Source organism: Nicotiana tabacum, chromosome 20 (genome assembly GCF_000715075.1).
Source record: "Nicotiana tabacum cultivar K326 chromosome 20, ASM71507v2, whole genome shotgun sequence".
In the NCBI taxonomy this organism is placed as follows: Eukaryota; Viridiplantae; Streptophyta; class Magnoliopsida; order Solanales; family Solanaceae; genus Nicotiana; species Nicotiana tabacum.
This window is the reverse complement of record NC_134099.1, coordinates 100694170-100766258: the sequence shown is the minus strand read 5'-3', so window position 1 is coordinate 100766258 and position 72089 is coordinate 100694170. Positions and strand designations below refer to the sequence as shown.

General features: G+C 40.6%; 1 protein-coding gene and 2 non-coding genes across 5 annotated transcripts; 1 reads left to right on the top strand and 2 right to left on the bottom strand.

Annotated features, from left to right (window-relative positions):
• Positions 1-28786: 28786 nt before the first annotated feature.
• Positions 28787-28893, top strand: LOC142175054 (small nucleolar RNA R71). The gene has a single exon (XR_012704244.1). It is a non-coding gene; the product is annotated as a small nucleolar RNA R71 (small nucleolar RNA).
• A 6140-nt stretch (positions 28894-35033) lies between these two features.
• LOC107800777 (uncharacterized) lies at positions 35034-38640 on the bottom strand. Its single transcript, XM_075240277.1, has 12 exons — positions 38357-38640; positions 38152-38232; positions 37960-38042; positions 37563-37672; positions 37134-37216; positions 36801-37014; positions 36629-36706; positions 36426-36476; positions 36244-36333; positions 35982-36032; positions 35190-35267; positions 35034-35090 (listed from the first exon to the last, which is right to left on the bottom strand). The coding sequence occupies exons 1-12, from the start codon at positions 38563-38565 to the stop codon at positions 35034-35036; spliced, it is 1185 nt and encodes a 394-aa protein (XP_075096378.1). The 5' UTR covers positions 38566-38640.
• Positions 38641-45999: 7359 nt separating this feature from the next.
• On the bottom strand, positions 46000-48614 carry LOC107819282 (uncharacterized). Of its 3 annotated transcripts, XR_012704065.1 has the most exons (4): positions 48170-48610; positions 47468-47645; positions 46321-47364; positions 46000-46246 (listed from the first exon to the last, which is right to left on the bottom strand). It is a non-coding gene; the product is annotated as an uncharacterized LOC107819282 (transcript). The 3 variants fall into 3 exon arrangements; XR_012704066.1 differs by having other exon boundaries at positions 46321-47645; positions 48019-48614; XR_012704064.1 differs by having other exon boundaries at positions 46321-47645.
• Positions 48615-72089: the final 23475 nt, after the last annotated feature.

Sequence of the window (72089 nt, the reverse complement as noted above, 5' to 3'; positions counted from 1 at the left end):
ATCAAAACCCTAGACAAAGGATTTAGCTACTCATGACAATGGGTAAATAAACTATGAAAATATTCATGATCAAAATTGCAAAAAAAAAATAAAGAGAAGAAGAAAATATGATGTTTTGGGTGATCTCTCACACTTGTTCTTCTTGCCAAAGTACTTTCTAAAAAATTACATGCCTCCCTTGGACGAGTTTTATTGTTTAATATAGGGTTTTGGGATAAAAATCCCGTGTTTTGCACTTCAGTCCCTCAAATTTCCGCTTCCTATCGCGGTCCTACCGCGGTCACGCCAGGACCACAGCTAACTAGTGTAAGCACGTGATTTTTGCTTCCCGGACAATCGCTCCAAAAGAAAACAAAAATAGTGACAAATGACTCCGCTGTACAATTTTTCAATTTTTTCTTTTTTCGTGGCATGTGCTGTTAGTCATTTGTGGTTCGGTCCATGTTGAATTTGATCTTATCAATCAAAATAGAACTTATGTCTATCATGGTAATCAAACCGTAATTCGGTCGTTGAAAGAAAATTCGAAATATACATATATGCATCGTTCGTTCTAGGTTGTGATTTAACTTACTTAAATATTTTTGTGATAATTGTGTTAAAATGTTACATTGTTGTTTGTTTTAATTTCATTGTTTTATTATTATTATTTCATTTTTTGTTTAAAAATAGAAAACAAAAGAAAAGAGTGAATGAAAATCAGTTTAGGCCCAAGAAATAAAACAAAAATAGGCCCAAACCATCACACAAGTCCGGTCCAAACCAGGCCTGCCCAGGCACCTCCCAAAACGACGCCGCATCAGGCGTCTGATCTGAGCCGTTCAACCACACTAATCCAACGGTCCACCTCAGCACCCGTAACCCGACCTGTTTAGCCGGTCCAACCCAACCCATCACTTAAACCCAAATGACCCCGTTTTAATACCAAACGACCTCGTCTCACCCCTCACCATCAGATCCAAGCCGTTGAGATCATCTGATCCAACGACTCAGATCTAAACCCCTAGACCATATATAAGCTTTCTATCACACCCCACGCCCCCTATCCGAACCCCCCTTCACTCATCTCCTTCCCCAAAGCCTGAAACCCCCCAAACCCTAGCAGCCGCCCTGATTCCCCTTTCACCAGAACCCGGCGGCATGAACGCCGATGACCCCCTCCTGAACACCCTAGGACCACCTCACTCTCCTGAACATGGATCTGTTACCCCTAGCCTCGAATCACCTTCCTTCGTCTCGAATCTTCATTTGAAGATTCGAGTCGAACTCTGACCAATGCCAAACCCCACCATCTTCATACCAGACACTCCCTTGACCCCCCTCGTGACCAAACCAGGCTTGGTTTTGTCCGAATCTACCCACAACTCTTAGAATCTCAAATCTGAGAATCCAAAACCTAGAACATGAATAGCCTTGGAAACCGGCCAGTCTTAACAAGGTTTGAGGTCTAATAGACCTTAATCAAGGTGTTCTCATGTGAGAACACCCTGATTAAAGTTTGTTCGGCCTCAAGGGGTCAAAATTGAGTCAGATTTGGTTCAATTTGGTTTGGACATTTTCCGGTAAGTTTTTCTTGTCCTTTTTGTTTTATTCAACTGCTAATTAAGTTGTCAGCATGTTTCGTTGTGTTTGTTTGTTATTTGTTGTTATTTTTCATCCGGATTTCTTCCATCTCTGTCAAAAAAAACCTTTTATTTGGTCAGTTGATTTTCTGTGTGTTCTGAATGTATTCTGTGGTATACATGATCGTCAATTAGATTAGTCGCCAAATGAGTTAATTCATATAGGTTCCCAGTTGATTGAACAAAGTTGTCTGAAGTCATTCGGGACTCTGTACGTGTTGTTTATATGAACGATTGATTATTATGTGTTACAATTAATATATTCGAGTCGATGTATGTCGTCAATTAGTTTCAGTCATTAATGGTAACAACTTGATTCATGTTGTTTATTTCTGCTGTGATCGCATTTGAATCCCATTAGGAACTGAATTGTATTGCCTATTGGTTTTGTTCAATTTGAATTAAAGAACATCTAGGGGTAGGTTATAATGGCAGTTCAGACTTTGAGCTTAAATGGATGCCATGTTCACTTAGTTCAGATTGTGGGAAGCATGCATATGGTCAGCTGTTTTGGATTAAAATAGTCTGACAGCACATGCTGTCAGATTATATTCTTGCTGCCCATGGCCTGTTTTACTTTAATAAATATTAAAAGGGGGCTGTCAGGGATCTCATGGGAGTTTGGTTATTTAAAATAACTGAGTGGAAAAACAACGGGGAGGGGGAATTTTGAGTTGTCACACAGCCTGTAAAGTGCTGAATTCAGGCTATAAAAGAGGCAGACCTTCCATTTAGAAAGGGATTATTTTTTTTGGAGCCTAAGAGAGAAGGTTTTCTTAAAAGAAAAACTGAAAGAAAGACACATAAATTCAGAGGATATTGTAACCAAACATTGTCTGTAAACTGCATAAGAATTCACATTGGTCAAGCTGTCTTGGCCAAGTTCTGTTGTTTGCCCTGATTGAGCTGCTTGTGATTGTTGAACTGCTGGTGTTGCTGCATTGAATACTTCGTTATTTCTGTTGGTTCATTACTCTGGTTCTGGAATTGTTTGTTTGTTGCTCGACTGCTCTTGAGTTTCATCATTGTTGGCTGGTTGTTGTTGCTGTGTTGTTGCTGTGTATCTGCTGTTGCTGTGTTTGTTGCATACGACTCAGCTGATCATTCCCTTCTTCCTTTGCTTTCCTTACCAGGTACACAATTACACTATCAATGTAACTCGAAAGTTTGAGCAATGAGTGTAAAAGAGAAGATCTGCAGATGTTTCTTTTTATGTACATGGACTGTTGTGTTAAATGTCATGTAGTGTCTAATAGCTCACATTTTTGTTTGGGATACTGAAGGTAGCTTACAAGCCTAGTTGATGTCAATGTAGGGGATTGAATGATAGTTGTATATGAATGCTGTTAGATAAAGGTATTCCCAATGCAGTAGGTTGTATCTTGGATTTAGTTTAATTGTGTAGTATAATTCTTTAATGTATGCTAAGCATGAAAACTGTACACTACTAGTTAAGTTCTTTCTCTTCCGATAAAATTGCCTCATCTAACTGATAAACCATGCTTTAGAACAAAGAACATAAGGCTTGCAATCTCAACCTCATGAAGGTTGAGCCTAGGTCAAAATAGACCAAGCAGGCCCGCATAAAAAATAGTGGCCCAGGCCCAACCGCTACTGCTTGGTTTGGGGTTTGGGCCCTTAATATTCGTTTGGCTGATTGTGTACGTGGCCGTGCTTCTGATTTTGCGCAAGCACTCGGAATTCTGTTATAGATAACTTACAAGCATATAATTAACTAGGACTGTCTCTGTTTTCAATTAGTAGAGACAAACGCGACAAGAAACGTAGTTGCTATAGGATATCCTTTTAAAATATGGACGAGATGAGCCTCGACAAATAAAAATGCACAAGCTGTGGGGCCCTCGTTAAATGTATATATCGAAGCATTCAGTTTCCAAGGCGGGTCGTTTAGCAAATCTCACGACCCTCCCGGAATAATAACGCGATAGCCTCTTTAAGTACGTATTTAATAATTTTACCTTCTTAAATTCGGGTGCGCATTTATGTGACCCAAATCCAAATCTCAATCGAGTCGAGATATATCGATAACCATGGGTACATTGATGTAACGTGGTTCGAGATATGTTTTCACGACGTTGCAATTATCATAAAAATAATAATAATGACAAAAGCGGTTAAAAGTTAAATTTTGCACACAGGTTCAACATGTATTAAATCAGATAATCAAGCCAAATATAACAGTTGAGCGACCGTGCTAGAACCACGGAACTCGGGAATGCCTAACACCTTCTCCCGGGTTAACAGAATTCCTTATCCAGATTTCTTGTACGCAGACTGTAATATGAAGTCATTCTTTTCCTCGATTCGGGATTAAAATTGGTGACTCGGGACACCCTAAATCTCCCAAGTGGCGACTCTGAAATAAATAAACAAATCCCGTTTCGATTGTCCTTTAATTGGAAAAAACTCCCCTGCGCCCTCTCGGGTGCGGAAAAAAGAGGTGTGACAGCTCTGGCGACTCTGCTGGGGAAGAAAACCCAGAATCTCTGGTTCAGGGTTAGAATTCGAGCTTAGATAAATTGTTATATTCTGTTCTATCTGATTTTTACATATTTAAGCCTAATGTGCTAAATGTCGCTTTTACCGCTTCTATATTATTTGAACTGTATATAAACTGTGCCGAAACCTCTCTCTTCTTACCTCTGGGGAGAAGCTCGCTGGTCGAGGCTCCCTATTCTGTTAGTGTCAATACCCAAAATAAGAAAGAGGACGGATAAGTTACGAAGCCGGACGGCCTTTTGGTTCCCGGTAAGTTGCCCCTCCTCGACTCGAGTTGTCCGCTCGGGTACACAGTCTAGAACATATACCCAGGTTATAAACCTAGTATAACGAAACTCCATGCCGGATCCCTAGTAGGAACGCTTATTTGCATCACGTTGCATTTGACTTAGGGGGCTCAACACAGGGGTTGGGTCCGTCTAGGACTAGCAACCTGATATGAAAGGACCATCCTAATGCATCCTATTTGTTTTCCGTGCATTTATTTGTCTCGCGCCCGCATGTTGACCGGTGTTTGAATATTATGAATAATGTGAAATTGGAAACAAAAAAGAAGAAGAAATAGCGGTTAAGGAGCTAATTGTTTATTTTTGAAAAAAAAACCAATGCCAAAATACTGTCAAAACTCTGCCGAAATTTTGAGAAAATGAAAAAAAAATGTCTTATTAGTTTGTTTTATTTAAAGCAAAGGAAAAATAAAAAAAAAAGAAAAAAAAGAGGTCGTTGTTCTATTTTGTTTTTCAAAAAATATATAGTGTGTCTTGTCGTAAAAATGAAGATGAAAAAATAGTCTTATTTTTTTTTTAAAAAATGTTTTTTTATTATTTTTTATGAAAATCCGAGTAATAATAATATATATATATATATATATATATATATATATATATATATATATATATATATATATATATATATATATATATATATATATATATATATATATATATATGTGTGTGTGTGTGTGTGTGTGTGTGTGTGTGTGTGTGTGTGTGTGTGTGTCTTGCCAAAAAGTCTTGAAAAGTTTTTAGACCCCTAATTTAAAAAAAAAAAGATTTAAATAAAGTTTTTTTTTATTTTATTCACTTGGCATAATCACCCTAATAAATGTGCAGGATGAGCACGATACAAAACGAACCTTTTTCAGTAATGACCAAGATCCCTTTTGAGTTGCGGTTATGGAGGAACGACTTAGGCAAAGAAGGGCAAGACAAAGTAAGGAAATATCTGAAAGGTCTCCTGGACCTACTAAACGTTCAGTCTCGGGGTGATATTATCATATCAATGGTCACTTGTTGGGATTCCGCACACAACGTGTTCCATTTTTCGGACTTCGAGCTCACCCCGACGTTGGAAGAAATAGCAGGGTACATCGGAAGTGATGAAGCCCCTTTTAGGTTCAAATACTTGATTGCACCTAGAGCTGTCACGGTACACCGGTTTCTGGATTTCCTAAAAATACCTCGAACGTTCCACCATCCAAATCTTGCCAAAGGGTTCTGCAGTCTCCACCTCATATATGCTAGATACGGCCACGTGGGCGGGTTCAATAAGCCGGATTTCAAACTATGCAGTAGAGGCAACCGACAAAAGTGGGACGAACACAGGCTAGTGGCTTTTATGACAGCCTTTCTGGGTCTTATAGTGTTCCCTAGGAAAGATGGAAACATTGATCTAAAGGTAACTGGGGTCGTCAATACTTTGCTTACCCAAGATAAAAGTACTCTGGCGCCTATGATTATGGCTGACATTTTCCGGGCTCTCACTGCTTGTCGATCCAGGGGCGACTTTTTCGAAGGATGTAACCTACTGTTGCAAATGTGGATGACCGATCATTTATGCCATCGCTCCTCGCTCTTGGGTTATGGTTCGCCCGAGAAAACTTGTATTGGAGAATTCTACACGAGAATCAAAGGGCTCAATTTACCTGAGGGAGTCACATCATGGACCTCATTTCTCCGAACTCTCACTGCCAGCCAAATCCAGTGGACGCTCGGATGGTCACCTATTGAGGAAATCATATACATGCCGGCAACCCGGCCTCACTTTCTGTTGATGGGACTGAAAAGTATCCAACCCTATGCACCGTATCGGGTTTTGAGGCAACTTGGGAGGTACCAAGTGGTACCGAAAGATGAAGATTTGAGTACCCAAGTGATTGAAATCAGTCCGAACGGTCATTTCCCTGAAGAAGAAGTTCGCCAAATCTGGAGTGAGTGCCAACATCTGACAGCAAACACTTGTGTGATTGATACGGCAAAAGGAGAAGTCGCCCCAGGATATCACGCTTGGTTTAGAGGTAGCCTGTCCTACGAAAGACCGGCTAAGAGACCGCATCTCAAAGATTTCGTAGAATCATCCCAAGGGCAATGGAACTGGTTAGCAAAAGAGAAGGGTTATCGGGCAGAGATTGGTGATTTGAAGCTACAAATGGACAGCCTGAAATTCGTTAACAGCGTACAAATCGCGGCGGATCGAAGCGAAAAGAATAGATTGATCCAAGAGAATGAAGAACTTAAGGCCCAAATCCAAAAATTGAGATTGTCTATTGAGGAGCAGCCCAGAAGTCGATCAGACCAGCAGTTGATAAAGGGTTTGAAAAGAGAAATCACGGAATGGCGAGTCGGGTTAGAAGAATCCGAAAAGGTCATGGTAGAGTTCAAGGCACAGTGGGGAACAAGAGTAGACAAGCATCGCCGATGCTTGAACCAATTGAAACGTGACCACGAGAAGACTGTTGCCAAAATAAAGAGAGAGATGGCTGCACTTGAGTTTAAAGCAGTTAAGCAGGCCAGGGATTTCCAATTGGAGAGTAGATACTGTTACGACTTGTTGGACCAAATGAAGAGAGAAGTGCGACAGCTGAAGAATCAGCATATACAAGACTCACAGGTATTCAAGACGTGCAGTGATCAGATAAGACACCTACTCATAGAGAAGAAACAAACCAGAGATAAGATCAGGGCCATTGCCCACGCCATCATCAGACGGTGTCGGCGGTGTGAGAACATGACCAGCGTTACCGTTCTCTCAGCAGTGATGGGTTATGTCAAACAGACCATGCACGAGTTGGAGCAGCTCGAAAGGGATCTCGCACCTAGAACCGCGAAAAGGCCGAATGATGCCTCGCGGGTCCTTAAGTTGGAAAATTAACCTTTGGTCGAGTCTTGTTTATTTAGGCTTTGATGTTTTCCCGTATGTTGTTTTCTATTTTTCCTTCAATCAAATAGGGTCAAAGAACCGTGGAGTCTGTATTGTTGCTATTCCTTGTTTGAAGTAATTTGTAATAGCAAAATTTTGAGAATGAATTTAATGATTTCACAAGAATTTTGTATTTCTTTACTTTAAGGCAGAACTACGCCTGGTCTGATTCGCGCGGGGACGTGATACGTAGGCAATCCCCATAAGATTCGACCGCTCTTAATAAAGAAAAAGAAGATACAAAAATAAAATAAAATAACAGAAAAGGGGACAAATGAGCAAACCGGGATGACGCATGTTGTTCGAAGCAAAGCATGTAGAAACGGTTAACTGCCTAGGAGCATTGCATCCTCTATGTGTTATGATCAAATCTGTTAAACTCTAACGCTAACAAAAGTTTGTTGTTGTCTGATTCAGACAAGTTAGTTGTTAAAGAACTCTGGCAACACACTCCTATCAAACCAGATCCAAAGGACCGATAGCAACAAGCATGACTACTTCAGAGAATAGTAATGAGGAAGAGAGGCCGATGAGCCAGTTGTTAAAAGAAGCGATGGAAAAGATTGAAAGGATGGGACTAGAGATGAATGCAATGCAGCTAGCCATAGCCAAAACACAAAAGAGCCCTGAAACACTGGGACACATGCCAGAATACCTTCACTCCGGCCCTTCCACAAGCCGCCCAAATCCCCTTTATCATCAAGAAAGAAGCCCTCATGATTCCCAAGCTCCACCACCCCATCAACCTCTCCCAACACCCAATATTCCCATTTTTGTGGGACCAACATCAGCCCCTTTGCAAAGAACGACCAGTGAGCCATTGTTTCAGGCTCACGATACACAATACTATCCCCCTGAGCCTACATTCCATGCACCTGAGCCACAAGCTTACAATCCACATTTGGAAGTGCCGGCAGAGATTGAAAAGCCGGCTAAGGCCCCTGAACAGGATGAAGTATTGAGAAAGTTCAAAAGCCTGGAGCAGTCCTTCAGGAACTTGCACGGACTGGGCAACCAAGTCAGCGTAACATACAAAGATCTGTGCCCTTTCCCAGACGTCCAACTCCCGGCTGGGTTCAAGATGCCTAAGTTTGATTTATATGAAGGGCACGGTGATCCCATGGCACATTTGCGGGGATTCTGTAGCAAAATGAGAGGGGCAGGCGGCAAGGATGAGCTGCTGATAGCTTATTTCGGCCAAAGTCTGAGCGGATCTGCACTAGAATGGTATACCAGGCAGGATTCCAGTAGGTGGTATACTTGGGATGATCTGGCGCAGGCTTTTGCAGGTCATTTCCAGTACAATCTCGAGATAGTCCCTGACCGTCTCACATTATTAAGAACTGGGAAGAAACCCGGGGAAAGTTTTCGCTAGTTTGGGTTCCGCTGGAGAGAACAAGCAGCTAGAGTCGATCCTCCCATGAGAGAGGGAGAGATGGTGGACTATTTCTTGCAAACATTGGATCCAACCTACTTTGGTCACTTGGTGACAACAGTGGGAAAATCTTTCAACGAGGTGGTCAAGATAGGGGTCATGATAGAAGAGGGTCTGAGGTCTGACAAAATGTTGAACTATTCGGCACTCAAGGCCACAACCCAGGCTATTCAAAGCGGCACGGGAGGTGCACTGAGAAGAAAGAAAGAAGAGGTTGCCACGATCGAGGCAGGCAGTTGGTCCAGGGCTGGCCGGCCACACTACAACCAACCCAGACCTCACAGGTCAAACTACCCATACAACTCACCACAAAATTTCTATCCACCTCGAGAACCACATTGTTCCGTACACCAGGCCCAAGCATACACTCAGCCTCCGGTTCGCCCGCAATGGCGCGCGCCGGCTCCCCAGAACATATATGCACCACCACAAAACACCTACCCTCCACCGAGGGCGTATAGAAACCCTTCAGGGGCAGGCTTTCGGGGAAATCCAGATGCTAGGAATGACAGGTTGCGGAAACAGAGAACTTTCACGGAGTTGGGAGAAACCTACACCACTTTGTTCCACAAGCTGAGGCAATTGGGTTTGGTTAGTCCTATCCAGACTCGAGAACCAAATCCCCCACCTCAGAATTTGGATCGATCAATAAGTTGTGAATACTGCTCAGGGATGCTCGGGCATGACACCGAGAAGTGTTGGAAGTTAAGGCATGCCATACAGGATCTTATCGACACCAATAAGATCGAGGTCCAGACACCGGAAGCTCCTAACATCAACCAAAACCCACTGCCAGCGCACCACGAGACTCATATGATTGAGTTGGTGTATGAGGGAGGAGAATTGAGAAAACCCTCACAAACAGTGATGATGATCCAAGCCACCCAAAAAGAAGTCTCAACCAGTGGGGGAACGAGGGTACAGTCACAGGGAGAAAGCGTCAAGCCAGTAGTGATATTGGGAAAGAGCCCGTCTGCCATGACAAGCAAACCCGAGCCAAACAAGTTGGTATTATCAGGGGTTCCGCCCGCACCTGCTGTTGTGTTGAAGGGGGCATATAAAGAACTGGTCACCATAAAGCCGGTAGTCCAGCTGCCGATGATTGATAGCAAGGCTGTGCCTTGGAAATATGAAAAGGCGGTGGTGATGTACAAAGGAAAACAGGTGGAAGAAGTTAGTTGTGAAGCGCAAGGGCTGACTCGATCAGGTCGATGTTTTTCTCCGGTGGAGCTAAGAAGAACCAACCCAGTTGCAACCAAGAAACCTGTGTCCGAAGAAGAGGCTGAGGAGTTCCTGAGGAAGATGAAAGTGCAGGACTACTCCGTGGTCGAACAGCTGAGAAAAACACCGGCCCAGATCTCGTTGCTGTCATTACTGATCCATTCTGAGGAGCATCGACGTGCTTTGATGAAGATATTGAACGAAGCTCATGTACCCAATGAGATTTCTGTAAACCAATTGGAAACCATTGCCAACAAGATTTTCGAGGTGAACAGGGTAACGTTCTCAGATGATGATCTGCCGGTGGAAGGTACGGAGCATAATAAAGCTCTATACCTAGCTGTCAAATGTGAAGACTCGGTGGTAACTCGAGTATTGGTAGATAACGGCTCAAGCGCCAATATTTGTCCACTATCTACCCTGAACCAGTTAAAAATCGACCACGTAAGGATCCACAAGAACAGTATCTGTGTCCGAGGGTTTGACGGAAACGGAACAGCCACTGTAGGGGATGTTGTACTTGAACTGACCATTGGTCCGGTCCTGTTTACCATGGAATTCCAGGTGTTGGACGCCACAGTATCTTATAACCTGCTGTTGGGACGACCATGGATTCATGCAGCCAAAGCGGTGCCCTCCACCCTACATCAGATGGTGAAGTTCGAGTGGGAAAGACAAGAGGTCGTGTTACACGGCGAGGATACAACGTGCACCACGGGCGGAGCCATTGTACCTTTCATAGAGACCGCTGATGACAAAGGTCCTTGGGTCTACCAGATTTTCGATACAGGGTCGGCCAACAAAATTTCTGAAGGAGAAATCATCCCGCACCCTAGGGTAGCTGCCGCAACAGTCATGATGGTCTCGGAAATGCTGGGTAATGGATTCGTGCCGGGAAGGGGCCTGGGAATCAAGCTTCAGGGAATTGTCCAACCTGTCACCTTACCTAAAAATCTGGAAACTTTCGGATTGGGGTTCAAACCAACCGCAGCAGATAGGAAGCAAGCGCGAAAAATGAGGAAGAAGGTTTGGTTTCTGCCTAAACCAGTGCCACGTGTCTCAAGGTCTTTTGTCAAAGCAAGTGCCAAGGGGTCACCGGTCCAAAAGATTCTAGGACCTTTGATCAGTATAAATGAGGACCTGAATCAGAGTTTTGAGAGGCTATTCGCGGATGTCAGTATGGTGGAAGCTGGAGAAGGTTCCAGCAGAGCAGAGATACAGTTTGTGGGGCCTGAGGCCAAAACCAACAATTGGACTGTTACTCCTCTTCCGGTCCGAGGGGAGTCTTGGTAGTAGGCTTTGATTTATGTTTTGTTTGTTTGTTTTGTTCGGATTATTCCAGGGTGTAATCCAAATTTTACGTTTGTCTTGTAAAAGTGTGAACCCTTTTATCCCGCAAGTTTAATAAAGTTCTCTCTTTTTGTCCTATTTTAATTTTTGTTTTGTTCTTTTTCTTTCTGAACAGTTCTCTTTTTACTGGTTCTAATGACATGGCATGCACAGCGGATCTTCGACCTAGTCTAATAAATCAATCTGAATCCGACTCAATGATGCAAGAGGACGTTTGTGACAATGAATCTGAATGTGACGAAGGTGAAGCCTTCGAAGGGATAAACCGAGAACTGTACCAATTTGAGGAAAAACCCAAACCCAACCTAAATGACACTGAGGCTGTGAATCTAGGAGACACTGATAACGTCCAAGAAACCAAAATTAGCATCCACATTGAGCCGAATGTCAGGGAAGAATTGATCAAAACCCTCACGGAATTCAAGGATGTTTTTGCATGGTCATATGACGATATGCCTGGATTAAGCACCAATTTAGTGGTTCACAAACTGCCCACTGACCCGGCATACCCTCCGGTCAAGCAAAAACTAAGGAAATTTAAAACAGAAATGAGTGTAAAGATCAAAGAAGAGGTGATTAAGCAGTTGCAGGCGAAGGTCATTCGGGTCACTCGATATCCCGAGTGGTTGGCCAATGTGGTACCAGTCCCAAAGAAGGATGGAAAAATCAGGGTGTGCGTCGACTACCGCAACCTCAACAAAGCAAGTCCCAAGGACAATTTTCCGTTACCCAACATTCATATCCTGATCGATAATTGCGCGGGGCGCGAGATCGGATCCTTTGTGGATTGCTATGCGGGTTATCATCAGATCCTAATGGACGAGGAGGATGCGGAAAAGACAGCGTTTATTACGCCATGGGGAACCTACTGCTATCGGGTAATGCCGTTCGGATTGAAGAACGCCGGGGCAACGTACATGCGAGCAATGACTGCTGTGTTTCATGACATGAGACACAAAGAAATCGAGGTGTACGTCGATGATGTGATCATAAAATCTTGGCGTCAGGAGGACCATGTAGCAGACCTAAGGAGGTTTTTCCAAAGACTCCGAAGGTATGATATCAAGCTTAACCCGGCCAAATGCGCATTTGGGGTTCCATCAGGAAAGCTGTTAGGGTTCATCGTCAGTTGACGAGGGATTGAGTTAGACCCATCCAAAATTGAATCCATCCGAGATTTGCCACCGCCAAGGAATAAAACAGAGGTGATGAGTTTGCTGGGTAGACTTAATTACATCAGCAGGTTCATCGCTCAACTCACAGCGACTTGTGAGCCCATATTTCGACTGATAAGAAAGGATGTTGCGGTAGGCTGGACGGCAGAGTGTCAGGAGGCCTTCGACAAAATCAAAGGGTATCTGTCTAATCCACCCGTATTGGTCCCGCCTAAGCCTGGGAAGCCCTTAATTCTTTACCTGACGGTCCTGGAAAATTCATTTGGTTGTGTACTGGGGCAACATGATGACACAGGAAGGAAGGAGCAGGCCATCTACTATCTTAGCAAGAAATTCACAGTACATGAGGTCAAGTACACTCAACTCGAGAAAACATGTTGCGCCCTAACTTGGGTAGCTCAGAAGTTGAAACACTACCTGTCTTCGTATACTACTTATCTCATATCCCGTTTGGACCCATTGAAGTATATCTTTCAGAAACCTATGCCCACGGGAAGGTTGGCAAAATGGCAAATTCTGTTCACAGAGTTTGATATCGTCTATGTGACGAGGACAACCATGAAAGCCCAGGCGCTGGCCGATCATCTGGCAGAGAATCCTGTTGATGAAAAATACGAGCCTTTAAGAACGTATTTTCCCGACGAAGAGGTAATGCATACAAATGAGTTGGAATTACCTGAGGAGCCGGGTTGGAAGCTTTTCTTCGATGGAGCTGCAAACGCAAAAGGGGTTGGAATAGGAGCAGTACTCATTTCTGAAACAGGACGCCATTATCCTGTTACGGCTCAACTACGCTTCTATTGCACCAATAATATGGCCGAGTATGAAGCTTGCATTCTGGGTCTGCGCTTAGCTGCGGACATGGATGTCCAAGACGTCTTGGTCTTGGGAGACTCGGACCTCTTGGTACATCAAATTCAGGGTGAATGGGAAACACGAGATTTAAAGCTCATACCATACCGACAATGCTTGCATGATCTGAGCAAGCGATTTCGATCGGTGAAGTTCAAACATATCCCGAGAGTTCACAATGAGGTTGCGGATGCCTTGGCAACCTTAGCATCAATGTTGCACCACCCTGACAAAATGTATGTTGATCCTCTGCACATCCAGGTCCGTGATCAGCACGCTTATTGCAACGCCGTAGAAGAGGAACCAGATGGCGAACCCTGGTTTCATGACATCAAGGAATACCTCAGAATGGGGACATATCCAGAACAGGCCACTGGAGACCAAAAAAAAGCCCTTCGGCGTCTGTCGAATGGTTTCTTCCTCAGCGGAGGAGTGTTGTACAAAAGAACCCCGAATTTGGGATTGTTGAGATGCATAGATGCCGATCAAGCCACGACGGTTATGGCAGAAGTACATGTTAGAGTTTGTGGGCCACACATGAGCGGATATGTATTGGCAAGGAAGATCCTTCGAACAGGATGTTATTGGCTCGCCATGGAACACGACTGTATCACTTTCGTGAGGAAATGCCATCAGTGCCAGATACATGGAGATCTGATCTATTCTCCGCCAACAGAGTTACATACGATGCCAGCACCCTGGCCATTTGTAGCATGGGGCATGGATGTCATTGGACCTATCGAACCGGCAGCATCCAACGGTCATAGGTTCATTCTAGTGACCACTGATTACTTCACCAAATGGGTTGAGGGTAAAACCTTCAAGTCGGTAACTAAAAAGGCAGTGGTGGATTTTGTGCATTCCCATATCATTTGCAGATTTGGGATCCCAAAAGTAATCATCACGGATAACGGTGTGAATCTTAATAGCAGCCTGATGAGAGAGGTATGCCAACAATTCAAGATTACACACCGTAATTCCACCCCATATCGTCCCAAGGCGAATGGAGCAGTCGAAGCAGCCAATAAGAATATCAAGAAGATACTGCGAAAAATGGTGGAAGGGTCCAGACAATGGCACGAGAGATTACCCTTTGCTCTGTTAGGTTACCTCACTACCGTCCGGACTTCCATAGGTACAACTCCTTATTTGTTAGTGTACGGAACTGAGGCTGTAATACCAGCGGAGGTCGAAATTCCGTCCCTCTGGATTGTCGCTGAGGCCGGGATTGATGATGAGGAATGGGTCAAAGCTCGATTGGAACAGTTGAGCTTGATAGATGAGAAAAGATTGGCAGCAGTGTGCCATGGTCAGCTATACCAGAAGAGAATGGCGAGAACATATAATAAGAAGGTACGCCCCAGGAAGTTTGAAGTAGGGCAGCAGGTATTGAAGAAAATCCTCCCACATCAGGTCGAGGCAAAAGGCAAATTCGCCCCAAATTGGCAAGGGCCTTATATCGTGACCAGAGTGTAGTCCAATGGTGCTTTGTGTTTGACAGATATTGAGGGAAGATGTGTCGACATGGCTATCAATTCTGATGCAGTCAAGAGATATTATGCGTAATTTCTTTAGATTATGGCAATTTTTGGTTCGTTTGTTTGTATCTGGTATTTATTGGATAATGAAATGACGGAGGCAATTCTTTCTTCTATCCAAACACTTTAACCCTTGCTTCCCCCTTTGAGCCTTAAGTTATTCTTTCATACCCCTCTTTTGGAATCACTAATGGAAAAGACATGAAAAAAAGGAAAATGAAAAAAAAAGGAGAAAGAAAAGAAAAAGAAGATAAAAATCATAAGAAATACAAAACCGTGGGAACTACGTTTGACCTGATTCCTCAAAGAGGATACGTAGGCGCCTCACGGCTCGGTCATAGTGTGCATCATAGTGTATATAGGATGCATAATGTACATAGTGTGCATAATAGGCACAGTGTGCGTAACGCACATAGCTCAACATAAGTATAAAAAAATAAAATTCCCCCAAGCAAGAAAACTGGGGCAGAGGCTATGTTTTAAGTTCCAACAAAGGTTTGATTCCAAAAGTTGTAGCAGATCACCCATCAAAATTATTTTCATTTTTGATAGCCTTTCTTTAGCCCCACACCAAAACCAACATCGACGTCCAAAAGACCTCCCGATCCATATCCAAGAGATGCCAAGTAAGGCAAATAAAGCCGAGAATAATACACCGATCCCCAGCAAAGAAGAGATCATAAGACTGGGAATGAATTGATGGTCAAAGGAATCTCCAGAAGAGAGGGTCGTATCGACAACACCCCGATTCCTCAATGAAGAAATAAAATGAGAGAGTCTTATCGGTGAAAACCTTCACAGGCACCATAAGGCGTCGGGAGATGAGAGAAAAGAGAGAGTCTCATTAGTGAAAACCCCTCGAAGGGCACTATGAGGCGACAAGACAGATCAACAAAAAGCAACCACATTCGCAATGAAATGGACACTCATTTATCATCCCCAGCAAGTCAGACCATCGGGCAAATCGATTGATACAACTAGACTGGGTCGGGAATCTATGGTGCACGTCATGATCACGGGGACCAGTCATGTCCTCCAGATAAGTTCTTCTGAGTTTCTTCTCCCACCAAATATTGGTTCAGAAAGATTTTCTCCTTTTTTTATCTTTTATTTCTCTTCCTAAAATTTGTCTTGAAAAGGATTTTTTCAAAGCTTACTACCAGAGACCGGAAGGGGATTCATCAAATGCAGGATAACCCCAACAGTCCTAAAGGCTGGCCCCAAGCACTGCAATGTTGTGCCCTGCGGTTTTGGAGGAAGTAAACTCCTAAAGGGAGTGGTTTCGAGAGTAAAAGCAGACTCCCACAGCATGTACTGTAAAAAGAGAGAAGAAAAGGGGGATAAATGGAAAACCGTCCCCCAGCAGGCCGGAAACCCCCAACAAGCGATTTTTCCGCCAACCAATTATGGGGACACGGAGCAAGAAAAAAGGAAAGAGAAGGAGAAGCATCCACCGGAAAGGCACCTCTTCCCACCATAAGTGAAACTGACTGAATCCTTTTGTCTGCTGCAGGAAAACAAAGGATTGATAATGGCAGCAAGACGCAACGCCAGGGAAATCACCAAAAACCGGGGCAGAAATTTTTTTACCGATTGTCAAAAATTTTCTCGGAAGAACGGGGAAACAATCTCAATACATTTAAGTTCTAGATCGCCCACCAGTAAAATGCGGGAATACTTTTTCAGCTCTAGGTCTCCCACCAGTAAAATGCGGGAATACATTTAAGTTCTAGGTCGCCCACCAGTAAAATGCGGGAATACATTTAAGTTCTAGGTCGCCCACCAGTAAAATGCGGGAATACATTTAAGTTCTAGGTCGCCCACCAGTAAAATGCGGGAATACTTTTAAGTTCTAGGTCGCCCACCAGTAAAATGCGGGAATACATTTAAGTTCTAGGTCGCCCACCAGTATAATGCGGGAATACTTTTAAGTTCTAGGTCGCCCACCAGTAAAATGCGGGAATACATTTAAGTTCTAGGTCGCCCACCAGTAAAATGCGGGAATACTTTTAAGTTCTAGGTCGCCCACCAGTAAAATGCGGGAATACTTTTAAGTTCTAGGTCGCCCACCAGTAAAATGCGGGAATACTTTTAAGTTCTAGGTCGCCCACCAGTAAAATGCGGGAATACATTTAAGTTCTAGGTCGCCCACCAGTATAATGCGGGAATACTTTTAAGTTCTAGGTCGCCCACCAGTAAAATGCGGGAATACATTTAAGTTCTAGGTCGCCCACCAGTAAAATGCGGGAATACATTTAAGTTCTAGGTCGCCCACCAGTAAAATGCGGGAATACGTTTAAGTTTTAGGTCGCCCACCAGTAAATGCGGGAATACTTTTCAGCTCTAGATTTTGGAATCAGTAACCCCACCTGAAGGTGGAAGGTTACAACAGAGACCCCCAAGCAGGAAACAATAAAATCCCCAGCACCAAGAAGCAGAAGGCTGCAAAGGCAAGCGCGCGATTCAAAAGGAAGAAGGAACGCGTCTCAAAAGAAGCAGTTTGGGAACGTTATAGCATGCCCAACATAACAAACTGTGATACCACTGAAGAAACCATTGGAAGGTTTAAAGAAGAGGGCCATGTTCCCAGCAGATCAAGCAAAGTGATGAAAACTGGCATTCAGAAAAGGCGAAGGACCAGCATCATCTCCCAAGTTCACAAAATAAAGGCATCAGAGGAAAGCGTTAGCCGACAAGAAAGCAAGGCAACAAGAACAAGTTGAAGATAGATGAGATCTCATACTCTAGCTTAGCTTCTTGTTTTTCCTTTCAAGAACAATGTAACAAGGAGATCAGTGAGCAGTAGCATCCTACAGCAGCATGCAACAGCGCACAACAGCAGCGAGCACTACAGTCACACGGTAGTCCCAGCTACCAAAATTTCCCGAACTACATTGACCTGATTCCTGTTCAGCCCAGGATATGTAGGAAACCTTTGAAGCAAAGGTTCGGTCAAATCTTTTTCAAAAAAATGCTTCACACGGAGTATTCGGACGGGCAAAAATCGCTCGCTTTATCTTTGCGCGAAAACCCTTCGTGTCTTCGTGCAAAGAGGGGCAGCTGTAAGCACGTGATTTTTGCTTCCCGGACAATCGCTCCAAAAGAAAACAAAAATAGTGACAAATGACTCCGCTGTACAATTTTTCAATTTTTTCTTTTTTCGTGGCATGTGCTGTTAGTCATTTGTGGTTCGGTCCATGTTGCATTTGATCTTATCAATCAAAATAGAACTTATGTCTATCATGGTAATCAAACCGTAATTCGGTCATTGAAAAAAAATTCGAAATATACATATATGCATCGTTCGTTCTAGGTTGTGATTTAACTTACTTAAATATTTTTGTGATAATTGTGTTAAAATGTTACATTGTTGTTTGTTTTAATTTCATTGTCTTATTATTATTATTTCATTTTTTGTTTAAAAATAGAAAACAAAAGAAAAGAGTGAATGAAAATCAGTTTGGGCCCAAGAAATAAAACAAAAATAGGCCCAAACCAGCACACAAGTCCGGTCCAAACCAGGCCTGCCCAGGCACCTCCCAAAACGACGCCGCATCGGGCGTCTGATCTGAGCCGTTCAACCACACTAATCCAACGGTCCACCTCAGCACCCGTAACCCGACCTGTTTAGCCGGTCCAACCCAACCCATCACTTAAACCCAAACGACCCCGTTTTAATACCAAACGACCTCGTCTCACCCCTCACCATCAGATCCAAGCCGTTGAGATCATCTGATCCAACGGCTCAGATCTAAACCCCTAGACCATATATAAGCTTTCTATCACACCCCACGCCCCCTATCCGAACCCCCCTTCACTCATCTTCTTCCCCAAGCCTGAAACCCCCCAAACCCTAGCAGCCGCCCTGATTCCCCTTTCACCAGAACTCGGCGGCATGAACGCCGATGACCCCCTCCTGAACACCCTAGGACCACCTCACTCTCCTGAACATGGATCTGTTACCCCTAGCCTCGAATCACCTTCCTTCGTCTCGAATCTTCATTTGAAGATTCGAGTCGAACTCTGACCAATGCCAAACCCCACCATCTTCATACCAGACACTCCCTTGACCCCCCTCGTGACCAAACCAGGCTTGGTTTGGTCCGAATCTACCCACAACTCTTAGAATCTCAAATCTGAGAATCCAAAACCTAGAACATGAATAGACTTGGAAACCGGCCAGTCTTAACAAGGTTTGAGGTCTAATAGACCTTAATCAAGGTGTTCTCATATGAGAACACCCTGATTAAAGTTTGTTCGGCCTCAAGGGGTCAAAATTGAGTCAGATTTGGTTCAATTTGGTTTGGACATTTTCCGGTAAGTTTTTCTTGTCCTTTTTGTTTTATTCAACTGCTAATTAAGTTGTCAGCATGTTTCGTTGTGTTTGTTTGTTATTTGTTGTTATTTTTCATCCAGATTTTTTCCATCTCTGTCAAAAAAAAACCTTTTATTTGGTCAGTTGATTTTCTGTGTGTTCTGAATGTATTCTGTGGTATACATGATCGTCAATTAGATTAGTCGTCAAATGAGTTAATTCATATAGGTTCCCAGTTGATTGAACAAAGTTGTCTGAAGTCATTCGGGACTCTGTACGTGTTGTTTATATGAACGATTGATTGTTATGTGTTACGATTAATATAGTCGAGTCGATGTATGTCGTCAATTAGTTTCAGTCATTAATGGTAACAACTTGATTCGTGTTGTTTATTTCTGCTGTGATCGCATTTGAATCCCATTAGGAACTGAATTGTATTGCCTATTGGTTTTGTTCAATTTGAATTAAAGAACATCTAGGGGTAGGTTATAATGGCAGTTCAGACTTTGAGCTTAAATGGATGCCATGTTCACTTAGTTCAGATTGTGGGCAGCATGCGTATGGTCAGCTGTTTTGGATTAAAATAGTCTGACAGCACATGCTGTCAGATTATATTCTTGCTGCCCATGGCCTGTTTTAGTTTAATAAATATTAAAAGGGGGCTGTCAGGGATCTCATGGGAGTTTGGTTATTTAAAATAACTGAGTGGAAAAACAACGGGGAGGGGGAATTTTGAGTTGTCACACAGCCTGTAAAGTGCTGAATTCAGGCTATAAAAGAGGCAGACCTTCCATTTAGAAAGGGATTATTTTTTTGGAGCCTAAGAGAGAAGGTTTTCTTAAAAGAAAAACTGAAAGAAAGACACATAAATTCAGAGTATATTGTAACCAAACATTGTCTGTAAACTGCATAAGAATTAACATTGGTCAAGCTGTCTTGGCCAAGTTCTGTTGTTTGCCCTGATTGAGCTGCTTGTGATTGTTGAACTGCTGGTGTTGCTGCATTGAATACTCCGTTATTTCTGTTGGTTCATTACTCTGGTTCTGGAATTGTTTGTTTGTTGCTCGACTGCTCTTGAGTTTCATCATTGTTGGCTGGTTATTGTTGCTGTGTTGTTGCTGTGTATCTGCTGTTGCTGTGTTTGTTGCATACGACTCAGCTGATCATTCCCTTCTTCCTTTGCTTTCCTTACCAGGTACACAATTACACTATCAATGTAACTCGAAAGTTTGAGCAATGAGTGTAAAAGAGAAGATCTGCAGATGTTTCTTTTTATGTACATGGACTGTTGTGTTAAATGTCATGTAGTGTCTAATATCTCACATTTTTGTTTGGGATACTGAAGGTAGCTTACAAGCCTAGTTGATGTCAATGTAGGGGATTGAATGATAGTTGTATATGAATGCTGTTAGATAAAGGTATTCCCAATGCAGTAGGTTGTATCTTGGATTTAGTTTAATTGTGTAGTATAATTCTTTAATGTATGCTAAGCATGAAAACTGTACACTACTAGTTAAGTTCTTTCTCTTCCGATAAAATTGCCTCATCTAACTGATAAACCATGCTTTAGAACAAAGAACATAAGGCTTGCAATCTCAACCTCATGAAGGTTGAGCCTAGGTCAAAATAGACCAAGCAGGCCCGCATCAAAAATAGTGGCCCAGGCCCAACCGCTACTGCTTGGTTTGGGGTTTGGGCCCTTAATATTCGTTTGGCTGATTGTGTACGTGGCCGTGCTTCTGATTTTGCGCAAGCACTCGGAATTCTGTTATAGATAACTTACAAGCATATAATTAACTAGGACTGTCTCTGTTTTCAATTAGTAGAGACAAACGCGACAAGAAACGTAGTTGCTATAGGATATCCTTTTAAAATAAGGACGAGATGAGCCTCGACAAATAAAAACGCACAAGCTGTGGGGCCCTCGTTAAATGTATATATCGAAGCATTCAGTTTCCAAGGCGGGTCGTTTAGCAAATCTCACGACCCTCCCGGAATAATAACGCGATAGCCTCTTTAAGCACGTATTTAATAATTTTACCTTCTTAAATTCGGGTGCGCATTTATGTGACCCAAATCCAAATCTCAATCGAGTCGAGATATATCGATAACCACGGGTACATTGATGTAACGTGGTTCGAGATATGTTTTCACGACGTTGCAATTATCATAAAAATAATAATAATGACAAAAGCGGTTAAAAGTTAAATTTTGCACACAGGTTCAACATGTATTAAATCAGATAATCAAGCCAAATATAACAGTTGAGCGACCGTGCTAGAACCACGGAACTCGGGAATGCCTAACACCTTCTCCCGGGTTAACAGAATTCCTTATCCAGATTTCTGGTACGCAGACTGTAATATGAAGTCATTCTTTTCCTCGATTCGGGATTAAAATTGGTGACTCGGGACACCCTAAATCTCCCAAGTGGCGACTCTGAAATAAATAAACAAATCCCGTTTCGATTGTCCTTTAATTGGAAAAAACTCCCTTGCGCCCTCTCGGGTGCAAAAAAGGGAGGTGTGACAACTAGCCTCTCAGAATCCGCAACAGCCTTCTGTCACGGTCCAACCGCGGTTACGCTGGGACCGCGACAGTCCATCGCCAGTTCTGGTTTTGCTGCCTTCGCGTGGTGCACTTAGCGGATATTGTAAGATTGGCCTTTTTTTCTCCATAATTGATCCCAAAAGTAATCCATAGACTTCTTTTATTGTATATAGCCTACAAAGCATGAAAAGCACTAATCAGAGCATTTTGTTATCACTTTTTACCATAAAAACTATACAAGAAGGTGTTTCTTTAGGGCCTAATTATAGTCCAATTCACCTATTATCAACACCCCACACTTAAATCTTTGCTCGTCCTCGAGCAAATTGAACCACACTTCTAGGCCTAATCGTTCGATGCATTACCCAATTTATGTCACACCCACCATTATGAAAGAACAACCTAAGCAGTGCAACAGCTACACCTCAGATGAAGACTCTAATGCCATGCCACACTCGTGCTTACTCTAGTTACTCTAAATAGAGGTGAAAACTTGCTTTTTCTTCCTGAGTCACATGCCCCTCACATCATATTTCTGAGAGAAGTTCCACACACATAAAATCAAGCAACAAGGAACTATAGACAGAACGAATCCGCTCACTCTCAGCAAAGAACATTCACATGCCACACAGATACACCATAAGCTTGCCCTTAGTGTAATACTCTACTAATCAAGTTGTTCAGTCCAAGATCAAGAGGTCTTTATTTGGTTATAATGTAGGCTAAGGGACGGGTAGGATATATTTGGATATAGTGACTAACCTCCCTAAGCACTTTTAATACAATCGTTCCCTTTATTCCAATTTCCATGTTCAACCCAATCATTCTTCCACACTTGTTTCATAGGCTACCCCCACTTTTCTTTAGGTGCAACTGGCCTCTTTTTTTTTTAACAACCATTGCACCATTCAAGTATTTTCCTGATTTTCTTTTTCCCACTTCATTACTACCCCACACTTTGACTTTTATATGCTCTTTAATGATTCAAGTGCTTCTAGGAGGTACAGGTTCAAACAATCAAACTATTCAAACACAGGGATGTAGGTTGTTGTAAGGTTATCAAAGAACAGGCTTCAGGCTCGAAGGGGTTAACTATGGCAATATGTACAGGTGGATTCATAATTATACAGGCTACACAAGGAAATGCCTCAATCATCTCTAAGGCCAAACAACTTCTATTTCGCTTTGCAAACACACAGGGCAAGTTCTAGGTATCGCATGCAAGCACAGAATACAAGTATTATCTCACACACACTTGGCATGTAACTCATTCCGAATTAGTTTGTCAACACACTCACGTGAGCGTTCAAGAAAGACAAGGTGTGCAGAATTAAGGCATAAAATTACGAGTCTACAAACCCAACCATTTAAACATCAATCATGGACAAAAGAAGCAAATAATGGATAAAAGGAAAGAAAAGGAAGAAAGAAAAAAAATTACACTAAAACACTACACTAAGTTATGTAAAAGAAAGAGAAAAGAATAGAGAAGCTTACCTTGAGAAGGAATGGAAGGGATAGGTTGTGGAGAGAGAGAGATGGAGAAGAAAGGAGGGGCAACAATGGGGGTTTGAGGGATGAGAGATTGTGTGAAAGAGAGAAGAGAAGAGAGAATGGGATGGGGGATGCGGGTGGGTTAAAGAAAAGAAGGGTTTGGGGGAATAGTGGGGGGTTAGGTTTATTAAAAAGGGGGGGGGGATAAAAAAAGAGGAAAAAAGAAAAAAAATCTGCACTTACCTGGCCCGCGCTGGTCTACCACGGTCCTACCGCGGTTACGCTGGGACCGCGGTAGACCCCTTTCAGAGGTTGTATCTGACCGCGGTCCTATCGCGGGTATGCTGGGACCGCGGTAGACCCCTTTTAGAGGGTGTATCTGACTACGGTCCTACCGCGGTTACGCTGGTACCGCGGTAGACTTCTTTCAGAGGAGTTCCTTGATTGCGGTCCGACCACGGTTACGCTGGGACCGCGGTCTGGGCATGTTCCTGCTACTTTACATTTTTTTTAAAGTTATGCATTACACTTACAACATATTCGTGGGTTGCATCCCACGCAGCGCCTGATTTAACGTCGCGGCACGATGCAGATGAGCGCATTTAAGGCTTGCTCGACCTCTGTGGTTCAGTCAGGTGTAGCTCAGACACTTCCTTTGGTTCGCTCATGCCCACATATAGTTTCAATCTCTGCCCATTGACTCTAAATGTACGAGAGTCTTTCTCTGTGGCAATCTCGACAGCACCTGAAGGGAAAACTTCGACCACTCTAAATGGTCCAGACCATCGTGACTTGAGTTTACCCAGAAATAGCCTTAATCGTGAGTTATAAAGCAACACCATATCTCCAGGATTGAAATTTCGCTCCACAATGTTCTTGTCGTGCAACCTCTTCATTCTTTCCTTGTACAACCTTGTGCTCTCAAAAGCAAGATGTCTGAACTCGTCGAGCTCATGCAATTCTGTGATCCTCGTTGTGCCCGCAGCCTCGATGTCTAGATTCAGCTATTTCAGTGCCCACCACGCTTTATGTTCAAGTTCCACTGGCAAATGGTAGGCCTTCTCGAACACCAACTTATATGGTGACATACCAATCGGTGTTTTAAAAGCAGTTCTATAGGCCCAGAGTGCATCATCTAACTTTTTCGCCCAATCAGTTCTTGTGGCGTTTAGAGTCTTGGTTAGCACACTCTTTATTTCTCTGTTGGACACTTCAACCTGCCCACTAGTTTGCTGGTGATAAGGGGTAGCCACCTTGTGGCGTACATCATACTTTGCAAGTAACTTCTCGAAAGCTCTATTACAGAAGTGAGTGCCTCCGTCACTGATAATCGCTCTTGGTGTCCCAAATCTGGTGAATATGTTCTTCTTAAAAAACCCCACCACCACTCTTGCATCATTAGTGGGCAACGCTGCAGCTTCTACCCATTTGGAAACGTAATCCACAGCAACAAGTATGTACTTATTGCCATAGGAGCTAACGAAGGGACACATGAAGTCAATCCCCCAGACATCAAACACTTCCACCTCTTGAATTGGGTTCATGGGCATCTCATGGCGACGGGAAATGGTCCCGGTCCGTTGACATTCATTGCAGCCCTTCACCCATTGGTGCGCATCTTTAAACACTGTTGGCCAATAGAATCCAGCCTCAAGCACTTTCGCAGCTGTCCTGACCCCTCCAAAATGTCCATAAGCCGATGCGTGACAAGCCTGCAAAATAGAAGATTGTTCTATCTCGGGGACACACCTATGGATCATATTGTCACCACAAATTCTAAACAGGTAAGGCTCATCCCAATAATACATGCGGCAGTCATGATAAAACTTTTTCTTTTGTATAGATGAAAGGTCATAGGGAACTATACCGCAGGCCAGGTAATTTACAAAATCTGCATACCATGGCGCTTTCTCAAGATTAGTAGCGAGCAGATGCTTCTCTGGAAAGGTTTCCAGAATATCTTCAGCCTCAACTGCATTTTCAGCTCCCTCAAGTCGTGATAGATGATCAGCGACTTGATTCTCTGTGCCCTTACGGTCACGAATTTCAAGGTCGAATTCTTGCAGCAGTAACACCCAACGAATCAAGCGCAGCTTATACTCCTTCTTCTCAATCAAGTACCTGAGAGCTGCATGATCAGTGTATACAATTACCTTAGAACCAATCAGATATGATCTGAACTTGTCGAAGGCAAACACCACAGCCAACATCTCCTTCTCAGTCATAGTATAGTTCAGCTGGGCTCCACTCAGCGTTCTACTCGCATAGTAGATTAGATGCATCAGCTTGTCCTTCCGCTATCCCAGCACTGCCCCCACTGCGTAGTCACTGGCATCACACATGAGTTCGAATGGTTGCTCCCAGTTGGGGGCAACAATGATAGGTGTTGTGACCAGTCTCTTTTTCAGCTCCTCGAATGCTACCCTGCAATCATCAGAAAACAAGAAAGGGTGATCTTTTTCTAACAACTTACAGAGAGGGTTGGTAATTTTTGAGAAGTCTTTTATGAATCTCCGGTAGAAACCGGCATGCCCAAGGAAGCTTCTGATTGCTTTGACTGAAGTTGGAGGAGGTAGCTTTGCTATTACATCCACTTTAGCACGATCCACCTCAATTCCTTTGCTTGACACCCGGTGCCCCAAGACTATGCCTTCTTGTACCATGAAGTGGCACTTCTCCCAGTTCAGAACCAGGTTAGTCTCGATACACCATTTCAGCACACGTGTCAGATTTATTAGGCACTCATCAAATGAATTCCCCACCACTGAGAAGTCATCCATGAACACCTCCATTATGTCCTCTACCATGTCAGTGAATATAGCCATCATGCACCGTTGGAATGTGGCGGGTGCGTTGCATAGGCCAAAGGGCATCCTCCGAAAGGCATAAATGCCATAAGGGCAAGTGAAAGAGGTTTTCTCTCTGTCCTCCGGTGCAATGGAAATCTGGTTGTATCTTGAATACCCGTCCAGAAAACAGAAGTGTGACCTCCCTGGCAGTCTGTCTAACATCTGATCAATGAAGGGAAGTGGGAAGTGGTCTTTCCGGGTGGCTAGATTTAGCTTTCTATAATCCATGCAAATTCTCCAGCCCGTGGCTGTTCTTGTAGAGATCAATTCATTGTTATCATTCTTAACTACCGTCATACCACCCTTTTTAGGTACACATTGAACTGGGCTAACCCAGCTGCTGTCAGAGATTGGGCAGATAATTCTCGCGTCTAACCACTTTATTACTTCCTTCTTCACCACTTCCTTCATGTTGGGGTTCAGCCTTCTTTGGTGTTCCCTGGAAGGTTTGTGTCCCTTTTCCAGTAGAATTTTGTGCATACAGTAGGCGGGGCTGATCCCCTTTATGTCTGCCATGGTCCACCCAATGGCAGTCTTGCACTCCTTAAGTACCTGCAAGAGTTGTTGCGCCTGCACATCTAACAAACTAGATGAGATAATAACAGGTAATGTGGAGTTAGGTCCAAGGAATTCATACCTGAGATGGTTGGGCAATGGCTTTAACTCCAGCTTTGGTGGTTCTTCGATAGATGGCTTGGCTGGAGGAGTCTCTCGATTTTCCAAGTGCAAGGGCTCAAATTCTAGAGTTCTATCCCAGAACCCTCTACCCTCTAATGCCAACACCCATTCCGCCAGTTCCTCTCCATTCACCTCATCCAAATTCATCAAACATGCAACAAGGGGGTCCTCAATGGTTAGCACCTCATCATCAGTCTCTACGATTACATCCACGGCATCAATAAGAGAACAATTGGCGAATTCACTTGGTTGCCTCATAGATTTCTGCACATTGAATGTTATCTCCTCATCGTTCAATCTCATCTTGAGCTCCCCGATTTCACAATCAATGAGAGCTCTCCTGTGGCCAAGAATGGTCTTCCCAAAATTATGGGAATCTCTTCATCCACTCTGCAGTCTAAGATCACAAAATCTACAGGGAACACAAATTTCCCTACCTGAACTAGCACATCATCCAGTATACCAGAGGGTCGTTTCACTGTCCTGTCAGCCAGCTGCAACAACATAGAGGTGGGTCTAGCTCTTCCAATGCCCAGCCTCTTATAAATCGCCAGGGGCATAAGATTGATGTTGGCCCCTAGATCACACAGTGCTTTAGCAAAAGCAAAATTACCAATAGTGCATGGAATTGTAAAGCTCCCTGGGTCAGACAGCTTTTCTGCAATTGGTCTAGTCACCACTGCACTACATGTCTGAGTAAGAGTAACTGTGGCCAAGTCTTGGAAATCAAACTTTCGGGACATCAAGTCCTTCATTATTTTTGCATACCCAGGCATCTCCTTCAAAGCTTCAATCAATGGTATGTTTACCTGGATTTGTTTCAGCATTTCGAAGAACTTCTTGTATTGTTCCTCCTTTTGGTACTTAGCCAGCCTTTGAGGGAAAGGTGCAGGAGGTCTCTTCTTCCCAATCAACTAGGATTGATCCTTATCAGCTGCTACATCAACTACTGGTTCCTGGACTGTCTCAGCTTCTTTCTCGGTCGCATTCTGGATGCTATTTTCTTCCTGGGCAGGCTGGACTGGCACCTCCATCAGTTTCGTTGACTCATCCAGCTCAATAGGTACTGGAATAAGTGTCTCAGCTTTTCTAGTTTCTCGAGCCCTCTCTTGCTCTACATCCAGGTCTCTGCCATTACGTAGACTTACCGCCATCAGCTGCTTTGGGCCTTGATATTTTGGATTTATCTGGGTGTTTGCAGGTAGTGTCCCATGAGGACGATTGTTCAGAGACATAGGAATTTGGCCCACCTGCACTTCAATATTCTTGATTGCTGCATCATGTGCATCCACTCTCTCATTAATCTTTGCATTAGACCCAATAACCTGCTGCATCATTGCCTAAAGTCTAGCAAACCCATCTTTCTGCCTTCCACCATGTTGCTGCTGAGGAGGGTGATACCCCTGCTGCTGATTCTGATTATTATATCCTTGTGGCCTTGGGTAAGGTGCCATATTGTTAGGGGGTCTCATACCTCCCATGTTTCCATTGTTGAACTGTGGATGGACTGGATTGTATTGCTGATTTTGTTGGCCCCAATTCTGACCACCCTGTCTCTGGACTCCATAATTAGACACGTAATTCATGTCTTCAGGGTAGTGGTGATGATCATGTTCTGCATTCCATTGGTTACCGATTGGCTGACTAATGCAAGATGCGCACAAGACCCCATTAGTAGTATCTACGATGTGTACCTGCTGCTTTTGCCCTGACTCTTCCACCTTTTTGGTGAGTATACTCATCTGTGTCAATAAGGTGGTCATATTTTCAGCCATAAAGTTGGATGGATCTAAGGGCACTGAGTGAACCACTGGAGTGATAGGTGCATTCCTGGTTGTCCATCCCAAATTTTGTGCCATCTTGTCGAGCAGACTCTGGCCTTCTCTCCATGTTTTGCTCAAAAATGCTCCACCAGCTGAAGCATCAACAATGTTCTTCACGCTATCTGACAATCCCATGTAAAACCGCTTCCCCAACATCAGATATGGAATACCATGGTGCGGGCATATAACCAGCATCCCTTTAAAACGCTCCCATGTTTCATGCAGTTTCTCCATTGGTCTCTATTTAAAACTCAAAATTTCATCAATTTGTTGAGCAGTCTTATTGGGTGGGTGGAACTTGTTATGGAATTGCCTGACTAACTCATCCCAAGTTGTTATAGAATTTATGGGAAGTGAGTTTAGCCAAGTCTGGGCAGCTCTTGTCACTGAGAATGGAAACAATAACAGCTTGATTGCTTCAGGAGTTACGTTGGGCTGCCTTTGGGTTTTGCAGATAGAGAGGAAGTTCTTCAAGTGCTGCTGAGGATCTTCGACTTGCGACCCCGAAAATAGTCCCTTGTTCTGCAACAAGTGCAACATGTTATTCGTAATTTGGAATGACTCAGCCTGTATCTGCGGAACTACAATGATTGTGGACAGATTTCCAGCTGTGGGTTGTGCCCAGTCATAGAGAGCAGCCTCTGGCACTATTGGTACCGCTGGGTTTTCCTCGTGATCCCCCACGACTATTTCGACTTGTGTAGTTGTTGGTTGTTATTTGTTTTTCCGATTAGCCCGATTCAAGGCCTTGAAAACTTTCTCGGGATCTGATAATGCTTCAAATACTTCACCAGATCTCGATGAGTTTCTAGGCATGCACCTGTGCAACCAAGTCAACAAACGTTAAAATTTCAATGTAAAAATTGGGTATAGAGAAAGAATGATTACAATAAGAATTTTTGTACTTCTTTCAATTGTAATTGATAACACCGTTAATTCCCCGGCAACGGCGCCAAAATTTGATCTCGCCCAACTATGCCTTATAAAAGGACAATGCGGACGTTGCAAATATAACCTGAGTATTTATGCCCAGAGTCGAATCCACAAAGAATTAACCTATCAATTACTTTCGTTGGACTTACTAAATTCTTTAGAATCAACTTCCCCAAACATTGTGAATAACAGTTGATGGTATATTTAATAACTAAGATTGAAAGTCAATAAACAGTTGTAAACTAAATATGCTTAAGTTGTGAACAATAATGAGAAAGTTCTAAGGTAGTGATTTCCCCTATTGATGGAATCCCTTATGTTTATGTTTCATATAGATTTACCAATACATCTCTATCAACCATGAACACTCTTTTTACCGTGAATCTCTCCCGAGTAATCCCGATAATTTACTAGGCGCACTCTCCCGAGATACGCTAGCTGGCTTTGTTTCTTATAGTTCACTTTAGATTGCACCCAAGACTTCGTTATCCCTAATTCCGCCTTTAAACCCGCAGTTATAGATCCCTCTTATACTTTGGGAGTGATGTTGTTCAACAATTACCTAAATATGCACTCTCTCCCGAGTTATGCATACTAAATAGGCACAACTAATTGAGGATCCTGTCAATTAACTACAACAAACACGTAGTTAAACAAAGAGAGATTAAACTGGCAAACTATATTAACATAATCAAGAAGTTCATCCTTCAATAGGTTCCATCAAAACCCTAGACAAAGGATTTAGCTACTCATGACAATGGGTAAATAAACTATGAAAATATTCATGATCAAAATTGCAAGAAAAATAAAGAGAAGAAGAAAATATGATGTTTTGGGTGATCTCTCACACTTATTCTTCTTGCCAAAGTACTTTCTAAAAAATTACATGCCTCCCTTGGACGAGTTTTATTGTTTAATATGGGGTTTTGGGATAAAAATTCCGTGTTTTGCACTTCAGTCCCTCAATTTTCCGCTTCTTATCGCGGTCCTACCGCGGTCACGCCAGGACCGCGGCCAACTAGCCTCTCAGAATCCGCAATAGCCTTCTGCCACGGTCCGACCGCGGTTATGCCAGGACCGCGGCAGTCCATCGCCAGTTCTGGTTTTGCTGCCTTCGCGTGGTGCACTTAGCGGATATTGTAAGATTGGCTTCTTTTTCTCCGTAATTGATCCCAAAAGTACTCCATAGACTTCTTTTATTATATATAGCCTGCAAAGCATGAAAAGCACTAATCAGAGCATTTTGTTATCACTTTTTACCATAAAAACTATACAAGAAGGTGTTTCTTTAGGGCCTAATTATAGTCCAATTCACCTATTATCTTGCTCCCTCTGAAGAAGTGTCAGACACAATATCTTGGTCATCATCTGAGCTGGTAATATGAGGCCTTGTTTCTGGTGTAGGAATTGAATCCAGCAGGAATGGATCACCATCTTCATTGTCTCCATGGTTCCTTTCCTTGAAAGGAAAAACAGTTTCCTTGAAAAAAACACCTCTGCTTATCAAGAAAGTTTTAGACTCCAGGTCATATAACATGTACCCTTTTTGTGTTTCTGAATAACCCATAAACACTATACTTTTAGCTCTTGCAACAAATTTATTTACCTTTGGTAAAACACTGCCATAGCACAAACACCCTCAAATGTTCCAGTTTTGGTGCTCTGCCATGAAGCACTTCATAAGGTGACTTGCCTTTGAGGACTACAATTGGTAGCTTATTAATTAGGTAAACTGCAGTTCTAATACATTCTCCCCAGAATCTAATTGGAACTAAACTCTGAATTTTTAAGGCTCTTGCAACCTCCAAGATATGTCTATGTTTCTTTTCCACAATACCATTTTGTTGTGGAGTACATGGGCAACTACTTTGATGGATTATTTCAAGATCAGAAAAATCAAGCACTCCATTTAGAATTGAAAAATTATGTACCATTGTCAGATCTCAGTACTTTAATATTCATACCAAACTGGTTCTTTATCATTGAAAAGAATTTAGTCAACACAACTATCACTTCACATTTAGACTAAATCAAACATACCCATGTATATCTACTATAATCATCAACAATTGAGACAAAATAATATTTTCTATCATATGTAGGCTGCTTATAAGGACCCCAAACATCTAGATGTACAAGTTCAAAGCTACCATCTGTTTTACTTGTGCTATCTGGAATGTTGTCTTGTGTTGCTTTGCCATTAGAAATATTGGACACTCCTGTTGAGCATGTTCATCTGTCAAACCTTTCAAGATGGAAATGTGTTGCATTGTCTTCATTGAGGGGTTTCCTAACCTTGAATGCCATAATTTTGTATTATAGTTTCCTTTTATCACTGTTGTTTTGCTATTGGTTTTATTGCTTCTCTAAGGATATAAAAACCATCTGTTTCTCTACCAATCCCATCACCTTGCCACTGTAAAGACCCTGTAAAAGACAGAAGTCATGAAAAAATTTAACAGTGCAAACAAGGTCCTTGGTCAGTTTTGACACTAAAAGTAGATTGAACTTGAAGTCTAGAACATATAGAACATCTCTTATCCTCTGTCCCTCTAGGATTATTGCACTTCATATATCTGTTATTTGTGATTTGTTTCCAGTTGGAACTTGTACCTTTCTACCTATCTGACTTCCTAGCTTATTGATATCAATTAGTTTCTCCTTGCAGGATGTGATATGATCAGAGGCCCCTGAGTCAATGATCTATTCAAAAAGACAATCACTTGATAGCATGGAAACAATACCTGCCATGTTGACCTTACAATCAGCAGTTGAAGATTTGTTTAGCAAGTCTACAAGTTGTTTATACTTCTCCTCTGTAAAATAATGGCCTTGAGACTGGTCTTCAGTAGAGCTGTGTCCTTCAGCAGAATTATTTCCTTCGACTGCTATATTACTTGCATAAGTTTTGAAGCCACCAGAACCCTTCTCATGCATTGACTTTCTTTTGCTTTTGAAATCAGGTGGATATCCCACAATTCTGTAGCAATTCTCCTTTTGATACCCTTTATACCCACAATGTTCACATACTACATCAAACCTTTTGCCTTTCATCATTTGTCCCCTGCCAACTAACATGGTCAATGGCTCCTTATTCATATCCATTACACCAAGAGCCCTTTGGCTTTCTTCTTGAATCACTAAGGCATATGCCTCATTTATTGACAGCACAGGAGTTTTTAACAAAATTTGACTGCGAACATGAGCATAAGTCTCATTTAATCCTACTAGAAATTGTACCAGACGCTGTTGATAAATCATTTCAAAAAATGGTTCTGATTCCTTACAATTACATCTTTTACCTGGTATTAAAGTGTCTTGTTCATCCCAAGAATCCTTTATTTTAGTAAAGTATTTGGTAACAGAATCAGTACCTTGAGTTCGGGTTCCGATCTGAGTCTAAAGGTGATAGAATCTAGTCAAATTAGATTTTCCAAACCTTTCCTTGAACTCAGCCTAGACCTTCGTTGCATTTGATGCGTAGACGATGCTCGACAATAGCTGCTGCGACACACATCTCCCAATCTACGAGAGAACCATAGCATTACATTGTTCCCACAGATCTGCTAATTCTCCTTTGTATAAACTCTTCACACATGTTCCTTCTACAAAACCTAGCTTGTTCTTTCCCAATAAATCCAAACGCATCGATCTACTTCACAATCCGCAATTTTCAGGACCTGTTAGCTTGATATCTATTAGAACTGCTCCAGGCGTATCGGTTGGTTGAAGATAGAGCGGATGACGATGGTCAATTTGAGGTGTTGAGGTATCTCCCATGGCGGACTAGCTGGTTGAAGGAGAAGAAGAGAAGCAGATTCAGAGCCCTAATCGCTACTCTGGTACCATGTTAGAAGAATCTAGAAGCTAAGAAGAGAGAATCAAAGCTGAAGAAATGAAATCTCATTAACATTTTTTATTCTTCAATGTACAACAGTGTGTATTTATACACTGTAGCTTCTAACTGTCTCAACTAACCGACTCAAATACAAAGGTCACGTGAATCACGTGACTTCAATAATAACATAAGAGAAAATTCAAGGAAAAGAAAGCACAATGTCAAAGTAACAACTACTGTGACTCCGTCACCATGAAGAACGTGAAAATAAGAGACATGAAGGAGTCAGTTTCATCCAATATAGCAAGAAATTAAGTGTTTTTACAACTAAAGTAAAGCGAGAGACAGTCAATTCATTTTTTAGAATTTCTAAGTAATATACAACTTGTTGGATTATACAACGAAGCGGAAATAATTTCTGTATTGAATTCATATGTAAATTAAACAATTAATATATACAGAGTTTACACGAGTTACCTCTTGAAACGTAAACAAAGTAATTCTATCTCATTGGTCTCCAGTTCCAAAGTAGCATGATCATGACCTCCAAAACATCGTTCAACAGTTCGTGTGGACGAAATTTCAAGGAAAAGGCACCAAATTTTCGGCCAGTTCTATGGAGGAAAAACCCATGTATATATAGACATGTTTTTAGGGTAAAAACCCTTTGCCAAAACTTGTTTAGCTAGAAAAGGTTTCATTTATTTCCTATTATTTAGGCACAATATGCACCACAAAATTTAATTAACAAAGCTAGCTAGCTCCCTATATGGAATTAATTTCGAATTTCGAAATTAATATCTACCATAATAAATTACGAATTATTCCACTAAAATTTGTAACTGCACTCCTTAGTTCAATTTTAAAATTCTTTCATAAAACCTTATTTAACTCCTAGTGTTAAGATTCATATACTAATCCATCAAAATAAATTATCGACAATTAAATTTATTGATTACTTCCTCTGGACTTTTGCTTAACTTATTTCATGTTCGGATACAAAATCCACCGGCTGGCTTACACATAAAAACTTATAAGTTTTCATAAAAGAGTATCATCAATCTAAAAACCGAGACATGGATTCTATAAACTAATTACTATTTCGGTAATGTATATCAGTATTCTCCAGTTTACCAAGCTTATTGACCTATGAAAGAATTTCGCCTTTTAATAAATCAAAACAATAAAAAAAACACAACTAATAATACCTATATCAAGATTAAGAGTATAAGTACATTGAATGGACCAGAGAATTATTTCATTATGTCAGCATAAAATACTTATCTCTACTTGATTCGTTCAATATATTCAAAATGTATTAGCACAAGAAGTCGGAATTAAATCATTCCTATAATCAAGATAAATTATATTTAATCTTGTGTTACAGCCTTTCCGATGGTTTGTCCAATTCTTTCATTAGTTTGTGAACATAAACTTTATGACTTATAAGAACAGGTGATTTGATCTTCCATGTATATGTTAAACTCTATACACTAAATAGTCTATTATATAAGCAAAGGGCACATAAACAAATACAAGATCTATTTAAAACAAAACCTTATTGAGTTGAATAAAGGAGTAAATAATTGTTCCATAAAGAATACTATAACAAATGCAAGGTTTATAGTATCTCCTAACACAACTAGTATTCATCATATTCAAACTCTTGATCAACTCCATACTCTCCAGCCTTAGTCTTCTGCTCATGAAAAAACACAGAGAGAGCAATATGAGCAATCAAAAGGGTATATCACAATCATAATTTACAAAATAAAAATCCCAAAAGAAGCATAAATACCTCGGCAAGCATCCTGTATGTGTTCCTCAATTGAGTATTTGCCTTGCTCAAGAAAGAACTAGGCGACATGGAAATCCTCTATAATAATAACAAAAAAGGATATTGAGCTTAGTCATGAGAGTTTTATTAAATGTATTGATATTTCTATTACAAGGGAAGAGAATCATACCAATATCTATTGTGTGGAAAACTCACAGTATTAGTAAACTACATAAGTTTGGGTGATTTAGTGACGGTTCAACAATCATAAAAAGCTCAAAAACAATACCTAAATCATATTATGAAACTATAACGCTCATCTAATTAGTTCGCATGAAGAGTGTGTGCTGATTAATAATAGTAGCAGTATATAATAATAATTAATAAGAATAAAGCAATAATAATGGTCAAATTATAATACAAAATTGTATTAGTATGGTAAATTAAAGGGAGCAAAAGTGTACGGAAAATGACATACAACTAATAATGGTCAAAGCTTTATTAGTTAGTCGTACAGTTTTTTATATAGAGGAAATACAACCGCATAGAACAACACTGGAATGAAACAAAGTAAATTATATAACTTAACCATGAAAAATAAAAATAAATAAGTTTTAGAATATGCGTCATTTACAGCCAAATACCATACGTTTGCAGAAAAATCAGACGATCGACAAGGATTCAAATCAAGATCACTATATGAAATAGGTATATAAGTTCTATGCATTAATGGGTAAATTTCTATTATAGGCATTAGTAATTAACATATAATAATTCATGAATATAAGAGAATTTAATTCTGTGACAACGTACCTTTGTGCAAGCTTCCCTTCTAATGTGAGGTGCAAAAACTCGAAGAGCCACCTTAAATATACGTATATAGATCAAGACATTATCAGTACTTAAGAAGTTGAGGGAAAATAATTAATTTGTGAAGAAGGAAAGAGAAATAAAAAATGAACATACAAAAAGAATACCGAAAATAGAAAATTAATTCAAGGAAAATGAAAATTAACACTATGGATAAACTCTCTCTATATAAAAAAAAATTAATCGAGAACTTTAGAAAGCTCACCCTTTCAAATTCGGGTTCATACAAATCTTCGTCGTCTCTAGAAGTTGTTTCTGGCCAAAATTGAAAAATATTATGGAGGTGCTCGTTATCCTGTATTTCCAATCAAATAATTATGAGATTCAATATTAACGTAATTAATATTCAAAATACATGAAAAACTTAAAAGGATGAAACTTACTAACCTTCATGTGATTTATAAAGCCATCGCCTAGATATCTTTTTATATAATTAATCTGTCACAGAAGTTCATTTGAAAGACTTATTAATAAAACTTGATAAAAGCATAACAATCGAAGAAACGTTTTACTTGCAATATGAGATTTTTTGAAGCGAATTTACATTTATTCGGCCCAATTCAGATAAAAAAAATATGGAAAAAGATTACCTGCTTCACGAGTGAAAAAGTGCTTAAGGTCAATTCAGTTTCACATATTGTGAGGGTGATTTTCTTATCACTATTATCCTGTAATGAAATTGAAAATTATTAGTTAACAAAACAAGAAAACTTTGTAACTGTTAATTAATTATTGACATAATTAAGTAGGAAATTAAAATACCTCAAGAAGTTTTAAAGCATTTTCTTTGGTAACACTTGAAGCTCTTATCAATATATCTTCTTTCATGTCTTTTAAGTTTGCATAATTTTCTGCATCATCGGAAAATTTCTCAAGGCTGCCATTTTCAAAAATTACACCAAGTGCTTCTACGCAGGCACAGTTGACATTTTGATCATAATCTTCCTCTAGTTGTTTCAGCAAATACGAGAACAACCTGCACCAATTTCAAGAGATTTAAATTGAAAATATCTTTGGAAAAATTAATTCAAATAAATCAAAAGTCGTACAACTAAAAATAAAAGGTTTACAAACAATAATTTGTACACAATATACCCTTTCCACTTCTTGTGATTAACACACCATCCATTTATTTCTGAAAGGAGGAGAGACCAGGCGGATATTGCTGCAGCAACAACCTACAATATAGCAAAAATTAAGATTATAGGTTCAGAATTCTAGTCTGGTTAAGTTTTGTTAAAATTATTCAATGAATTTCTTTAGATAAATACAAGGTTTAGAACAAAGCTAATGTTCGGCCGAAGGACTTACATTGGGTTTTGTATCTTCATTCATAATTTTCCATATAATCTCCATGGATCTTTCTGTTTCATCAGTATTTTTGGCACCAATAAGGGTGACAATAGCAAAACATTCTAATGCCAGGTAATTTTATTTTAATTTCATGAAATTTGTCAAAAATCCAGATAAACATAAAACTATTTCATATCATATATTTAAAAAATATCAAACACAAAAGTTTACCTTTGCAGAATGAGATGACTTGGATTTGAGAACTTGAGGAAGAAACTCTAGTGAATATTCATATATCTCATGTGCATGATCTCCAGCCCCAAGTGTTATTGCTAACAGTCCTGCATCCCAATCAATTAATGAGTATAACTATAGTATTATCAAGCTATAGACAGGAGCAGAGTTAGAAGCCCAGACCGGTTGAATCTAATAAGTTTGGTTAAATATGGTATTTATGTTAATAAATTCATTAAATATATACACTTATAGTAAATTTAGAACCAAGTTATTAGCACTTGAAGTTGTCTTTCTAAAATCCAGAACCATAAAGTTAAAATCTTGCCTCCAACTATAGAGAAATAATATAATTCAATATCCCTAGTGTAATTTAATGGAAATATGTACAAACCTATAAGTTGTAGTGCAAGATCAATTTCCAAAGCAGAACCTCGCTTCAACGAATTTTCGCATCGGTGTGTTAAAGTAACACAACTGAATAAAACATACACCAATGATTTAATCAGTATATTTCTCACCTAAATATTGTTATCTTCCAATCAAATTACAAAATAAATTCAGCAAAACTAAATATGTTACGTACATATTCTGAGCAAATTCATATCGCACCGCTTTCTTGAATTCAATGATCAATTTGCCTAGTGCGTCTTCTCTTATGGATCCCCTACAATTAGCCAAAAAAAAAAAAAACAAGGCATATATATAATAGCAGTTATAAATCATTCTAATTTAAAATTTTAAAAGTTTAACTCGGGAAATTGAAGAAAAAGAAAAGTGTAAGAACTTACTTCTTTTTATATAGTTCTTCTAAATAATCACAAACAGTTTTTGATCTTGAAATTGGACGCTTAATGAGCTTTTGACGCCTCTTTCTGGGTTTGGTTCTCTCAAACTCTGTACAATCTGAATCTGTCATTGTTGTTGAATTCTTCACTGAACTTCTCTTGTTACGTACTATGGTATGTGCCTTTGATTGCTGTTGATGTTTTTCTTGCATGATTAATTGTCCCAAGTATTTGTGAATTTGGTTGTCTTTCTATTTATAATGAAAGAAATTTGCATGCGACAAGAAAAAGAAAAAGGGAACGATATTAAGCTTCCTTTATAATTTTTATGTTGGAATTTCCATAAATTGTACTGGTCATTCCGTTTTCAAATTGAGAAAGGATTTGTCTGGACGCTATTAGGTTTAAGACTAAACAACCGTTTTAAACAGTAATTCAAAAGGAGTAATTTTATCTACTTTTATACAGTAGGAAAAAGGAAAAAGGAAAAAGTGGAGTTGTAAAAGGAAAAAGAAGCGAAGTGAAATTAACTTCAGACCATCTACTTTGAAGTTCGGCTGCGTACAAAAAACGTGAGGTTTAAAGTTACGTTTTAATAGAGCTCTGAGTCTGAGTTTGAAACTTTCGAGTCAGAAGTTGATTCAGATACGGCCAAACTTAAAAAATATGAGTATAAATTTTAACTATTCGTTAAATATGGGCTATTTGTGCACTTCCCCCATCACTCGTCGGAATATCTACAGAATAAAGAGTTTCACAACTTTATTGCAATGAGACTCAAATGTGCTTAATAGTGCTGGTGTAAAGATTCGTTAGGATCGGGAACACGGGTAGTGTAGAATTTAGCCAAATAATGTTATAATGATTATAACAAAGACAATGCAAGTTGATAATAACGATAATTAAAGCATATAAAGAAGGCGTCAATGTGGTTCGGTCAAGATGACCTACGTCCACACAAGCGGAGAGAAACAATTTTACTATAACAACCGGTACACAAAAGAGAGTACAAAATTAGATATGAAACTCTAATTATTCCAAAATATATCCCAAAAGAATAACCTCGCAACAATCACCCACAAAGAAGAGATTCACTCAAAGTATTTCCCAACACTAATTCTATGGAATGTAACAAAACTCTCTATTACAAGAAAACTCAAAAGGAGTTTCTATTCAAAATGTGGGATGATTAAAATGAAGTAAGATGACCCAAATTTATAAAGCAAAATTATTGGTCCTCAAGTAAAGAAAAAAAGAATAAGAGAAAGTACTTTTATTCTTTGGTTCCACTAGAATGTTTGGCTCCAAGTTTGAATACTTTGGCTCCAAGATTAGCCATAGACAAATTTAGGCCATGTCTTACAAATCTCCACCTTGGCCTAAATTGGATGATATAGTTATTTTACTCCACCTCCGAAAAGCCTCAATGAGCTTATGTCAAAATTTATGCCGTCAAACTCAGACAAGTTGTCTGATACCGAAACTGTAGTAGTGCCTATAACAGTAGATCCCAATAAAGTATACAATGAACCAGATCTGTGTGCTTTCATGATCAGAAGAGCACCTTGAAATTTTTTTTGAACTCCACCTTCACCAGTGAATTTGCACCCAAGAGATTCTAAAGTGCCCAAAGCGATGAGATTTTTCTTCAACTCAGGAACATATCTAACATCGGTGAGAATTCTCACCACACCATCGTGCATTCTGATCTGAATTGTACCTTTGCCAATAACGTTACAAGTAGAATTGTTACCCAATTGCACAACTCCATCTTCAATTGAATCATATGTAGAAAATAAGTCCCTGCTGGGACACATATGATACGAACAATCGGAATCTAAAATCCACTCATTGTCTTATCTGAAACTAGTTTTAGTTGCTAAAAGTATAGTTCCCTCAATCTCATCAGTTGCTACACTAGCTACGGCGGTGTAAGTATCTTTGTGCTCATTTTTCCTTTCCTTATGCTTTTCTTTATTTTTCAGCTCATAGCATTCAAAGATAATGTGACCTTTCTTATGACAATAGCGACACTCTAAATTAATGTATCTGGATGTTGAGTCAGATTTACCCCTAACAAACAAGCCAACTTCCGCTTGAGTTCCACTAGCTTCCCCAGTAATATCACTATCTATCTGTTCTTTTGATTTTAAGATAGTTTTAATATCCTTATAAGATAGATTATCGTTAGCATAAAACATAGTATCTCTTATATGCTTAAAAGATAGAGGTAGAGAACAAAGCAGTAAAACGACTTAATCCTCATCTTTAATTTCAGCGTCTATATTGCTCAAATCTATAAGAATGGAATCAAAGGTATCAAGATGAGAGGGAATAGAGATACCTTCACCCATACGAATTGTATAAAGCTTCTGCTTCAGGTGAAGTCTATTTTCCACCGTCCTCTTCATATACAAGATTTTTAATTTTTCCCACATGCCTTTGGTTGTGGTTTCTATAGAAACTTCACGTAAAAGTAAAATCTCATTTGAGAGATTTAAGATATATGACGGCAAACTCCTCGTCCGTCATTTTATCATGCTTCTTCTCGTTTCCTTGCAATGCCAAGTCTAAACCATCCTAAACTAGGATAGCTTCTATCTTTAATTCCAACGTCCGAAGTTTGCACTTCGATCAAATTTCTCAACATAAGTTTTTGTTAAAGTCATATTGGCTACTGAATCTAAGCCGGTTAGATCTGGCTATTGTACCAATTTGTTAGGATCGGGACCCCGAGTAGTGCGGAATTTAGCCAAACAACATTATAATGATAATAACAAAGACAATGCAAGTTGATAATAACGGTAATTAAAGCATATAAAGAAGGCGCCAATTCAACGCGGTTCGGTCAAGATGACCTACGTCCACACAAGCGGAGAGGAGCAATTTTACTATAATAACCGGTACACAAAAGAAAGTAAAAAATTAGAGATGAAACTCTAAGTATCCCAAGATATATCCCAAGAGAATAATCTCGCTATTCACTCACAAAGAAGTGGTTCACAAATATAACAAAACTCTTTTTTACAAGAAAACTCAAAAGAGTTTCTATTTAAAATGTGGGATGATTCGAATGAAGTAAGATGACCCAAATTATAAGGCAAAAGTTCTTGGTCCCCAAATAAAGAAAAAAAGAATAAAAGAAAATACTTTTATTCTTTGGCTCCAAGCTAGAATGTTTTGCTCCAAGATTAGCCATGGACAAATTTAGGCCATGTTTTACGGTGTAACGTTAGTATTTGAAGTAAAGTTGTTAAGCTAGATTAATGGTTTATGAAATATTTAACTTTCTTTAGGATAAATTTACTATTGTACTATGACGGCATATTAATTTATGATCACTTGGGGTGTGTTTGGTATAACGGAAAATATTTTTTGTGGAAAATATTTTTCAAGAAAATATTTTCTTGGAAAACAAGTAGTAATATTATTCATTTTCCGGTGTTTGGTATGCAAATTAAGGAAAATGACTTCTCAAGAGTATTCATAAATAATTTAGATATAATAAACATGAAGCCATAAACTTTCAAACCAACAACCTTCCGAACCCACAAATTTCATAAACTTTCGAACCGCTAAACTTTCGAAATCGTGGAATTTCGAACTCGTAAACTTTATAATTTCCAAACCCGTAAACTTCCAAACACATAAACCTCCGAACTCATAATTTTGGAACTTGTAAAATTTTGAACCTTTAAACCGATAAATAAAAAAATTAAAACTGAAAAATATATTTAAAAATTATTTTTTTCCGGAGGGGGAGGGGGCGGGGGGTTTGACAGTAAAACGAAAAAAATACAGAAATTTAAATTACAAAAAAAAGTAAATTTTGTGCAGGGAGTGGGGGGGAGTTGGGATGGGTGGTGGGTGGTACAGAAAAACAAAAAAACGAAAATTTGAAATTGCAAAAAAAAAATTTAGGTAAAAAAATAATTTTTTTGCGTGGAGGGGTTTGGGGTGAGGTGGAGGGGCAGTTTTTAAGAATTTAGGTAAATTCTTAAAAATAATTTAAGAAAATATTTTCTTGAAAAACAAGTAGTAATCTTATTCATTTTCCGGTGTTTGGTACGTAAATTAAGGAAAATGACTTCTCAAGAGTATTCATAAATAATTTAGACATAATAAACATAAAGGCATAAACTTTCAAATCAACAACCTTCCGAACCCACAAATTTCATAAACTTTCGAACCGCTAAACTTTCGAAACCGCGGAATTTCGAACCCATAAACTTTATAATTTCTAAACCCGTAAACTTCCAAACACATAAACCTCCGAACTCATAATTTTGGAACTTGTAAAATTTTGGACCTTTAAACCAATAAATAAAAAAATTAAAACTGAAAAATATATTTAAAAATTATTTTTTTCGGACGGGGGGGGGGGGGGGGGAGGTTGACAGTAAAACGAAAAAAAAACAGAAATTTAAATTACAAAAAAAGTAATTTTTTTTTGTGCAGGGAAGGGGGGTTGGGGTGGGTGGTACAAAAAAACGAAAAAACAGAATTTGAAATTGCAAAAAAAAAAAAATTAGGTAAAAAAATAATTTTTTTGCGTGGAGGGGTGTGGGTGGGGTGGAGGGGGTAGTAGGGTGGGTGGTAACGGAAAAACTGAAATTTGAAAAAAAAATAAGCCTTTTTTGAAGATAGGGGGTGGGGTGGGTTGGTGAAGGTGGGAAAGGTTGAGAAGGAGTTTTGGAAAATGTTTTACCTTCTCTTGATAAGGAAAATATTTTCCTCCAATTGGAGGAAAATAAGTTCATAAGAAAAATATTTTTCAAAATATTTAAGCCAACCAAACATAGGTAAATTGGAAAAGATTTTCCGGAAAATATCAAACACACCCTTGAAGTTCAAACTTATGTTTGATTACCATAGCAAATAAGTAACCGTGAATAAAACTAGTCATTAGGCTCTTGGAGTCTTGGTTTACAGAAGGAATTAAAAAACAGTAGATCTACTGTTAACCATCTATGTAAGTTAAGTCAAGTTCCAACTCCCTACAAACATCCCTAAGATGGCATTTGTTTATTTACACATTCAGATTCTTCCCAGTTTAAGGATATATTTCATCGTCCATGTCCTTTCCTTTTTGTGGTTGAGGCCTTGAGGGTGGTATCTAGACTGCGCAACTCAATTATTCCACTGGATATCTACTACTCCCCACCGGCATATGTATTAAGTAATTCTGTGTGCCCATCAAGACTTAAAATTGGGTTCAAACTCTAAAAGGGAAAGTATATCCATGCAAAAACATTCAATGCAAAGGCTTCCAACTACCCAATTTTGTCATGTTACTTGCACATTCATTCCACATACAATCTGAGGTTGTATTCTATCAGCAGTCGAAATTGTTTAAGTTACACAATAGACCAACCAAGTATTGGGACCTTACTGAGACCCTACCTCGTTGCTTGAATATACTAGACACGTTCCCAGTTCAAATTCATCATAAACAACCACCTCTCTACTAGATTGAGAGAAATAAGAAACTTGAATAGAATGTTGCTGCTCCATCGCGCAAAGAGTTGGATTCGAAGGAGATTCATGTTTTTTTTTTCTAATAACCATGATGTCCAGGCCAGCTTGTGCGCACCTAAATTTTTAGTTTAAATTCAAGTAATAAGTTGCAGCATACTGAAGGTAAGAAATCCTTGTGACATACTCCCTTAAATAGCAGAACGTGCAGAGAAGCCAAGATTCCTCAATGCAAGTGACCAGAAAGTAGTCTATTGTTGAGCCTAAAACATCTCTATAAGACCCGACTTGTCATAGGAAGCACAACACCGGGCGACAACAAAAGCATCAAAGAGTGCTTAATTTATGGTCAGAAACACGAACCACCCATGAAATGAACAGCAAACAAACAAATACTGTACATAAAAAGCTCAATGTGAGTTTGTGATCATACAGAACCTCAATTCCCTTGCTTTATTTGAGTTTGTGATCATATACACATAGACAAGTTAATAATAGTAAAAGAAGTGAAGAATCAAAAAACAAACATAAAACGCATCCCCCAATTTCTAACCGACTCCCAAAAATAAAATACAAAATCAAGTCAATCCCATCCGCATCAATGGACATTAGTGTCAGATATAACAAAGCATAGGCAGAATCTATACTTAATATCAAGAAAATACATAAGTTACTCACTAAACTATGAGTCAAATCACTGTCACACTTTCTAACCACAAAAATTATATTACACATTCAATCTTTTCGGACTGTGTCTAAGACATATCATTTTTTTTTGGCTAGTTCTTCAAAACATGTGTATTATCACGCATCAATGAAGTTGTGACACATATCCTCTCAAACAAAAAAGATACTTTAAGATACTTGTAATATTTAAAAGAAAAAAACAGAAAACAACCCCCTCCCAAAAATAAAAAGCCCCACACACACGTCTCTTCCAGATCTCAACCCGTCCGACTGTTTCTTCCTCCTATCTTCCTCTTCTATGGCTGTCACCAATACTACCTCCATGGCTACTGCCATAGCCATAATCAACAGCAAAAAAGGTCCCATCCAAATCACCATCTTCAATACATCGCCGATATTAACCATCGAAAGGAAATGACCTCGTCATCGGAAAACAAAGGCCAGTGATGACCCCTCATTGACTGAAACTTTTTAATTCGAATTGATCTTCTGGGTTTTGATGTATTGAATTCATCTCTAAGCTCGCTTATTTTGTCATTTTTTGTCTAAACTGGGTGTTTGTTCATATGTTACTAAGAGGCCATGAATGGAGAAGTCTAATTGTTAGCATTTTTTTCGAATTGGGTTTCCAGTTATTTGCTCGTATGCCAAATGAAAGACCATGAATTGGAAAGTTTAAATGTTTAGCTTTTTCGGAGATACCCGTGATTTAGGGATGGCAAACGGTGCGGGGCGGTGCAGTTGCGGGGCACACCCGCGCACACCCGCGAAGACTCCAACCCGCCCCGCAAAATAAAATTTTCTGTTTTTAACCGCCCCGCGCAAAACCGCCCCGCCCCGCATATATATTTTTTAATTTTTTTAATCTGATCTAGTAAACCAGGTAATTTTCTTTGAACTCTGCAATAAACCAGGTAAAATTCCAATTTCTATTGCTACCAACGTATGTCATGAATAATTGAATAGCTCCCCTTCCCTGCACTCAGCTTCTGTAATTCTTTTTTTTTGTTGTCATTTTTAATGTATGTTTTATAAATATTTAGTTGAGAAAAACTTAAATAAAGTAATATGGACAGTGATGACTAGTTATGTGGATTTCTGAACCATGGAAATATGTCTTTGTTGAACGCCATACATATTTCAGTTGTGCTGTTCTTTGAATATTTTGTCTATCTTTATAATGCAGCAACCAGGAGGAACAAACAAAGAAAAAAGAATTTCTGGCACAACCAGTAGCTTGAAGAGATGTCGTAGAAGTTTTCAGTCCATGTACACATAACACATCTTTATCAAGAAGGTCAATGGAGTTCATCAGTTCAAGTCTTTTCAGAAGGATTAGTATTGATAAAAATAAGCCACATATCTGCTTAGTGAATTCTAAGATAAAATCACACTAATTTTTAAGTTTAATGAAAAAGTAGATAACTAGATCAACAAACTATTTTTGTGACCAAGTTAAAAAAAACACAAATGCAGACACCAACTTAGCAAATGGAAAACGAACATCTTAATAAAGTAGATACACAAACCAGTCGCAGCAGAAATAATACTAAATGAGAACTCTGATTAGTCTGTTACAACAAAGCAAAAAATGAAACATTGGGATCTTCTTCTTCATCAGAAATAATGCATCTCCGACTTCCTTCAGTTATCAAGCAACTGAAACATCTGGATCTTCTTCTTCATCAAGCATCGTCGGACATGAAACTCTATCAATGCTTGAACACGAACCTAAAAAAAAAGTATAATAGTATAAGAAAGTGAATACTATTATTAACATAGTAAATCGTAAAAAAGTTACTTACCATTTATCTCGTTCCATAACCAAGTGCGAGCACACATCAACGCCTCCAAAGTAGTAGGATGAAGTCTACTACGATGCGGGCTAATCAATCTCCCACTAGTGCTAAAGGCCGATTCTGAAGCAACGGTAGAGATAGGAATGGCTAAGAGGTCATGAGCTATCTTTTGCAAAGTAGGAAATTTTAATCCGTTTGTCTTCCACCAGCTTAAACTGTCAAATGATGGCGTACGAGGTAGCACACCTTCTTCTAAATATGACTCCAACTCCGATCTTGGGTCCACATTCGCGCTACTCGAAGCGACAAATCTATCGAAACTAGACAGTCGATCACCCTCAATAACACCAGCAACTTCATTAGAACTAGATGCTTGAAATTAGGCCCCGCCCCGCCCCGCAAACATTGTAACATGCCCCGCCCCGCAAATGCTGAAAACCGCCCCGCCTCATTTGCCATCCCTACCCGTGAATGGGAAGTGCATTTGCAGCATTTCTCTGAACCGGGTGTTCAAGTATTTGTTAATTATATGTCACAAAGAAGCCATGGACTAACATTAATAGAATTTCCTCGGATTGAAATTAATAGAACTTCCTTGGACTTCTAATAGTGTAGGATTACTGGATTTTTTCTTGTTGGAGTAATTCAGTGAAATGAAACGATGGAGTTAGATGGAAGAGAACATGAGGGGTTCGTTGGTCATGGGATTGGAGGGGAAAACAAAAGAAAAAAGAAATATAAAAACAATTAAGTTGGACCATAGTATCAACTTTATTAAATCTAAACCGGTGACATAAAGCTGCAGACACAAATTTTTCACCTCTTCACACGCTCCTTTTACGTGTAATATATTTGGTCAGAAGTAGTGTGTATCTGACACAGTCTTGAAAGGTTGAGTATGTACCAGGAATTTCGCTCATAGTTTAAGAGGTAACTTTTGTATTTTGCCTATCAAGAACCCTCGTACATATGCATGTTACTGAAGAAAGGCAATGAATCAGAAGGCTCCCAAATAGATGTTTCAATTGATCCAACATAACATATATCGATCTACAAAATCCATAAACAACACAATGAGATCTTAGTAAAACTAAACTAACTAAAACCTATAATTTTTCTCACTGCAGAGTCAATTATTCGAAAACTAAATGACCTCAATTGCATTTTTCAGTGGCTGGTTTCAACGGATGAGAATTCCCCGTGCGAGCAGAAGACTTCGAAGCATCTTACAGCGGCTCCCACGGTCCACTGTCATCTTCAGTGGTCGTGGTAGCAGCGGATCTAGACTTCACAGCATCCAACATACGCTTGCTAATATCCTTGCAGTATACCTAAAGCAGATACATATCACAATTTAGGTGCAAAGATGGGAATCAGGTTTGATATCAAGTAAATAGACAATATTAATAGATTATTAAATATTTATAGATATTTCGTGAATTTCGTGATACATATAGTGCGTCTGGACAAAGGATACCACGTTTATGTGAGATGTAGTACATTACACTCTCTTTGCCAAAAGAAAAGCTTTTCAAACCTGTGGTCTAAAGCAAATCATAGATATTTTCGTGACTATAAATCATCTCATTTAGTAACGTTGCCAGAATTTTTACTAAGGGGAGTTAAAAATTTAAAGAAGTAAATACATTGAAAAAGCTAAGAGGATTTCATACATAGAATGTATACATAAAAAAATGGACCTACCTAAATAGTGTAATTTTTCGACAAAGAGGTGCCAATAGACATGGAAAGTTAAAAATGATTAAGAAGTAAATGGTATCACATAATTGGAACATAGCGTCTTTTTGCATATATGTACAATGATTCAAGTTGAAAGTAATGAGTTGAGTTGAACCCGAACGATCTCGATTTCATCATCGTCAGAGGAGGCAGAGGATCCAGCAAAGGTAAAGGCCTCTTCCTCGACGCGCCTGGCGATATCTGACGCCTCTTCTTTTGTGAGAGTGCCGTAATGTTTGGAGAAAATGGAAGGGGAAGAGTGAGCCTCGATGAGACGCTGAACGACGGCGTCACGGATGCGCTGTGTTAGGGGCCAAATGCTGAAATATTTTATTTTCTGGGTATCTAATTGGGTATGTGGAGTTTCTCCGATTTCAGCCATTGATGCGGAAGGAGAGGTTTGGGGATTTTAGGTTCTGTTCGGTTGTTCTTCTGGTTGCTGCTATAACCAATTTTGATGCGCAACGCAACTATATTATGGGTCAATTTGAAAGAGGGATGATACAAAAAGAGAGATTGACGGGAATTATTAATGGGTAATGAAGTCAGAAATTAAATGCACTCTACCGATATTTCAAGGAAACAATACTTTCCCAATTTATTTTAGCTTATATTTTTTAAATAAATTTTTTGCATTAAGAAGATTTGTATTAGAAATGGATTTCGGCATTGAGTTGCGATCTCAATATCACAAGGAGATTTGAAACCAAAAAAAAAAATAAATCACACGTGAGATTTGAACTTGTATAGGAATCTCTTATATGAGGAGAAAGGGGAAATTTTTATAATTACATATGAAATCATAAAATATTTCATAACCTACAACTATTAAATAAATAACATATTCTACGATATAACCATAAATAAAGAAGATATCTTCCAAGTGTGGTACCTTCCCGATAAATAAGGAAATTGACTATGATCATATTTAATTCTCCCTAAAACTCCTCCATTTCGTTAAACGGTGATTATGAACCAAGCATCCTTCCTTGGCACTCCATTTTGGTATGTTTTCGTTCTTTCAGATTCCTTCTTTACCTTGGATAATTTTTTCCAACAAAATTAGATCTATGATTCTATTCCATTGGAAGTAAAAAAACAAAAAAGGCAACATAATGTATCATACTTTTTTGTAAGGTAAAAGAAAAATGTAACATTTGGGTCATACGGAATATCAATAAGCTGCTACAGACCAAAAACTTAATCGACTTATTCCATTTTTGTATGTGCTCTAATAAATAATAGTTAATATACCAATTGATCTGGTTGAGCAGCACATGTATATAAAATACTGTATAGATGCAAAATATATTACTTATATAGACTTACTAGGAAAGTTTAAAAATTAAGTATATGTATATATATAGTATACTGCATATATGTTAAAAATATATGGAATATATATTCATCGATACTAAATATATAATAATTAATATATTGTTTACCGTGAAAATGGTAACAACAATTAGATTTGTAAATAGATTCTAAAAATACGTAATCTATTCCCGAGCTAGTTGTTAGAGCAGTTGATGCTAATAATATAGAGTTTAGAGATTAAATACGAGCTAAAACGAGATAATAATCGAACCGAAGAGCCTGCTGCCCGAATATAGGTCTGGTCGATGAGGGACCTCGGGGTCTACGTCAGGGTCGAGCTCGAGCTATCGGGGATAGTCGGGGGTGAGATAACAGTTGAAGATATAATTAAACAAGGCTCTTTATGGCCACTATTAAGGTATATGATGAAGAACAAGTAAAAAGGCGATGGATATTGAGGTGGCCTCGGACCAGTGAGAACGAACAAGCTTAGAAAGAAAAGAGAGAGAGAGAGATATTATTGCACTTGTGGAGAAAATGGAGTAACATCAGTCCCTTACAAAGTGGCATGGATCCCCCTTATATAGGAGAGGGAATACCATATAGTACACAGTATATTGAATGAAAGGACACGGGGATGGGACAGCTAGGCATGATACTAGTGCCTATTGACTCTAGCCGCTTGCCTCGGGAGTCCCCCGTCTTCGTAACCTTTGCTGGGTCGCGGACAGATTCCTTACCCTCAGAGTCTCTACAGGGTCGCGGACGATCCTCGAGAGAGGGAGCTCGATCGTAATCCCACAACCTCGAGATGCTGATATGACTTTCCGAATGTACCTTAATGGCGGGAAATAGATCCCCCTGATTTCACCGCATACAGATAGTCCCCGCGTTTCTTAGAATGAAGTAATAGGAAACGATATTGAATCGTCGTTTCGAGATCATTATTGCCATGACGTCAACCGTCTAAGATCATTTAATGCCATGCCCCAGAGAACCGTGCAGGGCTGCCGTCAGATGCGGTAATCGAGAAATCTACGAACTGTCGTAGGCTCGTCTCTTCTACTTCCCCAACGATTCCTATAAATGCACCGGTTGCTGAGGGAGAAAACAAATCGGTTCCCACTTTAGAATAATGGACTCCTCCTGATATTGACACGTCGAAGGATTTCGACATCGAGATTCCCTCGTCTACGCCGGGTCGGTGTGAGCATGTGTCTCGATATGTTAGCGTCGTGACCGATATTAGCAAAGTGAGGGCAGACTGCCGATGGAGCGAGGCAGTGGAGGTAGAGATTCCCGGCCCCAACGATAGCATCACCGACTTCAAGGCGGGCTTCCTTCACATATATACTTACCTATTCACCCTGGGCCCAGATAAATCCGTCGAATCTCCTCCCTTGGAAACCGACCCGGTTATTCTTGACTTCTACGCCCGATATCAGGTGACCTTCGGTCAGATCTACCCATCCTTTTGGAGGATAGCGTTAATGCTTAGGCATTTCACCGAAGGGGTTAAAGGTGAAGTTTTCACCCTTAACCATTTGATCAGACGGTACCGCCCTCGGCTGTATCGAGGCTTAATCGAGCTCTGCCACCGATCCAAAAAATCTTTTTTCACGAGCGTTGATGAGTGAAAGGACCGAGGATGGATAAGCAGGTTTATCAGAGTGAGGATCGAGGACATCATCCCGGCCCGGATGATGCCCTTTCCGGAGCAGTGGAACGCTCGACGTAAGCAAATTTCCTTTTAACCACTTCTCGATTACTCTTTCATACGTCGTAATAACCTCTTTGTGTTTTCTGCAGCCGCTGCTTGGCATTCAAAGGTGGTCCCAAAGTTGTCGGGATGGATCAGGCATCTGGAAGTTCCCATACCGCGTTCGGTCTTGGACCATCATGGCTAAGGAGCGTTGGGTGGCCAAGAATCACGGTGAGGTTCCTTTACCGCCTGTGCTTCACATTTTGTATTTCCTTTCGAGCCCTTAGCGAAAATGTATCGCGATTATTGTGCTGGTGCAGGCCTTGGTGAGAATATGTAGATGAGGCTGCCCCCTAACGGTGAAGCAGAGGCCTTGGAGCCTGATATGAACAAGAAAAGGAAGAGCAGGGTAGCCGTTGCCCAACCTGATAAGACTGCTGCTCTAACTTTCCGGATCAAATCCTGACGTCGAGGGGGAAGATGATGATGGAAGTTTGTTGAGGAGGAGAACAAGGTTTAGTGCGAGAGATTTACAGGCGCCCCCGATCAGAGGCTGCTGAATCTGGGACGGCTGGCTCCGGCCGGGCTGGTGAGCAGAAGGTCCTTGAAGAGGACGCTGATGCAGATTCTGCTAGGAGGACCGTTGGTGTTGATCCTGAGGGACCAGAGCTCGGGGCCTTCCAGGAAAGTGGGTTGCTATTTGGAGAAATCGGCGAACCAAAAGACCTCATTTCGAGCTTTCCGGTTTCATCAGGGGAGCTGAGGGATGCCGAAAGGATGGTCGGCGTCACAGCCGGGACCCCTCCAAAAGGGAGAGATTTTATTGCCAACATTTTTGACGGCGTAATCGACAGGGCCGATCTCGATATTTCCGGTGCCGTTAAAGCGGCAGAGAAGTCTATGCAACAGGTGATAGTTTTCCCTTGCATATTCCTTTTCATTTTCGGGCGTTATTCGCCGTCTTTCTTAACTTTCTCATTGTGCCGCAGTGTAAGGAGATATATGATCATGCCATTCTTCGGCTCCGAGGGGAAATTTTTTGCCACGAGAAGGAGCGTAATAACGTTGCTTCCAAGCTGCAGGACTCGGAGGCTCGTTGTGCCCAGGGGGGCAGAGAGTTGGGAGAACTTCGGACTACTTTAGAGGCGGCACTCCAAGAGAAGGCTTCTCTTGCTGCTTAGGTACTCTGCCTCGCTCATGCCCGTCCTTTTACCTCGTATGCACTCATGTTATGGATTCATGTATTCATCGACTTGCCCTTATTCGTAGGTCGAACAGAGTAACTCGTGGATTATCTAGTTGAAAGCGGAGGTCTCTGGGATGAAAGAGCAAAACGAGACTGTGGCCGGGGAATTGACGACATCCCGGGATCTTCTCAGGGATGCTCGCAGGGAGATTGTTACTTTGACCGCGGCTAAGTTTGAGGCCAAACAAGATGATGCCACTTATAAGGAGGATGCGACCATGGCGCATACAATGGTTCGCGACATATCCATGGCAGCTGAACAAAGACTAATTCGACCTGTCGAGTACGCCAAGGCGGAGGCGAAGAGGGAGACCCTGAAAGAACTTGAGGCTAGAGGCTTCGAGCTGTCTGACGATCTGGAGGAGGCTCGTGCGGTGGAAGGAAGATTTTCGCTCTTGATTGCCCCTGATAGGGGTGAAGATGATAGTGGCGAGGAGTAGTCTCTGAGCCTTTTTTGTATGCCTTTCTTTTTGCTTCAAGTGTCCCCTCCCTAGGAAACAAATAGTGTAAAGACATTTTCTCTCTTTTACCAATGTATAAAAAGGAGCTTTTATCTTGTCAGCCCTTCTCCTTGCTTCTTTGTTTTTGTGTTTCGGTGCCGGTTCTTTGGGGCCTTTTCGTGGGACAGACCGGGGGCCCCGAAACTAGCCACGTCCCGAGGTGGGATCGATAGTTCCTCCCAAACCAATATTTATGACGTCAGGGATCTCCCGAGGTCCTTCGGTTTTATGAGTTATGTGGGAGCCTGGAATTATTCTGCCAGTGCACTCCCCAAGGAGAAGGTGACGTTAATGCAGCCAGAATTAATTGGCCCCCTTGGGCAAATGAGCAGTTGTTGCTTAGCCTCTATATATTTGCTTATCCACCCTTCAAGCAGCAATTTTGCAGCTTTTTGATAAGCCCATCTGCTCTGCAGACCTTGGCGCTTTGTGTGAGTCCTTCCGTTTCCATGCTTCAGAGAGTTTTTGCCTGGATCCTCATCTTCTTCCCCTTATTCTGCTGTAATCATGGTCACTGCTTTGACGGTGATCCTTGGATGGAGGGGAGTCCCTGCTGTGCTCCGCCCTTGGTTGGTACCAGCGGCTCACCCCCGATATCGGGAGAGCGAGATTCGGGTCGCCTCACCTTGAAGAAGCCTGTCACACCGGGGAGACCTCCAAATGTTCTAGGACATCGAGAGCATGTGTCGAGGATTATTTCATCGGTGAGGGAGGAAAACCTCGAGATGATCAGAAAAGAATGCAGATGGGGGGAAGGCGTGATTTTGCGAGCACCTTCCCCCGAGGAGAGTATCATGACGTACGTTGAGGGGTTCTTGAGTGTGTATATTCATGTTCTTGCGTCAGGTTCCCCTGGCCGGGTCGTGTTTGATTTCTGCAGGAGATACCAAGTAATGTGGGCACAGGTTCATCCTTTTATTTGGAGAATAATGCAGTCAATGAGGTATTTTACTGACAACGCCTAGATAGAATTCACCCTCAGCCACCTCATGAGGTTGTATCGGCCATTGTGCTATCGGGGCCTGATTGCTCTTCAGCGTAGATCTACCCAAGGTCCTGTGATTGGCGGCGAGAAGGATGAGGACCGCGGGTGGATGAATCGGTTTGTTCGAATCCGGACAACTGATGTTATCCCCGGAGAATTTTTTCCGTTCCCTGAGAGATGGAACCTCACAGGTAAGTGCTTCGTTTGAGCTGTCTTTTAAATCAACATGGGGTTGGCCCCATAATGGCATCTTCTTATTCTTTGTTTATAGCAACTCATTGGTTGCCCGACGAGATCCTTGATTTAGCTGAATGGTCTCGTAAGCTAGCAGCTTGTTCAGCCTATGATAGGCTCCGATGGCGAGATTTATCAAAAGGGAGATGGGAGACGAAGCATCATGGTAGGTGTCTGGCGTGTTGCCCCCCCTAAGGGGTGGCTTCCTTCTTGCTGGCTCATTTGATTTATCTGCTACAGGTACCGGGAGTCTTTTCGAAGCGAGGTCGAGTCCCCCGAGCGAGGAGGAGAGATTTTTGGCCAAGGGTCAAGGAACACCGGAAAAAGAAAGGATGCATCGAGGTGTGAGAAGGCCTGTGGTAAGGCGCCTCTTCGCAGCGGTTAAGGGAAAATGATTCGGCCGATCGGCAATCTTCCGGGGTCAGTGCATCGTCGGACGTTGCTTCAGCATTCGGCGAGGCTCAGCGCTTTGGCCTTATGGTGAGTTTCTACCGCTGTAAGAATGTTCTGGCCCTGTGCTCCTCTCTTTTCTTTTTGTTTACCTGGCTTCCTTTCTCAGGCTTTTGACAGGTCCAAGGCCGAACTGCTTCGTTGCGGGACCCCATTTCGGGATGCTCGAGATAGGGAGAAATCCCTCAGGCTTCTTTTTGCGGCAATGGAAAGCGAGCTCGTCTCTTTACAGCATGAGGTGGATCGGAGTCGGGCCCGGGAGGCCCTATTGGAGAAACAGGTATCCTGCATCTCGCATTGGCCTGTGTTCCCTTTATGTCTCGCCATCTTGACGTGTTGCTATTTCAGTTGAAGGACAAGGCAGATGAGCTGGAATAACTCTGGGGCGAGGTTGGGAAAGCTAAACGTGAATTCATCGAGCTACAGGCGCATGTGAATGCCCACTTTGAGGCCAAAGAGAGGACTCAGGTCGGGGCTTCCGCTCTCGAGGTGCAAATTCAGGCTGCCCATGCAAATGATTCTGCTCGGGCGAAGATGATTGTGAAACTCTCATCCAAGCTTTCAAGGGCAAAAATCGAGGTGGTGAATGTCCGGGCCGAGGTTGTGATGAATAATACCAGGGCGGGACAGAAAATGGCGGCTTATTCGAGGAGCGCTGCCGCTGCTAAAGCTGAGTTGCAGAAGACCCTCGATCGTGCCAACAACAGCAAGGAGTACGTGAGGTGCAGATCCCGAAAGGAAATCCTTTAGGAGATTCACGCCAGGGGCTTTGATCTCTCGGGGGAGATCGAGTAAGCCAAATGAGAGGAGTACGATGCCAAGTTCTTACTGTTCGATGTTGAGGACGATGAGGAGGAGACCGTCAGGTTATAACTTCCGAAAAAAGCAGAATGATCATTCCCTGCCTTCTTTGTTATGTATATATAGCTTTCATTATACGACGTAGGCTAAGGTTGCACTTCGTCGTCAATATGTAGCAATAAGAGGGGAGACCCCGAAACTTGTATTTTCTGTATTTCTGCTCATTGGAGTTTCAAATTGGGTCGATTTGATCTCGAATTTGCCTTTAGGCTTCCACGTTTTAACCGTCTTAGTGTTCAGTCTTCGAGTCAGGGCCCGACTCGAGCTTAATTTACCCTCGAGTTTTGCGTTTGTCTATGCTAGCGATGGTGGCATTTATGCCATGCCCTTAGGCATATTGTAGTTTAGCCATTTCGGGTCCAGTCTCCTAGTCGCGTTGCGATTCGAGCTTCAATTGACCCTCAAGTTCTTTCCTGCCTGCATGAGCGGATGGCGATGGCCTTTTGTGCTTCAGGTCAAAGTGACCTACATGTGTGTGGCCCAAAGGCTCACTCGGTCGGTTGATAGTGGCATTTATACCGTGCCCTTAGGCATGTTGCAGTTTAACTATTTCGGGTCCACTCTCCGAGTCGCGTTGCGATTCGAGCTTTAATTGACCCTTAAGTTGTCAATTTTTTAGCTGGCGATAATGGCTCTTACACTGTTTTGGTCGTTGAGGCCTTTTAGTATGTGGCCCGGAGGCTTGCTTAGTTAACTATTTTGGATTAGGTCTCCGAATCGGGTTACGATTCGAGCTCATTTTAATCCTCAAGTTGTCAAATTTTTGCTGGCGACAATGGCTCTTACGCTGTTTGGTCTAGAGACTTTTTAATATGTGGCCTGGAGGCTTGCTTAGCTGGCAACAATGGCTCCTACGCTGTTTTTGTCTGTGGGCTTTTTGTAGGCTTTGTTTTCCTCTCGTTAAGGTCTTTTGAATGATTTTTGCCTGACTCGTCATCGGTTCTGGAAGAACCTCGATTTCAAGTCGTTGTCGGCGATGTTTCGAGCACTTCAGAAGGTTCATAGCTCATGAGTAGGTCGAAGTCTTGTGATTTGGAGCTGACATGGTCGAAGCTCATTTTTTTCCTGTTGAGGGAAGCCTATTGTAACCGGTTCTTTCCGAAGTATATTTGAAGTAGTGGCCTGTGATTTTTGTTTAGCGACGGTTGGGCGTCCCCGAGTCGCGTTAGTATGGCTGTATCAGCCATTTTGACCATAGCCATTTTTGATCCCGAGTGACAGTTTAGGCGTCTACACTGAGGGTATGCCTTTCGGGATTTTTACAAATGCAACGTATAGCCTAAACTTCGGGATTTTCATGCTTCTTGAAGTCTTATAGTTTGTCATGCCTATTGAGGTCTTACAGTTTTTGTAGAATAAATCTAGTTACACCGAGTCTGCCCATTATGGGTCTTACAGTTTTGGGTTTTCCAGCGCATGGCGATTGGCGATGATCGACAGTCTCCGAGTCATCGAATTTGTTTAAGAATGAAGACCGCTTTTTGTGAGATCGGAGTTGCCTTGTAGGGGCTTCATGAGCCCGAAGTTCTGACCCTAGGGTCGTGCGAGTGTTGAATTGCTGACGTTAAGTCTCCGAGTATCTTGGGATGTGTTTGGCCCCTATCAGGGATATACTTAAGATTTCCTTGCTTGGAGAATAAGATGTTGAAAAGATATCCTTCTATTGCTTGGTGTAGGCATACATTGTTTCATCGTCGTGAGTCCGGTCCACATGGGCGCAGCTTCTCGGACCATTCGATCCGGTACATAGTTCTCGATTGGGGTTTAGTCTGTCGTTTCCCGATCTTCCCGAGGGGACGACACCCTTAAAAGTAGATCATCGCTCGTTGTTGGACTATAGTAGAAGGCATGCGATCTCATCGGATCCTCCTCTGGGGTATGTTGCTCCGCTAATAATCTTGCTGACAAGACCCTCTTTGGGGCGGAAGCCTGACTGAAGTCTAGGGGTCTCCGGGTAGAGTTAGAACCTTCGAAAATCCTGGCCAGCTATTTGCATACAGGTTAGTGAAAAAGTAACAAGGGAATAAAGCAGTTCTTCCTCACCGCGGGATGCGTAGGCGACGTTTTGAGATTCGGTACGTTCCTACCCTTCCGAGGTGTGAGCCCCGATACAACCATCTGATGTGCCTTATCAGGTTTGGCCGAGGATGTGGTTTGCTTACCCTTTGATCCTTCCGAGGGTAGGGACATTGTGTTGGCTATGCGTCATATGGTGAAGAACTTCCTCTCGTTGCATATTGCTTTCTGTCGACCTATTGTAGTTCTGCCCTTTGCGAGGAGTTCCATGATTTTAGCGACACGGGGCCGATGCTGTCTCCGGGTGGTGTGCCGGCGGTTGTCTGAATAAGACGTCCGTGCTTTGCGCCTCATCCGATGATACAAAGCTCGACGTCCTAGCCCAAACTCATACGGGCCGTATCAAGAGGATGGTCTTTGTGGCGATTCGCCATTAGGAATTCGCTAGGGATCCGAGATGCGGGAGTGATTTGGTCCGTTAGCTCGGATCGCCCTATTGACTTTGGTTTGACATCGTTGTTGTACATGATTGAACCACCTAAATTTACGAACACATGTTTTATTCGAAATAGATCAAATGAGGGAGAAAGTTACCAATGCGTCAGTGTGATGCAGAGGTGAGGTATCGATGCCTTTTTCCCTGGATGTAAGGGTGTCCTCAGGAGTACTTCCCTGGACCCATTTTTTCCTAACGACGAACATTTTCACTTTCCATTTCATGAGTCCGCGGAGGGTGTTGCCACTCCTCCACTGTCGTGGTAATACATTGCGGCTTGTTCACTTTATCTTTCTCGGTTGCCTTCCTTCCTTGGGCCTGGACTCAAACCCGACCGCTCGATGGTACTTGGCGGCGATTTTAATTGAGTAGCACAACTGTCGTCTTTCCGAGATGGGGGTCATTTTTGACCCCATGGTCGCGTGCGCCCTGCGGTTCCCGCGTCGGGTTGTTGTTCTTTTGAAAGGGTCTTGGTCGAACAGGCCTAAGTCGCTTAGCGTCCCTGGTTTCACTTATAGTGATCATGATATTTGGTATAGCAATGTTGAAATCGTACTCTGCTAGGCGGGCTCCTCTGTCAGCTGTGCCTCATCAGATCCGGTTCCACTAAAGGTTCCTCGAGGATGTGGCCCTCGAAATATTTCCCTACCATTGCGAGATAGGTTGCATCTTGCGGCGTTCCTCCCATTCGCGACACATGGATGATACCTCCATCGGTTTAGCATCAGTTGCTTTGCTGGGAGCCTGCTTGGGTATACCGGGACCGTAAAGGTTCCCGGGCAGTTGTCTATGGCCCTGATTCGTGGCCGGTACGGGTGCATTATCGGGATTCAGTGGTAGTGCTCCAGCGACCGGGACAGCCACACCATTTTCCCCGTGTTTCTCAAGGATGTCGTTCTCGACTCCGTTTACCGAGTCGGATATTTTGACCGGAAATCAAAGGATCTTGGACAAGAAAAAGTGTGAAAGATAATGTGCGTTTGTGTAATGAAATTAGCAAGAAACTAATCATTATTATTTTTAGCCCTACGGTGGGCGCAAAACTGTTTACCGTGAATATGGTAACAACAATTAAATTGTAAATGTGATTCTAAAAATACGTGATCTATTCCCGAGCTAGTTGTTAGAGAAGTTGGTGCTAATAATATAGAGTTTAGAGCTTAAATACGAGCTAAAACAAGATAATAATAGAACTGAAGGGCCTGCTGCCCGAATATAGGTATGGTCGATGAGGGACCTCGGGGTCTACGTTAGGGTCGAGCTCGAGCTATTGGGGATAGTCGGGGATGGGATAACAATTGAATATATAATGAAACAAGGAACTTTATGGCCACTACTAAGGTATATGATGAAGAACAAGTAAGAAGGCGATGGATATCGAGGTGGCCTCGGACCAGTGAGAACGAACAATCTTAGAAAAAAAAAAGACGTGTGGAGAAAATGGAGCAACATCAGTCCCTTACAAAGTGGCATGGATCCCCCTTATATAGGAGAGAGAATACCATATAGTACAAAGTGTATTGAATGAAAGAACACGGGGATGGGACGGCTAGGCATGGTACTAGTGCCTATTGACTCTAGCCTCTTTCCTCAGAGTCCTCCGTCTTCGTAACCTTTGCTGGGTTGCGGACAGATTCCTTACCCTCGGAGTCTCTGCAGGGTCGTGGACGATCCTCGAGAGAGGAAGCTCGATCGTAATCCCATAGCCTCGAGATGCTGACATGACTTTCTGAATGTACCTTAATTGCGGGAAATAGATCCCCTTGATTTCACTGCATATATATATCATTAATTAATAAGATATTGGCATACTGGTATAATATTTGTGTATTTGAGTCCATTAATATATTATATTTATTTGAAATATGCAATATAGCTTTTTACATATAGTAATGGTATATTAAATAAACTATAATCATATACACAACTAGAAGAGAGAGAACAGGAAAAATTTCGAAAAAGAAAAAGGAGCACATATGTAGTTGGGTAAGAGAATCTCAAGAGAGATATACAAGGATACATTTTAGGTAAGAGAATCTCAAGAGAGATATATTATAAATATAAATAGTTGTATGTTTTAAAATAAGTTGTATGATATGTAATTTTTTAAAATTAATTGTGACTTATTTAAATAGGTATTTAATAGGTTGTATTTTGGGTAAATTTCCTATTTATGGTCACCTCCTACCCTTAATCCATAAAATACGTTATCCTCTCTCTCATAAAATACGCTGCCTCTCTAGCTTGACCCTAATGGAGGCAACGAAATCTCCATGGCCAACTCCAGTATGTTTCTTCTTCTTCTTCCTTTCCGATTTTGATTGTTTTCTTCTGCCAGTATGTTTCTTCGTCTTCTTCCTTTCCATGGCAAGAAATTTTTTGGGACTTTAACTTCTTGGCAATTTCTTCTTCAGTGGGTGCTAGCAATTTCTTCCGATTCGTTACCAGCGGGTGCTAGCCAAATTCAGTTCTGGGACTTTAACTTCTTCACGGATGCTAGCAATTTCTTCTTCAGCGATCTTTCTCGTTTTCTTATTCTTTCTCTCATCGCTGCTTATGGAATCATGGTCAGAATCCGATGGGTCGTCGTAAAATCGTCGATTAAAATAAGTCGTATGAAGTTTGGGGTTGAGCAATTTGAAGATTCTGTTACATTTTTTTAAGAGCATTTCAATGAATCTCACTATATTTCTATGTATTTCATTGTATTCACTATTTTTTTTTCATTATAATTCAATGTATCTCGTTGTATTCCATGTATTTTATTGTATTCAGTGTCTTTTTTTCTCATTGTATTTCAATGTACCCCGCTGTATTCTATGTATTTCATTGTATTCACTGTCTCGCTATATGCCATGAATGTATTCATATATTTTTTTAATTAATACAATTTATGTATTCAGATATATTATATAATTTCTCTGAAGATTGCTATGTTTTGGGGGTATTTTTCGGTTGAGAATCTTTTTTATAACTGAAAAATACAAAATTTGTGTGTTATAATTGAGTTTGTTGAGTTATATTAGGAGTCTATTATGTTAATTGATTCCCTTTCCATTTTAATAACAGTGTAATCCTCTATTTCACGCCATGAATACAATCGAATACAATAATCTGTCCAGCTGTAATCCCATATTTTACTCCATGAATACATGAATACACTCGAATACAACAACTGATTAGCTGGACTTCCCTGATTCACGCCTATTTTTGCTACTGTATTCATGAATACAATAGCTTAAATACATCAAATACATCTTATAACCACAGAAAAGGTATCTATAATCCGTAATATAGCAAATGATACCTATAGATGGCTAATTACTACTAAAAGATAGTGTTTTATGAAAATTTCTCTATAAATATAGGATTGACTATGTTAACTCCCAAGAGAGAGATATTAAGAATATAAATAGTTGTATGTTTTAATATAAGTTGTATGATATGTTTTTTTTTTAAAATAAATTGTAACTAATTTAAATAAGTATTTAATAGGTTGTATTCTGGGTAAATTTCTCAAATTATTAATGGGTGATAAATAGAGATTTTGGGTTCTGTTTGGTTCTTCTTGTTGCTGCTGCTGTAACCAATTTTGATTCTATATTATCGGTCAACTGATACAAAAAGAGAGATCGACGGAAATTAAATGCACTCTACCAATATTTTATGGTTTCTATACTTTCCCGTTTTATTTTAGCTTATACTCCCTCCTTCCACTTTAGAGTATGTTTGGAAAGCCACCATGTAATTTGAATTGGTGTAATTACTATGGTAGTAATTACACAACCTAGTAATTACATAATTGTATAATTACGACGACTTGTTTGTTTGTCATAGTGTAATTACAAGTTTACTGTTTGATTGCACAAGTGTAATTACACAGTTAAATTAAATTTTAAATTAAGTACTTATCAAAAATTAAAAGTTAATATAATAAATATATGCTTATAAATTTTGTAAGTGTAAATGACATTAAATTTGGTATTTAAGATGTATATTTTTTCGTGAATATACATTAATTAGTAATCATATATTTATAACTAATATTGTAAAAATAATTTATATATATTTTTTAAATTAATAATATTTAATTTAGATACTTGCAAAAACTAAAAATATACGTTTTGTAAGAACATCATGGAATTCATGTTTGATAAAATAAATTAATATTCATAAATATAGTGTTATAACTGTGAGCACGTGATTCTTTCCCTAAGCAGATTATTCCCAAAATCCCAAACAAAATAATTTTTCTTTATTTTTACAATTTTTGTGCATTTTGGTGTCATTTTCTGATAATTGTTGCATTTTGTTTGCGCATGTTAATTTATATAAAATACAAAAATATGCATTTTTGCATTTAGGTTTTAATTTTATATTTTAGTATCAATTAAGGGTTAATTTGTTTAGAACAAAACATGAAAAATCACAAAATTAGTTCACTTTTGCATTTTAATGATTTTTATTGTGAATTTGTCATGAAATAGTTTTTAAACAATTTTAGGAATTAATTAGTCTTTGCTTTGAAATAATTAGGATTTTATGTTAGTTTTGCATCTTTATAAAAATTAAAAAAATTATAAAAAAATTAAAAATGAGAAAAGGAAATGAAAGAGAAAAGAAAATAAGAGTAGAAAAGTGGGCTTAATAAAGACCCAAATTTGGGCCAATTCGTTGAAAATTTTCAGGCCCAAACGCCCTTAGACCCGTTCCAACCAGATCCAGGCCCAATGCTTCAATACCCGGTCTATCCCAATCCAGTCCAAAACGACGTCGTTTCCCCAGCCCTCAATCACGACCGTTGGATCTCATCAATCCAACGGTCCGGATCTAACTAGGATGTTTGGTATATAAGTGTCCGAAATCCCCCTCACCCCATTCGTACCGTCTCCTTCATCCTCACGAACCCTAATCCACGCCGCCCCCAAATCCCTCGCCGGCGGTGAACGTCACCTACACCGTTCAAACCCAAATAAACACCATAGATCCCCCATGAATCCCTCTTTCCTTTCCCGCTATTAGTTTCCCTCGAATATTGCCAGAGTTCGTCGAATCTCTGTTTGAAGTTTTCCGGCCAAATCGCAAACTCATCCAAACTGGCCCAAAATCATACCACACCATCCCCGAACTTCCCTCAACCCAAATCCATGACCATCTTCCTTTAAATCTCTGTGAAGCGGCTCGAATTTCAGATATAAGAATTTCTGGCCAAAACCCTAATCCAAAATCTTTGTGATTTTGGACCGTAATATCCTTAACCATGTGTTCTCTTGTAAGAACACATGGTTAGGGATGTTGCGTGTCAAAAATCTGGAGAGATTCGAATGGCAGTGATTAGTCGGAGGTTTAGCTCCGTTGGTTAGTTTTTCTTTAACTCCCTGAGTCCTTTTTTTAATATAGTCTCATATTCCCTTATTTGGTTAGATTGGATTGGTTGTTTATCGATCATATTTTAATGTCGTTCATAGATAATAATAGTTATTAATTTAAATGGCTAGTATTAATGTTAGTTCATGTTGATACCCTGTTTGAATCGCCATGTTTTTCTTTCCGATTGTTTAATGTTTCTGGTTTTAGATGTTAGTTTAATGTTGACGACTACTCTCGTTTGATTAATGGATTGTTAGAATATTCATTAGGATAAGTTGTATTTTAATGAAGTGAACCTGGTTGGTTATAGCTGAATGAAACCCTTTGTTTTGGGGCTAACCTCAGTCATTTAGCTGGGGTTAAAAGGATTGGGATCAGTTAGCATTTGGGCTGTAAATTCCAGACTAGTAGAAGGGCACTTTAGGGATAGAAAAGGGTAGTTTCTTTAGGAATAGTAATTTCAAAGTAAGGGTAAGGGTAGTATAGGTATTTGGTGGGTGGAAGAGCATCCTAGGGCCTTCTAGAAGGGTACTTTAGTGTAGGTATTAGCATAATAGAGGGATTTACTTGTTGAGCAAGTCAAAAATAAAGGGACTAAACTGAAAATAAGGGAGGGACTAAAAAGAAAACCAAAAATCTGATTCACCCTTTTGTGTCACCTATAAAAAGGCATCAAGTGCCTTGAGGAAGGGGATTCAACTTTCAGCCCAAAAATCCACACCAAAAGCTTTTCTTCTAAATTTCAGAGTGGTACTTTGAATTCAAGTATACAAAAATACAAAAACATCGAAAATAGAAACCAAAAAAAATATATATATTTTCACTGTGTCATAGCCTTTTTCAGTCAGTTTCCAGATTCTGCTTTTTGTGTTATTCATTTTTGTGCTGCAATTGAGTGCTCAAAGCATCTGAAAAGTATTTTGAGGTTTTGTGTTGATTCTAGCAATCACTCCTAATTTGGCTGGGTTACATCTGTGTTGCTACATGTTTCTAGGCTGCGTTTGAATTCTATCAGTGATCGCTGCTGACTGCTTCTACTTTTCTCCTTTTGTTTGAACTCCAATTTCAGTTTTCATTCCCAGGTACACCCCTGTAACCCTGATGCTTGTGAAATGAACAATTGGAAAGTGAATTGAAAGGAAGAAGTTGAAGCATAAGAGTCCTCCAGTTACTTGCATAACCTGTTTGTATTATTTACTGTAGTCCTTTGTTTAAGCTAAGTTTACAGTTGGTTTATAACTTTTAATTAGAAATGATTCATATGTTAGCTTTTAATTCATCATTGCCCTGATTCCCTCAAGTGTCAAGTGATCAAGTTCACTGGAGAGTTATGTAATTATTTCTGGTAGTATAGCTTAACTTGTAGTCCATATTTGCTGAAAGTAGTATTTGACTTAAGGATTATCTGATTCTATCATTGATTCAGTGTGTGCGAACTGGATATTTCCCTAACATGTTTGGCCAAGTTGTGATAACCAAACTTCTGTTGTCCAAAGAGCTTAAGTTGTAGTGGTAATGACTCCCGTCAAATGCTTTCTTCATAATTTTCCCTTATGCTTCAAATATTAGTTTAGATTTCATATTTGAAGTACTGTAAAATCCTAAGATGCTTTATAGAATTGATATGTGCGCTCATGCTAGTGATTAATGTGATAGATGCTTAAAAAGGGGCTAGAAGCTGAATTCTGGTTCCTGCTTAAAAGGGGTTGTCTAATCTTTGGGAATTGGCAAACTTTTTCTATCGTGCGTGCTTTTCTCGAAATTCCCACACGTTAATTTGTGTCAAAGGGAATTTAAATCAGGAGCTTAATCGCTAATGTCATGCTAATATCAATGCTATTTGTATTAATGCTATCTGGGAGCCCCCCTTGGAATTGTTTACTTTCGTCAATTTTGGGGCTAGCAAGGATTCGATGTTGAGCCCACGCACAATCATGCTGATGCCTTCAATTTAGGCTTAACCTTGGGCCCAGACTTGAGTATCCATTTAGTGATGGGCCAGGTTGCTCTCCGTGTATGCGAGCTGATTAGCTCTCGTATAAATAAGCAATACCCTTTCCATGCGAGCTTTTAATTAATGACTCAGGACTTCGACCATATTTAGCATTTAGATAATTTAACCCCTTTAAATAATTAGGAGGTGTTCCATGCCGAATAAAAGGACAATTGCATGGCCCTCAGTTTAGTTGGCGTTACTCGACCCTAGAGGTCGAGGCGTGCCGTTTACCAAAATCCATGGCCCTCGCAAAGTACAAACGTGTAGTTACTTTAGGCATTTTTTAATTAAATTACTTTCTTAAACTTGGGTGCGCATTGATGTGACCCAAATCCAAACCTCGATGAAGTCGAAATGTGTTGACAATCACGGGCGCATTGATTGCGACGGGGTTCGAAACGCGTTTTCCACGACATCGTAATTCTTATAAAATAAATAAATGATAGAAAAGATGGTTCACAAATTGAAACGAGCCTCACCGCACAAAAATGAATAAATGTGGGGCTCTCAATAAATGGTTATTAAAAAATGATTAGAATTTGGGATGGCCATGTAGCGAACTCCACGGTCTTCCCCAAAATAATATTACGTTAGAATCTTTAGGCGCGATTCTAATTAAAGTATCTTCTTAAACTCGGGTGCGCATTAATGCGACCCAAATCCAAATCTCGACGAAGTCAAAATGTGTTGACAACCACGGGTGCATTGATTGCGACGTGGTTCGAAACGCGTTTTCACGACGTCGCAATTCTTTTAAAATAAATAATGATAAAAAGCGATTTACGAATACAAGGCACATAAGCTAACAGGTATTAAAATCAGATAAAAATCAAATACAACAGTTAAGCGACCGCGCTAGAACCACGGAGCTCGGGAATGCCTAACACCTTCTCCCGGGTTAACAGAATCCCTTACTCGGTTTTTGGTTCGCGGACTGTTAACAGAGTCATAAATTTCCTCGGTTCGGGATTCAACCGGTGACTTGGGACACCATTAATCTCCCAAGTGGCGACTCTGAATAATTAATAATTAAATCCTGTTCCGATTGTCCTTTAAATGGAAAAACTCCTTCATGCCCTTTACGGGGTGTAGGTGAAAAGGAGGTGTGATAGCTCTGGCGACTCTGCTGGGGATCGAACCCAGAATCTCTGGTTCAGGGTTCAGAATTCGAGCTTAGATAAATTGTTGTATTTAATTGTATCTGATTTTCCTACGTGTTTTGTGCTGAATGTGCTAAATGTTACCGCTTTGATATTATCTGAATTGTATATAAATTGTGCCGACACCCTTCTCTCTTCACCCCCGGGGATGTGCTTACTGGTTGAGACTCCCTATTCTGTTAGTGTCATACCTTGAAATAAGAAAGAGGCCGGACAAGTTACGAAGCGGGTTGGCCTTTTGGTTCCTGGTAAGTTTCCCCCTCCTCGACTCGAGTTGTCCGCTCGGGTACACAGTCTAGAACACCGACCCAGGTTTTGAACATAGAATAACGTGACTTCATGCCAGATCCCTAGTAGGAACGCTTATTTGCTTCACGTTGCATTTGACTTAGGGGACTCAACACAGGGGTTGGGTCCGTCTAGGACTAGCAACCTGAAATGAAAAGACCATCCTGATGCATTCTCTTGTGCGTGCATTTATTTGTTCCGAACTTGCATGTTGACCGGTTTCTGGATCTCGAAAATGTTGGACAATTGAGGAAAAAAAGAGAGAGAGAGAAAAAAAGAGAGAGATAATAGTTAGGGAGTTAAAAACCCAATGCCCAAACACTGTCGAAACTCTGCCGAAATTTTGAGAAAATGAAAAAGGAAAATGCTTCATTTCTAATAATCTGTTTTACTAAAAGCAAAAGAAAAATAAAAAAAAAGGAGGAGTCTTTTATTTTTGGAAAGTGTTTGTTGAAAAAAAAAGTCTTTTATTCTTAGTTTGGAAAATAGGTTGTTTATTGTTTGTTGAAAAATTGAAAATGAAAAAGAGTATTGTTTTAAAATAGTTCGGTTAATTTGCCCGAACTACGCAGGTTTGATTCTCACAGGGCGTGAGATACGTAGGCAATCCTCATCGGGTCCAACCTTCCTTTGCAAAAAATAGCCAAAAAAATGTCAAAATTTTATTTTTGTCGTAAATAAGTTGTGTGATGCCGTTTTGTCAAAAATAGCCAAATGTTCCCAAACGGAACGCCGGAATGCTGACTTTGCAAAACGACCATCTTGGTCAATTTTGATTGTTGACCGGTTGACTGTTGCAGCCTTAAAATCTTTGTTCCCGAAGTACCGAAAGGCCGCGTTTGAGAGTCGAGTCCTTCATTTTTTTTAAAAAAAAAAATATGAAAAATATAAATAGTTTTATTTTTTGAGTCGAAAAAATATAGATAGTTTTTATTTTGAGTCGAATAAAAGTTTTTCTTTTGCTTAATCGCCTTAATAAATGTGCAGGATGAGCACGATGCTAAATGAACCCTTTTCAATAATGACCAAAATCCCTTTTGAGTTGCAATTATGGTGGAATGATTTAGGCAAAGAAGGGCAAGACGAAGTGAAAAAATATTTGAAAGATCTTCCGGATTTATTAGACATTCAGCCTCGGGGGGATATTATCAGGGCATTGGTCGCTTATTGGGATTCGGCACATAATGTATTTCATTTCTCGGACTTTGAGCTCACCCCAACATTGGAAGAAATAGCGGGGTATATCGGAAGTGATCAAGCTCCATTGAGGTTCAAATACTTAATTTCTCCCAGGGCCATTACCGTACACCGGTTCTTGGATTCCTTGAAAATACCCCGAACAATTCATCATCCAGATTTTGCAAAGGGTTTCTGCAGTTTCCGCTTCATATATGATAGATATGGCCACGTGAGCGGGTTCAACAATCCAGACTTCAAGCTATGCAGTAGAAGTAACCGACAAAAATGGGAGGAACACAGACGGATGGCTTTTATGATAGCCTTTTTGGGCCTCATAATATTCCCAAGGAAAGATGGTAATATTGATTTGAAAGTAGCGGGGGTCGTCAGTACCTTGCAAACCATGGGAAAAAACACTTTAGCACCTATGATCATGGCTGATGTCTTCCGGGCTCTCACTGCGTGCAAAGCTGGGGGCAATTTTTTTGAGGGATGTAACCTATTGTTACAAATGTGGATGACTGAGCATTTGTGCCCTCGCTCTCAGCTATTGAGTTATGGTTCGTTCGAGAAAACTTGTATAGGAGAATTTTACACAAGAATCAAAGGGGCTAGTCTACCTGAAGGAGTCACGGCCTGGACATCACTATTTCGGAACCTCACGGCCAGTCAGATACAATGGGTGCTTGGGTGGTTGCCTGTCGAAGAGGTCATATATATGCCAGCAACCCGACTGCATTTTCTGTTAATGGGACTCAAAAGCATCCAGCCCTATGCACCATATCGGGTTCTGAGGCAACTCGGGAGGTAACAAATAGTACCGAGAGATGAAGATCTGAGTATCCAAGTGGTCGAAATTAGTCCTGACGGTCGGTTCCCCGAGGAAGAGGTTCGCCAAATCTGGAGTGAGTGTCAACGTTTGATGGCGAACACTTGTGTGTCTAATAGGGTTAAAGGGGAAGTTTCCCTAGGGTATCATGATTGGTTCAGAGGTGGCGTGGCATGTGGGAGATCGGCTAAACGACCTCATCTCGAAGATTTCGCCAAGTCGTCCCGAGAGCAGTGGGACTGGCTAGCAAAGGTAGCCTTACCCGGCGGTCATTTCATGAGTTACCGCTTTGTTTTCCCCATTTATGCTTCTTATTATCTAGTTCAGCTGTATTATGTGTTATCGAGTTGACGGGTCGGGTTCGGAAAGGTTTTGTTAAGGTTTGAGACACTTAGTCTCTTTTGAGTAAGCTTAAGTTGAAAAAGACAATCGGATGTTGAATTATGTGGAAAAGGGGTCGGATGTAAATTCCGATAGTTTGGATTGCTTTGGGAGGTGATTTGGGACTTAGAATTATGATCGGAACGTGTTTTGGAGGTCCGTAGTAGATTTAGGCTTGAATTGGAGAAGTTGGAATTTTGCTGATTCCCGGTTGATAGGTGAGATTTTGATTTAGGGGTCAGAATAGAATTCCGGGAAATGTAGTAGGTCCATTGTGTCATTTGGGATGTGTCTGCAAAATTTTAGGTCATTCGGACGTGGTTTGATAGATTTTTTTGATCAAAATCGGAATTCGGAAGGTTTTTGGAATCTTAGGCTTGAATCCGATGTGATTTGGTTGATTCGATATTGTTTGAGATATTTTGAAGATTTGTATAAGTTTGGAGAGTGGTATATGACTTGTTCATACTTTTGGTTGAGGTCCCGGGGGCCTCGGGGTGATTTCGGGTGGTTAACGGGAGATTTTGGAGTTGAGTTTGGCAACTGAAGTTTATTGTTGCAGTCATAACGGCACCTGCGGTTGGGAGGCCGCATGTGTGATGCCCGCAAAAGTGGAAGGCAAGCCATAGATACGGCCAAGAGGGAGGTCAGCTAGAACCGCAGAAGCGGCTACTGGAGCGCACCTGCGATAGCGCAGGTGCGGGCGTTTGGTCGCAGATGCGGAAGTGGGCTTGTAAGTGAAAAGCACAGATGTGGTACCGTAGGTGCGGTGTAGGGACCGCAGGTGCAAGAAGCCTGGGTCAGAAAGTATATATTTCATCCTTCGCGATTTTCAGCCTTTCTTCACCATTTTAAATCGATTTTGGAGCTTTTTGGAGGATTTTGAAGAGAAAATCAGAGGGAATTCATTGAGGTAAGATTTTTAAACTTAAAACTCGTTCCTATGGTGTTATTTCATTGATTAGGCTTGAAATATATGGAAATTGGTGGGTAAATATTGAAGAAACTAGAGCTTGAGATTGGAGACCTTTGATTAAGGATTTGAGGGATCTTTTGTGGTCGGATTTTTGTACTTTTGATATGGATGAACTCGTGGGAAGATAAGGAGTTTATTGATGTAATTTTTATCGGATTCTGAGACATGGGCCCGGGAGTCGGGTTTGGTTAATTTCAGGATTTGTGTTGTAATTTGATTATTTTTGCATGGGCTTCATTCCCTTAGCATATTATGACATCATGATTCTGATTTTTGATAGATTCGACGCGCGTTGAGGCCGAGGCAAGAGGCAAAGGCATCGCGGGCTAGAGTTTGGACTAGATAGAGGTATGTAATGATTGTAAATGCTGTCTTGAGGGTAGGAAAATCCCGAATTTCACATCATTGTGCTAATTTTAGGTGATGCACACACTAGATGACGAGCGTGGGGTCTTGTACCATTTGGGATTGTGACTTAGTCCGTCTTGTTTGAATGTTTAACTGCGTATTTGATTGAAAACTGTTTGCTATCATCTTGTTTTGGGCTGAATTCCATATTTGGGCCTCGTGCCAACTATTTTGGACCCTTAGGGGATTTTTACTACAACTCCTCATTGTTTTGAGTTCGTATTTGTACTCAGTTATGCTATATTCTACTGTTTTCACAACTCGGCCATATTTACTCTGTTTTGACATCTTAAATGATATTTTGGGCTGAGCATCATATTTAACTGTGCCCGAGTGGCTTTGAGAGATTTATGACTAAGTAAGGCCGATAGCCTGTGTTGTGAGGTTATTATGGGGTCGGGCTGCGTGCCGCAATGGTATTGTGTTGATTCATGATTATGAAGCCGAGGGCCTGAGTTGTTATGCCATGAGGTGTCTTGATATGAGGTCGAGAGCCTGTTTGATTACGCCACAAAATGGCTTGTTATTGAGCTTGGGCCGTAAGAGGCCCCTCCCGGAGTCTGTACACCTCTAGTGAACACAGGTACCCAGTGTGAGATGTGATATAGCCCGAGGGGCTGATGTTGTTCCATGTTATTGCCCGAGGGGCTGATACGAGTGATTGTGAGATAGCCCGAGGGGCTGATTCTGTTGATATTTTTCCCGAGGGCTGAATTTATGTGACTATCTTTTCTCATTGCTTTTCATTCACTCGTTTAAACTACTAAAAGATGTTTTAAAGAGGTTTTCACTGAACTAAGATGTTTTCTATGAGCTTTTACTGTTTTATTACATTATTCTGGTTTTATACTGCCTCTTTGTAGCATTTTGCTGTGATCTACGTGTTTTCTTATCACTCAGCCGCCTTTACTTTTATTACTTACTGAGTTGGCATACTCACATTACTCCCTCCACCCTGTGTGCAGATTCAGGAGCCTTAGGTCACACTAGCGAGAGCTGATTGCTTCCAGCAGGGTGTTTGGAGTTCCCAAGGTAGCAGCTCGGCGTTCGCAGCCTAATGCTTCTCCTTCCTATCTTTACTTTCCTTTGTACTAGCTCTGTAATAGACTGTGTAGTCTTTTTCATACTCTTAGACGGATGTTTAGATGCTCATGATTGGTGACATCCCGATGTTGGGCTGTGTTGTTTCCGCAATTATTCTATTTCACTCTTTATTTTGGGATTTATAGCATATTAATGACTTAAATTGAATTATTATAACTGTTTAATTGGTTTGAGAGTTGTGTCGGCTGGACTTGTTTCATGATAGGTGCCATCATGACCTGGTTCGGTTTTGGATCGTGGCACGTTGGTATCAGAGCCTAGGTTACATAGGTCTCACGAGTCATGAGCAGGTTTAGTAAAGTGTCACGGATTGGTACGAAGACGTCTGTATTTATCCCCGAGAGGCTGCAGAACCTTTAGGAAAACTTCATATTGTTGTCGTGCGAATCTATTTATGCGAGTACTAAACTTCTATTATTCTATTCTCTCATAGATAGTGAGGACACGTGCTACCGGTCAGGATGGATGACCACCAGTACCACCAGTTGGGGCCACTAGAGGACGAGGATGTGGTCAAGGCCATGGTAGGGGCAGGGG

Bases quoted from the DNA above. Each gene is read 5' to 3' on its own strand.
- LOC107800777 (XM_075240277.1), bottom strand. From the start codon at position 38,565: ATGCAAGAAAAACATCAACAGCAATCAAAGGCACATACCATAGTACGT. The intron at 36,477-36,628 runs GTAATCTTTTTC...CTTCTGTGACAG, and splicing joins CTTTTTCACTCGTGAAGCAG to ATTAATTATATAAAAAGATA. The intron at 35,268-35,981 runs GTACGTTGTCAC...TTATTATTATAG, and splicing joins GAAGGGAAGCTTGCACAAAG to AGGATTTCCATGTCGCCTAG.